Source organism: Helianthus annuus, chromosome 14, assembly GCF_002127325.2.
Source record: "Helianthus annuus cultivar XRQ/B chromosome 14, HanXRQr2.0-SUNRISE, whole genome shotgun sequence".
Classification (NCBI taxonomy): domain Eukaryota; kingdom Viridiplantae; phylum Streptophyta; class Magnoliopsida; order Asterales; family Asteraceae; genus Helianthus; species Helianthus annuus.
This window is the reverse complement of record NC_035446.2, coordinates 25,162,757-25,234,845: the sequence shown is the minus strand read 5'-3', so window position 1 is coordinate 25,234,845 and position 72,089 is coordinate 25,162,757. Positions and strand designations below refer to the sequence as shown.

At 35.4% G+C, this 72,089-nt stretch overlaps 3 protein-coding genes across 4 annotated transcripts; 2 read left to right on the top strand and 1 right to left on the bottom strand.

The window, feature by feature from the left end:
* Window positions 1-6,594: 6,594 nt before the first annotated feature.
* Window positions 6,595-8,440, bottom strand: LOC110905386 (heat shock cognate 70 kDa protein). Its single transcript, XM_022151176.2, has 2 exons — window positions 8,151-8,440; window positions 6,595-8,062 (listed from the first exon to the last, which is right to left on the bottom strand). The coding sequence occupies exons 1-2, from the start codon at window positions 8,368-8,370 to the stop codon at window positions 6,699-6,701; spliced, it is 1,584 nt and encodes a 527-aa protein (XP_022006868.1). The 5' UTR covers window positions 8,371-8,440; the 3' UTR covers window positions 6,595-6,698.
* An 11,403-nt stretch (window positions 8,441-19,843) lies between these two features.
* Window positions 19,844-20,821, top strand: LOC118486456. The gene has a single exon (XM_035982923.1). The coding sequence runs from the start codon at window positions 19,844-19,846 to the stop codon at window positions 20,819-20,821; it is 978 nt and encodes a 325-aa protein (XP_035838816.1).
* Window positions 20,822-45,549: 24,728 nt separating this feature from the next.
* Window positions 45,550-51,377, top strand: LOC110908246. Of its 2 annotated transcripts, XM_022153163.2 has the most exons (3): window positions 45,550-45,722; window positions 46,222-46,268; window positions 48,585-51,377. In XM_022153163.2, exon 3 carries the CDS (start codon window positions 48,683-48,685, stop codon window positions 51,110-51,112), a length of 2,430 nt encoding a protein of 809 aa, XP_022008855.1. In that variant the 5' UTR covers window positions 45,550-45,722; window positions 46,222-46,268; window positions 48,585-48,682; the 3' UTR covers window positions 51,113-51,377. The 2 variants fall into 2 exon arrangements, with proteins under 2 accessions (XP_022008855.1, XP_022008856.1); XM_022153164.2 differs by lacking the exon at window positions 46,222-46,268 and having other exon boundaries at window positions 45,563-45,722.
* The last annotated feature ends 20,712 nt before the right edge of the window (window positions 51,378-72,089 follow it).

Below are 72,089 nucleotides of genomic sequence, written 5' to 3'. Positions count from 1 at the left end.
GTATGCCCATTGTGTGCGTACTTAGTACATTGCTTTACATTACATTTCATGCTATGTATTCCCATTGTGTGCGTACTTAGTACATTGCTTTACATTACATTTCATGCTATGTATGCCCATTGTGTGCGTACTTAGTACATTGCTTTACATTACATTTCATGCTATGTATGCCCATTGTGTGCGTACTTAGTACAATTGTTTACATCACATGCCTTCATTTTGTTATGACATTTGGTTTGTTTAACATGGAACAATACATTCATTAACATTAGCTACGCCGTTCGTTAGTAGGTAGTGGTACCATAGGAATTGACAACTCCCGTTCCTGAAATCCTTGGTTTGATTGGATTGGAAGGAATGACCGAATTCGATATACATAACTTAGATAACCTTTAATTTGTTTAAGGGTTTATCGCCACAGTCTCAAGGCTTGGATGTATGCATATTTTCACAATACCGCATAAATGTTTATATCAGTAGAGCATGCATTGTTCCACAAAACATAACGTTGATTTAAACCATGTTTTACTTCAACACCCTGTTTTGTGCATTTTACATATGGTTTAGTTGATACATCTCACTTACCATACAAGATATATTTTGGGTACACATTACATGATCTACATTAAACATAAACATTTTGACATTGATGTACATACTTGGTGGTTTACATTGAACATAGACATTTCGATATGGTTTACACAATAACACTTGACAATTGATTTATACATGAACAATTTACATGGTGGTTGGTTTGGGTAAATGGTTGGAGTAACGTGGCGTATGTAATATGATACAAACATGGTGGATACGCCGCTGGTACTTCCTATATATAAATGCTTGTATAATATTACATATCGTAGCGTTATCTAAGTCATTTCAGTTTAGACACATTACATTTTACACAAATAGCATACTCTTCACAAGACATTATTTTTACAAACAACTTATCTTATTCAACTCATTTTACTTGGTTACTCGTTTAACCTTACACTTATCTATACATATCATCTGATATTATCGTTTTTCAAAAGGTTTACAAAGCAAGACAAATTACAAGGTTCATGACTGACTGTTATTAAACATTTCTTTAAACTCAAGTCATGAATCCCATTTTCACAAAACCTATGTATCTCACAGGCATTTTTATGCTGACGTACCTACTTTCACATGTGTTTTCAGGAGCTATCGTGTAGGATGACAATGGTGACACTAGGGCGGACCTGTGCCTTAGAGACTAAAAATGAAGATAGACTAGTTTAATTATGTTTTGAACACTCTATTTCCTGTTTTAAAACAATGTAACACTCGTGTTTAATAAATAAAATGAAACTTTAATTTCCATGGTTATGAAACAACTAATTCTGTCCACAACACTCCCCGGCGCTTCCGCCGCGGTTGCACATTATACGCGGCCGGGGTGTGACAGAAACCAAGTGATGATGACTTGGTTACACCCAAGGCTGGTCAGGCTTGGGTAGATATTTTCTTTGACTGAAAAACCTGACTTGCCGGAGATCCCAAGTTTGTAATCGTGGATCAGGAATCGGCATCATTCTTGTTAAAATTGTTTTTGTGAAAGTTTTAAAGTGGTTGAAATGTTTACAGGTGATGGACTATGCCGGAACTCCCAGGTTGGTAAGTGAGGAGTAGGTATCGGCATCTTCTTAAGAAATTCGCTTTGGTGATTCCATTTTTACAAGTGGTACAGAGGTTTAATTGTGTGTAGATGTTTCATTCCTATAAGAGTTTGGTTTTTACATAGTGATTAGTCAAGGTCATTAATTTGAACTTGATGTAATCCTCATACAAGTGGTTGAAAGACAATATGATGAACCATGCCCCTGCAAGTGGTAAATTCAACTAAACTTATTTTCCGGAAAAAACCATTTTGATTAAAACAAACTTAAGTGTTTTGAAATCTAAATGGGAAAATAGTTTGTTGAGAGTGGGAGTTCTGATTGTTTATGTCTAATGGATGGTGATTTGATGTGATTTGATATCGGTTGTTATTTACTTGTATAGTTTGTTTTCAAATTTCTTTAAATGTGTTTGCATTTTAGGGGGAGTAAAAATTTTCAGAAAATCCATAAACATTAGAAATTTTAAAAATTACAAAAATATGATAAAACAAAAATGAGTTTTGTTGTGAAAAGAGGAAATGATAGTACATCAGTGGACTGTCACAACATGCTAAAGAATTGGAAAGATAAAATGTGATAAACAATCTCATTGCGGATATGCCAGTAGGTTTTTGCACATTTAGTAAATTGTGACGAGATATAAACTTAAATTTCAAACTTGCTTATTTTGTGGGTAACAACTTCTTGGATATATGGGCAACCCCCGAAATCTTGTTTGAAAGGTCCCTCTTTCTGAGATACTAGGTCTTTATGCTCAGTGATATCTGGGGTATTATCCCGGGACTTCTGCTGAATGGAAATTCTGACCTAGTCCCCGTATAATACTTTCTGCAAATGCTTGAAATAAGCAACGCCCTCAGCATAAAAAATGATGAAACATTGCAAAATGCTAATCATGTGCTGTTGTAAAAAAAGATCCTCTAAAGGGGACACACTAAAGTCGAGTCGTCATCTCTCTGCTGGACGAAAGTTCTGACCTGAGCTCTCACGGTTTCGCATCTAACCCCTTACAGATATCATCTGTGGTATACTCACCTGTAAGACTGAATATTGGGATCTGGATACGGGAGTATATTCAAGTGGTGGGACACGCGAATAAGTTTAAGTGCTTAAGACATTAATATCGTATCTCGAAACAGCTGAACTTTGTGTGAAAATTTAAATGGACCAGTATACTGACAATCTAAGTGAATTGTTTAGAACTTAAAATGAAATGAAGCTTAACGGTGTTGGTGATATGTCTCAGAAACTGATATGATCCTCTTACACAAACTCACAAAAAGATTGTTTGTAAATATTTCTTTACTGCATTCCTTTATATTCAAAAATCCCAAAAAGATTTTGTGTGTGTTTAAGCATAAAATTTTGAAAAATCCAAAAAGATTTTCGACAACTGGTGTTGAAGAGCTGATTTTCAAAATTCAAGTGCTAAACATGACGACAGTTGGTTTGGGAGAGTATGTTTTGAAACATATCTTACAAGTGGTCATCAAAAGTTTTGTAGAAAAAATGATTTCTGCAAGTGGTTCATCAGATACTAAATGTTAGATCATTTTGTGATTGTTTCAAGTGATGTCTGAGAGTGTGTTAATGTTTAAATGTGTGAAATTTACTTTGAAGTGGAGATTGTACAGGTGTGAATCTGAGCCAGGTGACGATCCTGAGCCAGATAAGAGCCAGATCATGATCTTGGAATGAATTTAAAGATTCAACACTCGAGGGAAGGAGTTTGTTGATGATTAAAGAGAAGAGAAGATAGAGTTTGAAGATATTTACAGCGTCAGATACTTCAAAGAGAAGCCCAAAGGCTGATATTGAAGATGCGAAGACTCGACACTGAAGACTCCGTCAACATCCGAGGGGGAGTTTGTTGGTGCATCCGTCTGTCGTCTTCGTCTTGTATCGAGTCTTGTATAGATGTAATTAGATCAGGGCACGAAAAACGAGAAAGTGGATTTTAGAGGTGTTTTCGCTTGAAATGACATTAGGTCATTTTCAAGCGAAATCTGTTATGTTCTAATTCCGCTCGAATGATAGGTGTTGATTTTGCTTGAATGTCATTGTTGTTATTCCGCTTGAAATGCTCATGGCATGTTCAAGCGGAATCAAAGCCCTATATATAGGGGGTTCCAAGCGAAATCTCATAGTTGTTCTTCCGGTTTGCAAGAAGTGCTGCCGAAGTGTCACCGGGCTGTAAATGTCTTTCAATCAATACAATTTGACAGTTTAAAGTGATATACTAGCTGAATTGAGCTTAGTTTGTTTGTTTCCGCCGCTCAAACTGAGTTTAACTCTTCTGATTGACTCGTTCGGGTCCAAAAACGATCCTACACGTACATAAAAAACCCCTTTTCGATTTCAAACAATACCTAACCCTCAATCACTGTAGCCTCCAACAACCACCGTTACCACCGGACCACCAATCCACCATCGTAACTCTCATCACCACAATCACGCTACCATCCACCAGCATCAACCACCCACCCTCCACCGCCTTCTGCAACCACCCAATATCCACCACCGTAGCCCTCAGAAACCACCAATAACCCGTAGCGAACCAGCCACACCCTCCACCGACAACCACAACCATCCACCACCAACAACCTCAACCATCCACCACCACCAACCACCAGATATTCAACATCGATTGCATGTTATAGGGGGTGTTTGGGTTAGCTTATTTTGGAGCAACTTATGACTTATTGACTTATAAAAGTTAATAAGTTGTTTTTTTTTTTTTTGAGTGTTTGGTTAGCTTATTTTGGAGGGTTTTGTGTGTTGAGAAGTCATTTTTGAGAAGTTAGAATTTCTAACTTCTCACTTATGACTTATATAAGTTAATAAGTCATTTTTGAGAAGGAATCCCAAACACCCACATAGATAGAGAGAAGATAAAAGGGAAAAAGAGAGTACAGGGTTTTTCTATATGTATATTTTTCATTTATATACACAAAAGTCCCTTTATGATAATTATTTGCACAATAGTCCTTTGAATAGTGAAATGTCAAAAATACCCTCATGTGCAAAGCACATGATCTGATTTAACTAAAAAAATTAACCAGGTTAGGGTCAAAGGACAAAACATGTAGCATTTAAAAACGTTAAGGACAAAACTCATCAATTTTAAAGATAAAGGACATCGCCTGAAATTTGATATAAGCATAAAGGACAAAATTTGAAATTCACTCTACCTTGTATATATAAAACTATAAGAATTGTGACGGAATCTGTTTATTTCGCACTCAATGTGAAGATAAAGTTACAAAATAGGAACAATAGCTATAAACTAGGTCTTATCTAACGAAACAATTACAGTAATGTAAATACAAGAAGTCCAACTAATGGTCCAAAGATTAAAAGAAATTAGCTGTTCAGAAAAAAAAAAAAAAATACAAGAAGTCCAATCTTGGAAAGGAGAGAATGGTAGCGGTGTTTGAGTAGTGGCTTAGTTAGTGCATCGGCTAGTTTGACATCCCTCGGCAACATGAGTAATACGTATGGACCCGTCATGAACCTAAGGAAAGTCTAGTGCAAGATGTCTCATGTGAGAATGAAACAAGGGGTTGGCTGAGTAACACACCTAATTATAGGAAAGTCTAGTGCAAGATGTCTCATGTGAGAATGAAACAAGGGGTTGGCTGAGTAACACACCTAATTATGACAATAAATGGTTGGGATTATGATAGACTTATATCTAAATTCCGACATTAATGATATAACCCATTGTACCTCGGTAGTAGTAGATGCTATAGCCTGAAATTCTGCTTTTGTGGATGAGTGAGCCAATGTGGGTTGACGTGTTGAGCTCCAAGAAATGGGGATGTTACCAAGATAAACACTATAGCCTGTTGTGCCGCGACGTTTGTTTATCACCCACCAATCAACATTGGTAAAGGCGACGGAGAATGGCGTCTAATAAGCAAATCGTGATGTATCGTACCATGTAACTATCTCAATAAATAAATGTTTAAGGGAAACCCAATGTTGATTGGTTGGTGAGGGCATGAATTGTGATAGTTTGTTAACATCTGAACATGTTAAAGAAAGACGTTGAAGTGCACCCACAAAACCGCGGTAGTCAGTGGGGATAAGGGTTGCCATCAAGCTGATGAGCAAGAGGGTGTCATTGAGGTGGAAGCATGTTTCCAATCACTCATGTTGGCACATTTAAGAATCTCGAGAATATGTTTAGTTTGAGAAAGGAATAAACTGTTAGATATGAAAGTTTGCCAATGTCTAAAAAAGAATAACGATTAGCAAGAAAGGTGATAAACGCATTTACTAGAGAAATATTTAGTCCAGTGATGATGATATCATCAACATATACAAGAATGTATATGGTTGAAGCAGTAGAATGATTGACAAATAGTAAAGAATTGGAGATAGTCAGCTTAAAATGAACCGAAAGAAGATTGTTTTTAAGTTCATTATACCAAGGCGTGATGCTTGTTGAAGATTGTTTGCAAACGTGATTAGGAAGGGAGGAGCCCGGTGGCTAAGACATACATATAGACAACTTCGGGAAGGGTTCCTTGAAGAAAGGTGTTATTGATGTCTAGTTGGCGAAGACGCCAATTGTAAGAACTAAGAAGTAGCTATAACAAGGATGAGATGGAGGGAAGCCGGTTTGACAACGAGACTAAACCACGTAAATCCTCGTGTCTACTTCTTCTATTTTACCATCAACCTGCAACTTGATCAGCAGGTTGCTTATCTGAATTGGACCCCCAACAAAAGTCACCACTGCTGCTCATGTCAGTCACACACCAGCTGCTAGTTCCTCAGCCGCTGCTGGCACGGTTCTTTTAGATCAAGAAAGGTCGTCGAAAACTGACCAAAAAGTTTTCTGGTCAGTGGAAAATCATTGTTCTTAAAGATTCTGCATATAACATGCTGTTGAAAAAAAAAATAGTGCAATTACAATTAAAACTAAAACTATTACAATAGACCACTTGACTTTCTCCGGGAGACCTTTTTTTTAGAAAATTTCTAAACAGAAACTTAAACGGCTATATTCCCAACGAAACATAATCTGAATTAACTTGTTACAGTTTATCAATGCCTAATCTTCTTAACACCATCCTTGGACAAACCTCCACTCGTAGCAATTGTGACGCTTCTTTTATTACCAGTGGAAAACACCTCAGCCGAAACATTGAGAATACCATTAGCATCTATGTTAAAGCAAACCCTGTACCTTTGTTCGCCTGCTGGAATGTCATGAATTGTGAAGGTGTCAAGAAAGATATTTTCTTTAGTACTTGTACCCTCACCTTGATAGACATGAAACGACACAGATGATTCGTTCTCGGAGAATGTACCATAAACACGCTCCATGACAGTGGGTATGGGTGTGTTCCTAGGTATCACAACGCTCATAACATCTATATGAACCCTCATACCAAGAGAAAGAGGGGTCACATCTAATAGCATCAAATCCCGCACTTTCTTGTTCCCATAACCACTTAAGTTTGCAGCAAACACCGCAGCACCATAAGCCACAGCTTCATCAGCATTAATGCTCTTGCAGAGAGGCTTCCCGTCAAAAAATTCAATCAGCATTTGTTGTACTTTAGGAATTCGTGTCGACCCACCGACAATAACCACGTCATCAACATCGCTCTTGTGCATATTTCCGTCTCTCAAACAGTTCTCCACATGCTTAATGCACATGTTAAAGAAACCAGCATTAATCTCCTCGAATTTTGCCCTGCTAAATTTAGTTGAGAAGTCAATTCCCTCGTATAAGCAATCGATTTCGATTGGTATTTGTGTTGTTGAAGCCAAATCCCTCTTTGCTTTCTCACATGCGATTTTCAACCTCGTCTTTGCTCTTGCATTCTCGCTCACGTCCTTTTTTTCTTTCTTTTTAAAAACTTCAACACAATGATTCACTATCAACTGGTCAAAATTTTCGCCACCCAAGTGAGTATCGCCACCCACTGCTTTAACAGTAATTGTACCATCCTTGCCAATCTTGAGAAGAGACACATCAAAGGTTCCTCCACCCATATCAAATATCAATATGTTTTTCTCTTCAGGGCAGTTTACATCAGCACTCTTGTCTAGACCATATGCGATAGCTGCTGATGTGGGCTCGTTAATCAAGCGCATAACATTAAGGCCAGCTAACACACCAGCATCCATGGTTGCCTGTCGTTGCTTGTCACTAAAATACGCAGGAACGGTTATGACTGCATCGGTAACAGTTGTTCCAAGAAATGATTCAGCAGCCTCCTTCAAACTTGTTAGAATCATTGATGATAATTCTTCTGGTGAAAACTTCTTTTCATTCGACTCGTGTTCAAATACGATGATTGGCTTCTCCCCAGAGCCTTCAATTATCTTAAAAGGTCTAGTTTCTATGTCTTTCTGCACTACACCATCATTGAATCTGGCTCCCATTAAACGTTTAACATCTGCACATATTTATCAAAAAAAAATGCAAGGCCATCAAAAATAAAGCTCCTAAAATATATATGAAAGTTGTTGATCAAATGAAGTTACCAATAACAGTGTTTTTGGGGTTCCTGGTGATCTGATTTTTTGCGGCCTCGCCTACTAACATTTGTATTCCATCCCAAGCAACGCATGAAGGAGTGATTTTGTTACCTTGTTGATTAGGAATGATCTCCACACGGTTGTGCTTATCAAACCAGGCTGCCACACAAGAATATGTTGTTCCAAGATCAATGCCGATCGCAGTTCTTTCGACTCGCCTGGTCATCTTAAAACAAGTAGGAGTGAACAAATTATGGATTATTGCAGAAAAACTAGATAGGAATATGAAGGTCTCTTGAAACTGTAAAGTCAGGGAAACCTCAAGCGACCTATAAACGAACTAAAAAGCATTGGGAAATCTAAATAGTCAACTTGTTTCAAAACTGATTTTTTAAAACGTTTTCAATTTCTGCTTTATTATTTTATTTTTGTCATAAAAAAATTAGAAGATAATAAGTACACCACGTAACTATAATAGTAAAAAATGGAGTTTTTTTCAAAAGTGGTGTTGGTGAAAAACTTATTTATCAAAATGGGTGATTTAAAAAATATTACTAAAATAGGTGTTTTTTTAGAGTTTTTTTTTTCTCAAAATAGTGTTGGTGAAAAACTTATTTACCAAAAAGAGTGATTTTTAAAAATATTTACCAAAATTAATGATTTTTGAAAGTTACATTTCTCACTCTTAATTTATTAGATAAAATCATTTTCCTAGCAAAAGTATGTTCTTTAACAAGAGTTATAAAAAGTTTATAACAAAATTAAAAAACAATTTGTTGAATCATGAAACTTTACATTTTCAATTAAAATTTTTTTAACCTTTATAAAAGAACGTCTTTAACTCTTTATATACGTTATTTTAACATATATGTTTTTAATCCTTTGGTAAATATTTTCTTAATTACTTATAATATAATATATCATTTGTTATCTGGAAAGTTGTATTATATAACATACTAGGTTAGAACCCCGTGTATTACACGGGTTGAATAAATGTAATTTTATATACTAAATAAAAAAACATTATATTTTTAAAAACCCATTTATTACACGTGTTGAGTAAATATAATTTTATATATTAAAAAAATAAAAAATTATATCTTTAAAAACCTCGTTTATTGTGCGGGTTGAATAAATGTAATTTTATATACCACACAATAAAAAGTTATATTTTTAAAAAACCATGTGTATTCACGGGTGGAAGAATATAATTTTATATACTAAATAATAAAAAAATATTTTAAAAAACTCCGTGTATTATACAGGTTGAATAAATCTAATTTTATATAGCAAATAATAAAAAAATGATATATCTTTAAAAACCCTGTATATTACATGGGTTTATCTATTGTTAAAAAAATCTTTAAAATTATACCTTTAAGAGCCTCGTTTGTTGTGCGGGTTGAAGAAATGTAAATTTATGTACCAAACACTAAAAAGTTATATTAAAAAAAAAAACCTTGTGTATTCACATGTTGAAGAAATGCAATTATATACTAAATAATAAGTTATATTTAAAAAAAAAACTCCATGTATTATACGGGCTTTAATAAATCTAATTTTATATAGCAAATAATAAAAAAATGTTCTATCTTTAAAAACCCTGTGTATTACACGGGTTTATCTATTGTTAAAAAAATCTTTCTAAATCAAAATGGATTTTTTTTATTATTTTTTAAATTAGGTTAATACTATTTTAAATTTTTGATTTGATTATATTTTATTAAAGGAAATAAAAAAGTAAAATAGAATTAATTAAAGACCACTCCAAAAAATCTTTATTATCTTTCTTGCGAGAGGTGATATGCATATATCGAAAAACTTAGTTATACTGTCAAAACTTAAAAAAAAAATTTGTTGTTTGTAGCATAATTAGTTTTTTTCTAACGGAGGTTAAAAATTAATATAAATTAAGACTTTACAATTTGAAATTAAGTTTATGCCAATAATTTAGGGTTGATAAGATTTATATTAATTTAATTGATATTTAATAATTTAAATTAAATAATAATTATCTAAAATTAAGGATGGACTAGAATAATGACAAGTGTCCTAAAGTTGGTTTCTTTTATTATATAGTATAGATATAGACTAGGTTAGTAACCCGTGTACTACACGGTTAAAAATAAAAATATATAAGTCATAAGTATATAAATAAATGGTATATATAACTCTAAATGAAACTATATATTACTTTAAGTAATGAATAACAAAAATTACAATTCCCAAACCTATAAATGATTCACAAATCCCTTAGATATTTCATTGTATACAACATAAGTTATTGACTCCTATGTTGGTTATCACCAAGGTTCTATAAAGAACACCTCACTGGACTGGACTGGGTAAATTATGAGTTAGTTTCAGTTGCACATAAGATTAAATTAACAATATCAGGCCGGACTTCCATTTTCTTCCAACAATATCAACACCTAACCATTCTTGAGGATATCTCATGACGTTGCATCCGAAAACTGATTTATTTCTCCCTTGAAACATACAAATAAAAAATATAAAGCAACAAACATGCATAAAGATAGATAAATATCACACGATCTTTTTCCATTGGTCCCCAAGTTGCATTGTGCGTACAGTTAGATTAGCAAACCTAAACATAATTCAAACAAATTCTTAAATGATTAAAGCAAATAGTAAATAAAAATTAACATTCAAAATCAAATTCTTACATTTGTCATCTCCTTCATTGCATGTGTGGTGTCCGTCATAAATAAAGTCATCCTAAATCCTACACCAACACCCAAATTGGGTTATGAATCAAGTACCCATATAAAAACATATATAGAGAATGATTAAAAGCAAAACAAATAAAAGATACTTTTCATTTTACAACTTTTAATGTGATAAAAACCTATTTTAGATACCTGCATAATAGTGAAAAAAAAACATTTTCATACAAAAATCTTTTTATATTTTAATAATGTTTATCAAGTCTTGTGGATGCTTGACTCGTAAGCCAATCGTTCTTCACCAAAGCCTAGAAAATATTAGAATAAAGCAAACAATAGATGGAAAAAATGTGATATAATTGAAACTTAGGGTGAGAGGGGCACTCCCCTAAGAGGGGAGTCCCCTCTCTTACGCATAACCAATCCTCGTGTGCCACGTCAACTCCCATCTTAAACTCCCCTCACACCCTCAATTTGATAGCGCCACTCCCCTCTTAACTCCCCTTGTTTTTTTATTCAAAAAAAAAAAAAGGTTTTGATTGGTTGAAAGTGAGGCTGGCCCACCATCTCCCCCTCACCTTCATCAGTGACTTCTCCCCGCTGCCACTCACAGAATCGGGTCACCGCAGGGATGGCGGCAGTGTTCCCGATCGGTGGATAGGGTCACCGAAATGCCTCCCTGCTGGTGCCCCGGATACCCTTACAGCAAAATCTTTTGGAATTAATTCCATATATTACGAGGAAGAACTATTTGATATATATCTTGTGCAGAATGCCCAACTGCATCAATTTCCAATTTCTCACTACTAAATTGTTAGCTTCATTTGACACCAACAACATGTACATTTTGTACAACAATAGTTCCAAATCTAATGTTAACCTTCAAAAGCCAGAGAAAAAAATTAGTAAACTCGTTGATTAAAAGTTACAAAATTACAAGTTAATTTACACGGGTTGAATAAGCAAAAGTTGTTTTTATTTTGTAAAGAGAGAAATAGATCAAGTTCGTATTGCTGACAATGAGAAAATAGAAACACTAATGACAATCAGAAGCTCAAGGTCAAGTTTTAAAGTCAAACATCTCTTCTTTTCACATATTATGAAGTTTCTAGTTTTTTATATAACAACATTTCATAATATTATCCATTGTATTTTATGGGTCTTGAACACTCGCAGAATGTTGTTAATTAATTGGGACCGGATATTAATCAAAACTAAGAATAGAAAACAAAAGAATTATGAGGGGAGCAGTAAATCAAGTGAAGATATATTAAAAGAGGTTGTGGATGCAGAAGCAAAAGATTAACATGCAAAGATTTATTTTTTTTGTAAAAACTATATAGAGTTGTTTAACTACCACTCCCCATTCTTGAAAATCAATTTAATAATAAATATTTCAACATCTAATTGTGATTCAGAAACATTAATACCAATATTTTCTTTTTTCACACAAGAGTAATATGTGGAAGTGATTGTAAAGTCATCATACCATATAAACATATAAATATAAAGATGAATAAAGAAATTGAGATGCGATTTTGAAGTTGGGTTAGAAATTAACCCAAAAACGAATCTGATTATCCAAATCAACACATTTATCTAAAATGATTTGCAAAAAACGAACCTTATTGACCAATTATTCAAAGGCGCAACAAGAAATACACAAATTCGTGACAACAATTATTTTTACAAACACATCCAGTGTCAGGATTGTGTACAAATCTTGATAAAAATCAATTTAAATTTGAAGTCTCAATCTATAACAAAGAGATTGCAGCTTAATCGGAGTTATAGTTCTATTTTATTTGACTTTTAGGAATGTGAAGATTATTAGGAGTAAAAATAGGAAATTATTTTAGTTTTTTTATTAAAAAATGAAGATATTCTATAATTGATTCCCTCCAAAATGTTGGATTGTCAAGGGTGCCATGTGGCAACCCAAGTTTTTCATTTATTAGATAGGATATGTTTTATATACACCATCGATCCAAATACGCTATTAACTAATCAATACAGTAATTAACATACTAAACTAGATATATGTGAGTTGATTGAACATATTAGCTTTTCATAAGTGGATTTTATATTTATGTTATATTTTTACTTTAAGATGATGTATTTTTATTTTTATATGTATAAAGTATTAAATAATAGCTTTGCACATTGGCGGATCTACAAGGGGGTCAGGAGGGTCCATTGACCTTCCGGCCGGCCAACTTTACCTTATACCGGAGTGCTTTATCGGGAAAAAAATTATATCTTGACCCTCTCGATTGTGTCAGATCGAGTAGTTAAAGCTAAATGAGAAAGATCTGGTAACTAAATTCAAAGAATTTCTGGCTGGTGGCGATGATGCAGTGGTCCGATGAAGTTGTTCGGCATTGAACGATTAAGTTAGATGCAGAGATAACAGGGAGACACAAGATGATAAAATCGATTTTTTTAATTTTTTATTAACTAAAAGGTAAAAGGTCCAGTACAACAATGCATTATTTTATTAATTTTAGAGTAAATTACGTTTTTGGCCCCTGTGGTTATATCACTTTTACTATATTAGCCCAAAATAAGAATTTTTAACATATCTGCCCCCATGGTCTCTATAACTAACCATTTTGGCCCCTAAGTCTAACCATTTTAGCCCCCATGGTCTCTATAATTAACCATTTTGGCCCCCATGATCTCTAGACTTAGGGGCCAAAATGGTTAGTTATAGAAACCATGGGGGCAGATATGTTAAAAATTCTTATTTTAGGCTAATATAGTAAAAGTGATATAACCATAGGGGCCAAAAACGTAATTTACTCTTAATTTTATTTTAGCCTACAATTTAGTTATGTCAGACCAAGTTTTAATGATATATATATTTTATTTAATAAATTAGTGGTGTGTGAATTTTGTTTTTCATTCAGTTTTACATCATCATATTAGTTTTGTTTTTATTTTTAAATATACATACTGTGTAACTTATGATTTTTTTATTTTTAAATTGTATGTTTCTAGTATGCTAAATTGGAGTAGGTTTTTTTTTTTTTAAATTGTATGTTTCTAGTATGTTAAATTGAAGTAGTATGTTTTAAATTTAATGAAATTTTTTATTTTAGTGTTTTATTGTTAATTTCTAGTTTAAAATAAAAAACTAAAAAAATTAGTGAAATTTATAATTTTAAAATGAAAATTAAAAAAAATTGAGAGTGATAGAATTCCATCACTAGTGATTCCACCCCTCCTACATTTCTATCACAAGTGATGGAAATTTGATTGATGACATGGCATGATTTTATTGGACATTGAGATTGATAGATTCTATCACTAGTGAACCACCCCTCCTCCCCTTAAACCATCTTAGTACAAACTACAAAGTATCGTACGTGAATATCACGCACATTTGTATCTCTCAGTTATTTGTACTTTTTAGTATCATAAAACAAACAGATACTATTGTTTGGGTTGGGAACTATTATCAGGCAATGCATGTAAACGTTACAAGTAAAATTGTTCTGACATTACGATACAAATATGACAAATCTAGAAATGTATCTAATATCCTAATTCATCCTTTAATTTATTTATTTATTTTTCATGTGAAATCAATCTAATTAATTAATAGATCTGTTATAAATTTTTCTTTAAAATGTTTATTTTTGCGTTCTATTAAATATAATTTTGAGATATCGAGTAATTGTAATATGTATATTTTTTCTGATTTTCTCCATAACGCTAATTTAAAGAAATAATGACAAAAATAAAGTTTACATCATTAGTTCTAAAGAAAAATGACATTTTTTACGAGTTTTTCCTAAAGTGGTATTGGTGGAAAACTTATTTACCAAAATGAGTGATTTGAAAAATATTTACCAAAATAGGTATTTTTTAAAAAAAATATTTTTTTTCTCACTCTTAATTTTATTGGACAAAAACAATTTCTTCTTATAAATATTTTATTTGACAAGATCCAGAGAATTTTTTTATAGCATTTAGACCCAAAATTTTTAAACAAATAATGATATCTCACTTTTCGTGTAGTGTTGTTTGTAATATAGTTTTTCTTGTTTCGGAATTTATCATTATTTGAGTAATATTAATTACGACAACGAATGTTAATGTAGGAAGAGGAACGTCTTTCATCCACAAATATGTTTTTAACTTCTTTAAAATTGTTTTTGTTTTTGTTTTTTTTCCTGAAGTTACATGTTTAATTAATTTAACACCTATGCAAAGCCAGTGGCGAAACCAGAACTTTTTTACTGGAGGGTCATAATACAATTCTTTTACATCCGAAATCTGCTAGTGTACATGATTTTTTTTTACATGCATTTGCTAACTATAAGCATAGAAATCCATGTCTTAAAAACTGTATTAAAATTGTTTTATTTTTCCTTACTTGCAAAAACGTCCAAAAACCGTTTCCACATAATAATAATAATAATAATAATAATAATAATAATAATAATAATAATAGTAATAATAATAATAATAATAAGAGTAAATTACGTTTTTGGCCCCTATGGTTATATCACTTTTATTATATTAGCCTAAAATAAGAATTTTTAACATATCTGCCCCCATGGTTTCTATAACTAACCATTTTGGCCCCTAAGTCTAGAGATCATGAGGGCCAAAATGGTTAATTATAGAGACCATGGGGGCTAAAATGGTTAGACTTAGGGGCCAAAATGGTTAATTATAGAGACCATGGGGGCAGATATGTTAAAAATTCTTATTTTGGGCTAATATAGTAAAAGTGATATAACCACAGGGGCCAAAAACGTAATTTATTATTATTATTATTATTATTATTATTATTATTATTATTATTATTATTATTATTATTATTATTATTATTATTATTATTATTATTATTATTATTATTATTTGGAAACGGTTTTTGGACGTTTTTGCAAGTAAGGAAAAATAAAACAATTTTAATACAGTTTTTAAGACATGGATTTCTATGCTTATAGTTAGCAAATGCATGTAAAAAAATAATCATGTACACTAGCAGATTTCGGATGTAAAAGAATTGTATTACGACCCTCCAGTAAAAAAGTTCTGGTTCCGCTACTGGCTTTGCATAGGTGTTAAATTAATTAAACATGTAACTTCAGGAAAAAAAAACAAAAACAAAAACAATTTTAAAGAAGTTAAAAACATATTTGTGAATGAAAGACGTTCCTCTTCCTACATTAACATTCGTTGTCGTAATTAATATTACTCAAATAATGATAAATTCCGAAACAAGAAAAACTATATTACAAACAACACTACACGAAAAGTGAGATATCATTATTTGTTTAAAAATTTTGGGTCTAAATGCTATAAAAAAATTCTCTGGATCTTGTCAAATAAAATATTTATAAGAAGAAATTGTTTTTGTCCAATAAAATTAGGAGTGAGAAAAAAATATTTTTTTAAAAAATACCTATTTTGGTAAATATTTTTCAAATCACCCATTTTGGTAAATAAGTTTTCCACCAATACCACTTTAGGAAAAACTCGTAAAAAAATGTCATTTTTCTTTAGAACTAATGATGTAAACTTTATTTTTGTCATTATTTCTTTAAATTAGCGTTATGGAGAAAATCAGAAAAAATATACATATTACAATTACTCGATATCTCAAAATTATATTTAATAGAACGCAAAAATAAACATTTTAAAGAAAAATTTATAACAGATCTATTAATTAATTAGATTGATTTCACATGAAAAATAAATAAATAAATTAAAGGATGAATTAGGATATTAGATACATTTCTAGATTTGTCATATTTGTATCGTAATGTCAGAACAATTTTACTTGTAACGTTTACATGCATTGCCTGATAATAGTTCCTAACCCAAACAATAGTATCTGTTTGTTTTATGATACTAAAAAGTACAAATAACTGAGAGATACAAATGTGCGTGATATTCACGTACGATACTTTGTAGTTTGTACTAAGATGGTTTAAGGGGAGGAGGGGTGGTTCACTAGTGATAGAATCTATCACTCTCAATGTCCAATAAAATCATGCCATGTCATCAATCAAATTTCCATCACTAGTGATAGAAATGTAGGAGGGGTGGAATCACTAGTGATGGAATTCTATCACTCCCAATTTTTTTTAATTTTCATTTTAAAATTATAAATTTCACTAATTTTTTTAATTTTTTTTTAACTAGAAATTAACAATAAAACACTAAAATTAAAAATTTCATTAAATTTAAAACATACTACTTCAATTTAACATACTAGAAACATACAATTTAAAAAAAAAAAAACCTACTCCAATTTAGCATACTAGAAACATACAATTTAAAAAAAAAAAAAAAAAAAAAACTACTCCTCGTTCGAATCCGGAAACTCCAAACCTAGAGAACCTACTAGTTCGATTAAATCGAATCTCAACCGAAAGTGAGTTTCTTCTTTACGCAATTGTAAATGGATATCTTGTGGAACTTGAACTTGTGTAGGAGGATCCAGCACCCAATCCGGGGATATTGCACGTCCGTCATGTTTGATCAGCATATTGTGCAATATGATACATGCATACACTATGCTATGTATTGATTTCTTGGTCATCGAACGAACCGGTCGGTGTAGTATACCCCATCTACCCTTTAAAACACCAAATGCCCTCTCAACATCTTTTCTTGCCGATTCTTGCAATTTTTTGAACGCCTTTTCTTTAGCCTCGACAGGAAATGAGGGAGCTTTCACAAAAACAGACCAAGACGGGTAGATACCATCCACAAGATAAAAGCCTCGTCTGTAATGTCGACCATTAACATAGAAAGGAGAGGAAGGTGCGGTACCATCCGTTACGCTTTGGAACAACGGCGACGTGTGCAACGCATTGATGTCGTTGTTTGAACCTGGAACACCAAAATACGAATGCCAAATCCATAAATCATTCGACGCCACCGCTTCTAGTATGATGGTTGGTCTTTTGATGTCTCCCCTCACATACGCCCCTCGCAACTCTCTTGGACAATTTTTCCACTCGATATGTGTACAATCGATGCTACCGAGCATCCCGGGAAAATGCCATCTAGCCTCGTGTGCGGCGTAAATACGTGAGATGTCGTGGCTCGTCGGTTTACGTAAAAACTCGTTAGCATACAACTTAATGACCGCATTGCAAAAAAATTGCAAACATTCACGTGAAGTTCTTTCAGACATAGCTAGGTATTCATCATATTGATCGGGTGGGTTACCTGTCGTTAGTTGGCGAATGGCGGACGTGCATTTTTGTATCGGCGTGAAACTTGGTTTGCCCCTCGCATCGTAACGTTCTTGAAACCATTCCTCGCTTGCTTCGATGTCTCCAACAATCTTTAAAAATAATTCTTTGGGTAAACGAAACCGATCTCTAAACGTTTCGGCATTGTATAGCGGGTTTTCTACAAAATAATCATTCATCAAAACTTCGTTGGCACGTATACGATCACGGTCGACCATCTTCTTCTTTGGGCGGGACGACTCGGCATCAAGCTTGTTATACACCGACACAAAATAGTTTAGCGTGTCGTTGTCGGAAGACGACTCGGAATCGGTATCGCTAGACATCGGAAACGTCGAATCCGTAGGGAATTCCATTTGAGAAAGATATAAAAATTGTGTGAAATGGGTTTAAATTGGTATAAAATATGTAGATTGGTGTGTGTAAAATAGTTAAAATGTAGATATATATATATAGATAAAATGGATAATTTTTTTTATTGATTGTTTACCGTTTTAAAACGGTCAAAATGTTCAAACGGTCGAATTTTTCAAATGTTCAACGCGTGCTCGGATCAACAGCGTGATAGTTCCATGCGTTATGAAGCCTGCGGCGGCGGTGTTCCGTGGCCATTCAACGCGTGATGAACAACTATAACGGGACCACCCCGAGTCCTTTTATTAGTAGAGAATTATGACACTTACATAAATGGAGAATTTGGTCATGTCTCTTTCATCTTAGACCATCCGTAGTGGGGTGGTTTAGGCGTTTTTTTCATCTAAAACGCTCCACCAACCAGTGGCGGAGCTTGACCAAAAGTTTCGAGGGGGCGTAAAGTGATGAGACCCAAATTTTTTTTCCTATCCTTATGTTTCGGGTGGGGTTGGGTTGGCTATTCGATTCAAATCGGGTCAAATAATAATAGTTCCAAATAAAACAAAGTGTATATCTACCAAACTACCCATCATTTATATACAGAGTTTATAAATATTTAGGATATACAATTTAGGAAAAATAACCAGGGGGGCGATCCTATATAACTTTAAAATTTTCGGACGAAAAATCGGAACTTATACACTTCTAACCGAAATATTAGGGTGGGCGGGTGCACCCCCGGGCATCCACAATACTTCGCCCCTGGCACCAACTGCCCCTGGGCGTTGTTTTTGTTAGCCGGTAATATCTTTTGATATTATTGGCATGTATATTTTGTATATTTTGTATTAATAAGTTTGTTAGGATTACATTCATTATGATTAGTTTGTTGTCGTAATTGTCTCATTTCATTGTACTATGTATAGGGGTGATTCCCATTTGTTATGCAAGGAATATTGACCATCTTACATGGTATCAGAGCCAGCCTAAGCTCTATACCGTTTCCGCCGCGCTACACACAAATAACCAAACCCTAGCCGTCACCACTTGAGAAATACCCTAGACAGGCTGTTGCCGCCGCCCTGTCCAGCCGCTGTTCGTTTTCCGTTTCCGGTTCTTTTTTTCCCAAGCTTCATTTTCGGTTCTAGATTCACCAGTGTTCTTACAGTCTCTTACCACATAGATGATGCTACGGTTCATCTTATTGATTTCGCGTCTGCATCAAGCCGCCCCTTGCCGTCGTGCCGCCGCCGCTCATCAGACTACAGTTTAGTTAGGTTTCTAGGATTACTCGTAATCCCTATATATTGTAACTTACTCATTCAATAATGATGATTCAGTCTTTTATAATTCTTACATGGTATCAACCTTCTGGCTTTGATTTCGATCCAGCCACCACCATCCTTTCTTCACAGTCTTCTTCCTCTCTACCACCATGACCGATAAAACCGATCCCAAAACCCAAACCTCCACCCTTCACCCGGTTTATACCGTAACAAACATTCAACATAAGGTGCGTGTACTTGACGGTGTTGAAGTCTCATACCCCACGTGGGTTAAGCTTTTCACCCTCCACGCCGCCGGCTACGAGGTTCTCAACCACATCGACGGCACGCCGTCACCCGATAAAGATTCACCAGAATATCCCTCTTGGAAGAAAATTGACGTCGTCGTCTTACAGTGGATATACGACACACTCACGAATGAGTACCTGGTTCGCGTTTTGGAAGATGAATCTACGGCTTATGAGGCGTGGGTTCGGGTCAAAAACTTGTTTCTCAACAACAAGGCATCCCGAGCCGCCGCCTTACAACTGGAACTCTCCAATCTCACCTTGGCATCTATGCCTACCCTTGACGCCTACTGCCAGCGGGTTCGGGATCTTACGGATCAACTCGCCGCGGCTGATTGTCCCCTTAATAACACACAAAAGATTCTGCATCTGATTAAGGGGCTGCCTCATGAGTACGACACCACGACCTCCATTCTCAACCAGGGTCTTCCTACTTGGGAAAATGCGTGCAACCAACTTCACTCCGAGGCCCAACGTTCTGCGGCTCGTGATTCTCTGTCTCCAACTCCCATAGTTAATGCCGCCGTCAGTTCTCCACAAGAAAAATCCCGTGAACAACAGCCTTCCTCAAATCGGGACCGTCACTCCTACAATCGGGACTCTCATCCTCGTCGTGATTCCAATCGGACGGGTCAAAACAATCAGCGAGGACCCAGGCAGACATCGAACCGGCCGTACCCATTTCATCAGCCACAGTATGCTCCATATTGGCCTCCTCCACCTGACTATCCACCCTACTGGGCACCGCCCCTTTCCCCCTATCCGACGCAACCTTGGGCTTCCCCAGGTGACAACAGGCCCAACTCTCGGCCCTCCAATAGCCAGGGTCCTTCCAGGTAGCAATCGGCCCAGGCCCACATCATCGAAACTAACCTACTTGAGCCCACTCAATTAGCAGCAGCAGTCAATGCACTTTCCATGGACTCTAGTAATGATCAGTGGCATTTCGATACAGGTGTGTCTTCTCACGTGACGTTTGATCATGGGAAACTCAATACTTTTTCCTTGTATTCACCAATATCGTCAATATTTGTTGGTAATGGCAATAGGATTCCAGTTTTGGGTTCCGGTTCCAACTCCATTCCCACACCATCCAGACCTTTACATTTAAAATCGGTCCTTTGTAACCCCAACTTTATTAAGAATCTTATATCTGTATGTAAGTTCAATGCTGATAATTGGACTTCAATTGAATTTGAACCATTTGGTTTCACTGTGAAGGATCTCAAGGATGGCACGATCCTGAGTCGTCACAACAGTACCAGTGACGTTTATCCGCTCACTCCACCTGCTTCCGCAACCGCTTTCTTTGCTTTAATTAAAGACTCTCCTTTTTGGCATGATCGGCTTGGAGACTCGGGTCAACCCGTCATGGAATTTCTTAATTCTAAGCATTTTATTTTTGGTTCTAAAATAAAGACTCCACCTGTTTGCGAGTCGTGTCAATTGTCCAAACATAAACGTTTGCCATTTTCGGATTATACTACTCGTACTTTGTTACCTTTTACTATATTGCATTATGATTTGTGGACTTCTCCAATCTTGAGTCATGCAGGTTTTAAGTACTATATGGTCTTAACGGACGATTACACACAATATACATGGGTATACCCGTTAAAATTTAAATCCGAAACTTTAACAAAATTCACCAATTTTCACAACTTTGTCAAAACCCAATTTAATCTCCCTATTAAATCTTTCCAATGCGACTGGGAGGCGAATTTGATAACACCAATTTTAAAAATTTCACAACTCAAAACGGTATTCAAATTCGGTTTTCTTGCCCTCATACGTCTCAACAAAACAGTAAATCCGAGCGCATGATTCGTCGTATTAACGAAATTATGTTTGCTCTTCTCACCCATGCTCGCCTCCCATCCACTTTTTGGGTCGAGGCTTTACACACGGCCTCGTACCTCCATAACATTCTACCCACCAAACTTCATCAAAATCATACTCCTACCGCCCTTTTATACCTCCGTCAACCTTCCTACGACCATCTTCGGGTATTTGGTTGTTTGTGTTATCCCAACCTTTCATCCACTCGCCCTCACAAACTTGCATTTCGATCTACTCCATGTGTCTTTCTCGGTTATCCGGCCAACTACCGCGGGTATCAATGCCTTGGCATCGCCACCGGTTAAACCATTTCTAGCGACATGTAATATTCGATGAAACAAAGTTCCCTTTTACCAACCCCTCTAAATCGCCATCATCACATTCGTTTCTCGACCCCTCCCCTCTTATTTTTGTCATTATTTCTTTAAATTTGCGTTATGGAGAAAATCAGAAAAAAATATACATATTACAATCACTCGATATCTCAAAATTATATTTAATAGAACACAAAAATAAACATTTTAAAGAAAAATTTATAACATATCTATTAATTAATTAGATTGATGTTACATGAAAAATAAATAATTAAAGGATGAATTAGGATATTAGATACATTTCTAGATTTGTCATATTTTAATCGTAATATCAGAACAATTTATATATTCTTAAAGAAGGTTGGTGGCTGTCACATCACAGCCACCACCTTCATTGAAATCTAAACTTTAATTTGCTTTGATGCATGGTTGGTTGTGACAAATATGTACAAAGGTTAGGGGTTCGACTCTGCTTCAACCCATTTTTCTTTAATTGATGTTCTTTCTTTCTTTTAATATTTTTTTTAATCATTGTTTTTTTCTTTTTTATTTTACTATTCTTTTTTTTATTATTGTTACGACTAACCTCTTAACTTACCCAAAATATATTTTTTTCATTTTAATCCAAAACATTAACATAAGCTTATTTACGTATAGATCATGACTTTCATAAGATATATGATTTTTTCATCCTCTGTCGCAATGCGCGGGTTAAATAACTGGTATAAACTTAAAAACCATTGTTGTGGACAATGGTCTTAAGTTTTCTTTTGTGACCCTCAAGTTTATAGACGTTATATTCAACCTAATCTTTTGGTAAGTGACACATTGACCCATCATTTATTTCTACTTAAAAATTTCACACCTCATCTTCTCCAACACCTTAATTCTTTTGTTTAAATTACTCTTACGACTTTATACCCGAAGAAGGTCGGTGGCTGTCATATCACAGCCACCACCTTCTTTTATATATAAAAATGTTCTACTTCATTGAAATCAAAACTTTAATTTGCTTTGATGCATGGTTGGTTGTGACAAATATGTACCAAAGGTTAGGGGTTCGACTTTGCTTCAACCCATTTTTCTATAATTGATGTTCTTTCTTTCTTTCTTTTAATATTTTTTTTAATCATTGTTTTTTCCTTCTTTATTTTACTATTCTTTTTTTATATTATTGTTACGACTAACCTCTTAATTTACCCAAAAACATTAACATAAGCTTATTTACGTATGGATCATGACTTACATAAGATATATGATTTTTTCATCCTCCGTCGCAATGCACGGGTTAAATAACTGGTATAAACTTAAAAACCATTGTTGTGAACAATGGTCTTAAGTTTTCTTTTGTGACCCTCAAGTTTATAGACGTTACATATTCAACCTAATCTTTTGGTAAGTGACACATTGACCCATCATTTATTTCTACTTAAAAATTTCACACCTCATCTTCTCCAACACCTCAATTCTTTTGTTTAAATTACTCTTACGACTTTATACCACAATGTGCGAGACATTATACTCTTTTTATCTATGCATAACCACGTTAATGTCACTAACGTAATGTGTGTAACAAAGTTAAAAACATGTCAAGTCACGCGTGAGCACCGCACGTTAATGTCATCATAGTATCGCATATAACGAAGTCACAAACTGATGTTACCGCCGCAACGCGCGGCACGGGTAAAAATCTAGTTTTACTTGTAACGTTTACGTGCATGCCTTCATAATAGTTCACAAACAATAGTATCTGTTTTACGATACTAAAAAGTACAAATAACTGAGGTAGATGCAAATGTGTGTGATATGTTGGAAATTTGGTGAATTGATATTAAATATATTATAATTTAATGAAATTATAAATATTAATTAGAATATTCATATGGTAAGTTAAAGAGTAACTCTTGAGTATTTAATTAGTTTTATTAGAGTTTTTAAGTCTCTAATTAAGTGACTAATTATGTGGATAATTAAGTGAATCCTTTCACTAGTCTTGTACAAATAGTAGGCTATGTGCTTTCTTTTGTGATAAGAGAATAGGGTATTGTTTTGTACATGAAGAATATTAGAAGTAGGATAAACACTTGAAGACCAACTAGAGAGATGAGTATTCTCTACTTGTTTTCCACCACATGAGTTTAAACACTACAATTACCGGATGTAACTTTGGGCCGGTGAGCCATCTCCGGCAGTACAGACTGCTTCAGCTGTTGTACCCTGGGAGACAGACGCGTCGTCTTTAGTAGAGGCGCGAAATCTGTTTTAAGGGAAGCGTGTTGAACACGTGCCTCAACCAAAATCGTCAACGTTTTAGTGTGCTCTTTGTTGCAGTCAAGGAGTATTTTTCAAGACTCAAGATGATGAATACTCGAGTTTAGGATGCTATCAAGTGCGCGAGAAGGACCCACTAGAGATGCGGCTTAAATCAAGATTGGTATATATAATTATATCTATATTCTTTTTATTAGTTATTGCAACTGGTATTGTACTATGATATTTCCTACGAATAACGAGAGTCTTGTTATGATATATTTGGTAATTATATTTTACAAAAGGTGAACCTATTTCTTACAAACTTAAAACAGATTTAGTGAGATTGTTGGTACAATCTTAAAAACCTTATTTATAAGGATTTTGGGTTTACGAAAGGATTTATAATAGAATAAAAAATATTTTTAGAGGTTATGATCTTATAAATATTTTTTTGGGAAATATGTATGTAGTACAACTTGTTGTGTTTGGATTTTTTGAGATTGAGATAAAATCTTAAATCCTATACCGTGGTACAAAACGAATTGTTTTGGTTCCAACGTTTGGTTTTTGAAACGATTTTGGGAATCGTTAATTTTTCTAACTTTTGTGTTAGATCGGGTTTATTAGTGTAAACCATACGTTTTTTTTAGTAAACGTTAAATTCTCTAACATGTGTGTTAGACCAGAATTATTGGTGTAAACCATACGTTTTTTGTAAACGTTAAATTCTCTTCAGTAGAGTTTTTTATGTCTTTAAATAAGAGTTTTATGTTACTTGATTAGAGTTTTATGTCTCTATTTAAAGTAGACTTTTCATCCACCAATGGATTGATATGAACAAATAAGTCTTATAATGATTTTTGTAATCATTTGTCTTCTAACATGTGTGTTAGAAACGTTCATGAAACGCGTTAGTTTGGAAGCAATTTTAATTGTTTAGTTTCTAACGTGGGTATTAGAAATGACTTATTTATTTGAACCATATATGTGCTTTTAGCAAGTCAATTAACATTTTGTGAAAATGTTAATATTTCTAACGTGCGCGTTAGAATTTCTTAAATTTTAACATGATTGTTAAAAATGGTTAAAATACAAATGCTTTGAAATGTTTTATGTAGACATTTTATATAAGCAATTTGTTGTAGCATTGTTTTAATGCTTTGTATGATTTAGAAATAAAATGTCATACACTGAAGTTAATGTTTGATTGGCTTCAAGGAATTAAATCACCATAAAGTGATGGTGTGGTATTTATATGAATTTAATGAAATTAAAATCACTTAGTAGACTCTTCATATGGAAGATAAACTCTCAAGGAGAGTTTCAAGTCAATTTATTAGTTTTTATTAGAGTTTTTTTTTCTCTAATAAAGTGAGACTTTTAGTAGTGTATTTATGTCAATTTATTAGTTTTTATTAGAGTTTATGTCTCTAATAAAATCTCTAATATGGTGAAACTCTTGAGTAGAGTTTTAATGATGACATCTGATGAGTTTTATTAGAGTTTAAATTTATAATTATTGAGACTCTTAACTCTTCATATGGTGAAACTCTTGAGTAGAGTTTTAATGATGACATTTGATGAGTTTTATTAGACTTTAAGTCTATAATTATTGAGACTCTTAACTATTCATATGGTGAAACTCTTTAGTAGAGTTTTAATGATGACATTTGATGAGTTTTATTAGAGTTTAAGTATATAATTATTGAGACTCTTAATTCTTCATTTGGTGAAACTCTTGAGTAGAGTTTTAATGATGGCATTTGATGAGTTTTAATGATAACATTTAATGCTCTAATTTGGTCATGTTTGGTACATATAAAATAACCTAAATTTTCTAACACGTGTGTTAGAAAATGTGTATCAATAATACGAGGTTAAAGATTGTTCATAATGAACAGAAATGTTTTATGTAAACATTTAATTGCCTATGTGAGCATTAAAGATGATGAGAAATGGTTTATTTTATAAACTATATCTTTGGAAAACGTTTTATGTAAACGTTCGATTCTATAATGTGCTTGTTATAACGTTTTTTTTAACATGCGTGTTAGAAAATGTTATTTGGTGAAAAACAACTTCGTGTTGTTGTGAACAAATTTAATTGTCCAAGTTTACTATGTAAATGTAGTATTTGTAACAACTTGGTGTTGTTTTGAGCATAATTGTCCAAGTTTAAAGTTTAAACATGAAATAGGAAACTTGTACTTACAAGTGCATGGAGTCTTATTGAGAGAGTACCTCAAGACATGCCATGAGACGATATTGTTGAGAAGATTTCGGTCAGATTTTAAAGTGTTGAAAATAAAAGCACTTTACTATTTGATGTCTACAAATTGTCTATGTTCCGTTTAAATTTCAAAAGTGATTGGCACTTATGATTTAGTTTCCAATGTATTTTATTGTTTTGTGTTCAATATCTTCGGATAACACATGCATTTTTTTACAAAGAAATAAATCACTAATGGTTGTGACGTATAAATTATTTTTGTGGAAAATAATTATAACGTCGGTTATACATTGTTTAAAAGAATATGGTTTTAAACGGATAGTACATGAAAATACTTGGACATAAATAACTTGAGAGTTGTTACATTGACTAAAAGTCCAAAACAAAACATCAAATGTATAACCACATCATGAGTGAGTAATGAAAGAACGTAGTGAGTGTATTGAGATGAAATACACTAACGACATTCATGTCGACATACTTCATTAGAAGTCGTTGGAAAATTCACAAGTGTGAATTCTAACATATTAAAGTAAAAGTACTATATGTTATTGTATACCTTTAATAAATCTTGCGAGATTTATAAGTAGATGCGTCTACCACTTGATTATTGTTAGATCCATATGGAGATTTTACCTTTATTTAGGAGAGCATCCTAAATATATATATCTCCTAATGAATAACAATAGATGTGTGCAAATCACTTATGGCAAATTATGAATGCCATGTTGTTGAGTGTCGATCTAGTTAACTCTATCTCATACATAATAGTGATTGTAGACAGAAACATTCATCTTGTTGGTGATGAATGTGTTTACCAAGTGACTTGGATTAAGACTTATGTTTAAGTACTTATGAGTCAATGGTAGAATGTTGGAGATCAAAGGTACAAGTTATGTTCCTTAAATGAATGATAAAATTTAGCTATGTGCTATATACAATAATTTGTGAGGCTTTCCTAAATATTGATGTTTTAGGATTATGAATAAGTCTCATTATTTTGTCTTAACAAGGGATGAATGTTGCAAAGTGATATTATGATATCCTTAGGGCTGTGAAGAATCAGAATGATGCATCTTCTGTTCACATGCTAAAGTATTATAGTCTAAAGCATGCTAGACTAGTACTTGGTTAATTATGGGTCTTGACGGAGACTAATTAACTCTAAATATTCAAATGTGTATGAACACAAAAAGAATTTGTGTATAGACAAAGTTGAGGGGGATTTTTCATTCATTATAAGGAAAAGACATGTAACTTTTAAGAGTTTGTTCGAAAAGCTAATGAGGAGAACTCATTGTCTAAGCTTATTCTAGATGTTAAATTAGAATTATTCTAAGTTGGTGACAAACTTATGACAATGGCAAGTGTTGCTTTGGTTAGCTCAGAAGCTTATGTAAGCTAATGCAGTGAGTTGAATTCACTGATACAATGAGGTTGATCTTGTTCAATCATATGTGTATAAATATCGTCATAAGTGAAGTTACGGAAATGTTGATCAAATGGCAAGAAATGTGGGGGAGGATCCATTTAGAAACAACCGTATAAGGGTATGTAGAAATGGTTTACATTACCCATCTAGATGATATCCTATAACACTTAAATGTGGGGGTGTCTTACATTTGTATCATAAAAGTTTGGCAATAAGGATTTTGTAATCTAACATTGCAAACAGACGACTATGTGGAGGACACAAAGGTCGCAGTGCATAATGGAGATGTGTTTGCCTTAAATGATAAGTGTATCTTACAAAGACATATATTATAACCAGATTCAGATGGCCACTGAGGTTATAGTCTTAGAAGTTGACAATAGGCAAAATTAACTTATCAGTTAATAACACATCATGACAACTGATCTCAAATACGCAAAGTTATTTGCTAATGTTATGGATCCAACAACCTGAGGGTTTATTAGAGATCAAGTTGTGGAATGGGACTGAAGCCCTTGAAAAATGAAGTTCATATGATGGAAACCTAACTCAGTAGACTGGAGATCCCAAGAATTGAATTCAATAGGAAAACCTAATTGTATGAATAAGCGAGGTCACTGTGGGGGAATAACCCTACGCATTTAATAAGGTACTTTATTATAAAAATTAATAAACTTCCTAGTCCATTCCTAAAAGTGACAAGTGTGAGGCTAAGCATAATATGTGGTAAATGATTTGGATAAATCACGATAACCACAATGCTTTTAATGATCTAAGGAGAATCACCTATGTTAGAGAGAAGTGGGGTCGCTTCGAATGGAATTGAGGGCACAATTCCTAGAGCTCTCGCAGAACCAGGAAAGTGTTCCACGACCATTATTGGACACGACTATGAGGAGATGACCCAGCTAGGGAGAGTCTTGTGTGAAGTGTATTGTCGTCTACACAAACGGCATACGAGTTCAAAGACATCGAGATCTACTCAAAGCTAGTGGGCTAAGTGCATTTCATGAGCGAAGGTTCAAAGGGTAACACCTACCTATCGTATGCAAAACTCAACTGTCGAGGTTACATTGGAAATTTTAAGTGTTTTGAATGATCTCCATTCATGTGGGGGATTGTTGGAAATTTGGTGAATGGATAATAAATATATTTATAGTTTAATGAAATTATAAATATTACTTAGAATATTCATGTGGTAAGTTAAAGAGTAACTCTTGAGTATTTAATTAGTTTTATTAGAGTTTTTAAGTCCTAATTAAGTGACTAATTATGTGAATAATTAAGTGAATCCTTTCACTAGTCTTGTACAAATAGTAGGCTATGTGCTTTCTTTTGTGATAAGAGAATAGGGTATTGCTTTATACATAAAGAATACTAGAAGTAGGATAAACACTTGAAGACCAACTAGAGAGATGAGTATTCTCTACTTGTTTTCCACCACATGAGTTCAAACACTACAATTACCGGATGTAACCTTGGGCCGGTGAGCCATCTCCGGCAGTACAGACTGCTTCGGCTGTTGTACCCTGGGAGACAGACGCGTCGTCTTTAGTAGAGGCGCGAAATCTGTTTTAAGGGAAGCGTGTTGAACACGTGCCTCAACCAAAATCGTCAACGTTTTAGTGTGCTCTTTGTTGCAGTCAAGGAGTATTTTTCAAGACTCAAGATGATGAATACTCGAGTTTAGGATGCTATCAAGTGCGCGTGAAGGACCCACCAGAGATGCGGCTTGAATCAAGATTGGTATATATAATTATATCTATATTCTTTTTATTTAGTTATTGCAACCGGTATTGTACTATGATATTTCCTACGAATAACGAGAGTCTCGTTATGATATATTTTGTAATTATATTTTACAAAAGGTGAACCTATTTCCTACATGATATTCACGTATAATACTTCGTAGTTTGTACTATGATGGTTTAAGTATCATCAAAATTGTTTTCATGTATTTTTGTTGTACGTAGTCGCACTGTCAGTATTCCTTTTTATACTCTTCAAAGTTTTGTATTCTTGATATTGTCATAAAAATTGGAATCAAGTGTGAATATATAATCCTTGTTAGGAGAGAATTATGACAGTTACATAAATTGGAAAATTTGATCACGTCTCTTTCATCTTAGATCACCCGTAGTGGGGTGGTTTGGGCGTTTTTTTCATCTAAAACGCCGCACCAACCGCCCCGGGGTGTTTTTTTTGAACTTTTTGGGTTGCGCGTGGCCATGAAAATACCAGGATGAAGAACTCTTGACCAATCAATCCATTGGGCGACGGCTAAATAACGGCTACATTGTTTATTTATTTATTTTTTTTAGATCCAATAACTATATACACACATTCACAACTAATAATACCACAAAAAATAAACAAAACTCCACACCATCTTCTACAAAAATGGATTCCACTACAAGAAAACGGGGCAATAGGGGCGACAAATGTCGTCGCTAAAGACTCCTTATATCGCCACTATTACCAATAGCGGCGACATGTCGCCGCTAAAGGGTCGCTGCTAAATGTTGGCTGGTATTGCCTCATATGTCGCCACTGTTGGTACCTGTCGCCGCTAAAGGGTTGACTCAATAGCGGCGAGAGATGTCGCTGCTAATGCTTTAGTCGGATTTTTGCCTAAAACTTCACCGGAGACAAGTTTGACACGTCGCTGATGCTCGATTATCTACCTTCCATGGAAAGATATGGAAGTAATAAACTGGTTATGCAAAACCTCAAACAAAGATGGAAGACAAAGGAGCATTATATCATCATTCAAATCTCATATATTTAATCCATAAACTCAAACAAAACTTAAACAAAGCTTTTTACATAAAATTACATTACACAGTTTCTGCATAACATTAAAAAAAACAAGCCGGAGCTTGAGGAAGAAGGTGCTCAGTTACGGTGCTGGTTGACGAAGAAGATGCTCCGATAACGGAGAAGGTGCCCCGCTGACGGAGAAGATGCTCCGATGACGAAGAAGATGCTCAGTTACGGTGGTGGTTGACGGAGAAGGTGGCCAGTTACGGTAATGGTTGACGGAGAAGGTGCTCTGGTGACGAACAAGGTGCTCCGGTGTAGAACAAGGTGCTCTAGTGACGAATGTTGGTCGTTAACTTGGCGGTCGGAGAAGATACTCCAGTGATAAAGAAGTGGCCATGACACTTGTGTTTGTTTTGGGGAGAAAGAAGATGAATGTACATTTGAATTGTGTTTGTTTGAGGGGGAAGACAACACCCGTTGGATCAAGTTATTACCGGCGACGCCAATAGCCACGACGCCGTGCAATAGCGACGACTGGTAAAGCAATCGTATTGCACGGTGTTGTGGCTATTGGCGTCACTGGTATTGCTCGGTTTTCTTATAGTGTTCCTCCACGTCTACGTCATCTGTTCCCAATTATTATTACAAAGAGTTTTTAGCCAACGTCGGTGAGTTAACCGACGAGGAGGTCGAGCAAGAGGCGGTTACGAGTTCATGTGAATTAGCGACGTGGTATATGAAACACATTAGTTGCCCTCCACGCCAAATTTTCTGAAGAAAATATATGTAACCAGAACGACTATCGGCAAACGCTCGTTTGATAAACGATTATTTTGATGAAACGCCGACTTATCCAAACCCAAATGTTTTTAGGCGTCGTTTCCGAATGAGTAAACATTTATTTCTACGCATTGCCGGAGACTTGGAAAACAAGTTCAATTACTTTAAGCAAAACCAGGATGCGAGAGGGACGCTTGGATTTATCACTATTCAGAAGTGTACTTCAGCGCTACGCGTGCTTGCATACGGAAACACGACGAACATCAACGAAGATTATTTAAAGATGGCTAAAGAAAACAACACACTATACCTTGGAGTATTTTTGTCACAGTACACTATAATCTTTAAAAATTAACATGGTTTTTTTCTTGATAAGGCATCAATGACCTATGTTATGATCTACGGATCATATTTAAGTAATTCTGTTCCTTTAGGTTCGCTTACGACATCCTCGTTCGTGTTTAACTATTAATGCATTGTTAGCCGAAATTCTTTTCGTTTAACTGTTTTTCTGCATTATAAGGCCCTAATATCACTTTGTTAATTAATAATGTTCATATTTTAACTACAACGTGCCCTCAGATTTGTCTGAGGCGCCATTAGTAGTGTTCTGTTAGTCGTGTAAGTCATACTTATCGATTAGGGTTTACCTGGTTTTGTCACAGGTGTCACATGTGTACTCTGCACCACCATCGCAAAAACTGTCTCATATTGGTGTTCTCCGATAACAATGAGAGAGAGCCTATAATCGATGTCGACTACTTCAAGGCTAAAGCAGAGAACAATTGCCTAGCGGCGGCGACATTGTTGTTATTACTGTTATGTGACCAAATCTGCCAAACTGGTCTGTGACTGAGGGTTCTCTACATAGATTATTGATATGAACATGGTTCTTTGATGGTCAAATATGGTCTCCTATGACTCACATGTTCGGATCATTGATACAGCTTTAAAGAGATAGTGGTTCTCATGCCCATGCCTGACGATGGTGCAAGATCGAGAGGTGGGATTTTGAGAATCCAAATCGGCTACATCGACGACTGTAGCCACTATCTTGAGGGTCAGGCGGCGTATTCCAACCAAGTCAATGGAAGGTGAGGTACTATTCAATACTTTTGGTTTGATTTTGGCAACTTTTTTTGATCAAGTAACTGTTCTTTTTCATTTCTGAATTTGTTATCAGAGGTGTTATGTAAGACCGTGGGGTATGGTGGGGCTTGGGTTGGGCATTGGTTGACACGTGGAATGGGAAAAAAAACCCACGCCCATGGGGTATGGTGGGGCTTGGGTTGGGGGGCATGAGTTGACACATGGCCATTGAGAGCCCGCCATGTCACCTTGCTAGCCCGCCTCACGCTCGGCTTCAAGCCCACGCCAAAGGGGCCACGCCCAAACCCAAGCCCCAACCTAAGCCCCCGGGGTGGTGTCTTGGGCGTTTTCCCCCAACCCACGCCCCAACCCAAGCCCCATACCCCATGGCCTAACAATTCACATTTTCAAACTTTCCATATTTAGAAAGTTGTATTCGCATTTCTATTTTTTGAAACTTATAATTGTGTCATATTCGTGCTTCATTTCCAATCTTTTAATCCGAGGCTTTGATCATAATGGAAATTCATTTTATACATATACGTGTTACCTTTCATATTTGTGTTATATACGCAATCAATCTTTAAATACGTGTTTATACGCAAAATGAGACTTAAAATACACCTTGGATACTAAAAACAAGTTAAAATACAAGAAAACGACATAAAATAACCTAGTTACAAAGTGCAAGGACTAAAAGTGAGCAAAACCAAAAGCTTTTCCACCTCCTTTCACCTCCAATCACCTTCATCCCCTTCTTTAGCCAATTAGATTTCACCATTCTTCACCTCCTTTCTCCTCCAGTCACCTTCCATCTTCATTAACTCCCAAACCCTAATCCACACTTATAAATACAATCCTCCACCACCTCCTAAACACTTTCCACACACTAATCTACTCCCAAACTCTCTAATCCTCTCAAGAATTCCAAGCAAGGAAGAATACTTCCAAGTGTTCTAAGTGAGTTTTCACTCACTTTTCTTCACCTTTCTTCTTCTAGTCTTCTTTCAAACTACTTGGGCAACCTCTAGGAATGTTTCTACAAGTTTGCCATGTCAAACTAAGGTGGAACCTCACCATATTTGAGGTCTAAAGTAGAATAAAATTCTGCTCTAATTTATCTTTTTGTTTCTTATATATAATGCTTAAAACTTAGTGGAATCTTGTACCCACCTTGCTCCCAACTAAGCTCATAGTTATGGGTTTGTGTTGTTGTTGATTTCCACCAAGAAACAAGCTTAAGACCTTCTTTAAATTGTGCCCATATATGTTCTAAGTGATTGAAAACCATCCAAGCTTCAACCTTCCATGTTGAAAGGCTTGTGCATGAGTTATGTGTGAACCATGGAAGCTTTGGCTATCCGAATTAGTTCCATAAAATCTCACTTGTTCATACTTTTTTTTACTAATGACATCAAGTAGCTTCCAAGAATCAAAGCAACACTCCAACATTTGCCATGTTGGGTATGACACGCCCGGGTTATCCTTACTTGGCTACTTGACGAACTAGTTATATATATATATATATATATATATATATATATGTATATAGGGTCAGGATTTAGAGAAAACGGTGGAAAGTGTGAGAACGGTGAGAACGCTCATGGATCGTCCGATCAAAACAATCTATGGACTAGATTGGCACGGTGGCGTTTTCGTAAATAACACGAATTCTATTAAGCGGACGCGGTTCATTAAGGGTAAAAGGGCTTTTACACTTCTATACCAAAATGCCAAACTAATGAATAAAACGCCATTACGGGCCAAAACACATACCTATATAAACAAAACATCTCAGACATAAAAACACACCCCCCGAACCTGAAACGCCATACTTTCTACTATGTACCATTCATCTTACAAACGCCAAAATCCCCAAAACATCAAACACACCTACTCAAAAAACGCCATATTTTACTATATACCAATCATCTTAGAAAACGCCAAAACACTCAAACATCAAAGAATCCAAAAAATCGACGTTTCTTTCAGATACAATATTTCCTTAGTAAAACGCCAAAAATGGCAAATATCGTTTCTTGTATATTCAATATTGTTCTACGCGAAGTTTCGGAGAATGCATTCTTCCCTGAGGTGTTGTGACTCAAATAACATTTTGTTGCATGAGATGGACAAATCATAAACAAAAAGATGCTGGTGTCAGACTTATGTCATTTTTTGTGTTTTGTTATTGATGAATATTATAATGGCATGAAGAGACAAATGACACTGATGAGTGGTTTGAAGATACATATTCAAACAAAAAACTCATGTCATTTTGTCTTTCCAAACGGCCACAAAAACACAAGCATGACAAAGGCAAACCGCCAGTGAACATGTTTCAAAGAAGAAAGAGACTGATGACAGTGAAGATTTGGAAGATGAATTGTTTCTATTTTTATTTTTTTAATTTTCTTTTTCTGTTGCTTGTTATGTATTTTTCAACTTAGAATAAAAAAAATACATTATATTAATAAAACGCCAAAAAGTCATAATGATTGTGAAACGCGATAATGCAGTAAAACGCCAAAAGCTCCCAAACTATAATAAAAGTAATTTGGAGAAGTATTATAAAAAGCTAAAAATGGAAAAAAATGCCAAAAACTACTTAAAGCCATTAAAAACGCCAACCTTGGAAGATGGAACGTCTATGACCCTAAAAACTCATAAAAAGCTGAACAAAAACAGTAAAAATACACACAGTAACTGAAAAGACAACTACTTTATTAATATCATTTATTATAAATAAAATCCCGCCTAAACTAAGCGCCAAAAACATCCTATAAGAGAGAAGTCTCTGCACAATCAACTGATCACAAACCAAAAACAACGCCATGTTTCTTACAAACTATTCACTTTAAAACGCCAAAAAATAGTTATTAAAGCCACAGATGCGGAACCTCGTTTCTTCTATATTGAGTATTGTTCTGAATGAAGTTTCACTGAATGGATTTTTCTCTGAGGTGGGTATCTCGTTTCTTCTATATTCATGAAAAAGAGACTGATGACACTGATATGTCATCATGTCACTTTGTTCTTGATGGATATATTGATGGCATGAAGGGATCAATACATTCGAGCAGGCGTTGATCTTCAACATGTCACCAAACAAGTATATATCAAATCACAATAAAGGATGTCACAAAAATAAGCATCTTCTAAAGACGAGCGTTATGTAAGAAAATAACGATCTACATAAGATATTCAAAAACAGGTTCAAAACGCCAAAAAGGTTAAATAAAGTAGAAGAGGCTGATGACAATGAAGATTTGGATGAGAAATTAGATTATAATTTTTATTTTTTTTTCATTTTCTATTGTTTGTTATTTAATTCTCTGTTGTTTATAATCTAATTCTCTACTAATAAAAAATTGAGTATCAAACGCCAAAAACTACAAACACCAAAACGCCTGATAGTGTGAAAACTGTGACAAAGGATGCTAGCAAAGCATGATGTTGCTATATAAAACGCCAAAAAACGTCAAACAAAGTATTACTGGAAAAAGCAACACTAATTGACAGATAAAATTGAACGAAACAGTAATTGCAAAACAGTAAAATGAAGAGACGATAACATTATTGCCAAACATTTATTATATTAAAAGTCACTACATGGAAAATTGAATTTATTTATCTTTTCAAAACGTCATAATTGCCTGTCACATTATAGGCCTGTATCCTACATGGCACAACAGTTGATAGAAAAAAAATAAACATCAAGAAAATTACTGTTGTTTTTACATTATAGGCCTGCATCCTGATCTAAAAACAATAAAAACGCCAAACTTACTTAAAATGCCAAAATATTTACTATGATCCTGATCTAAAAACAATAAAAACGCCGTGTATTTATTAAACGCCAAAAAATGGAAAGGTGATGTGACACGCGTTTAAAAAAAGAAATATGAAAGGACAAAAAAGCCCATCCGCGCTTCTCTATGTCGCGTGACACGTGTTGGGCCAGGATGCGTTTTCACCGTTCTCACACTTTTGGGCGTTTTCTCCTGATCTCGTTCCTATATATATATATATCATTCATTACCAACCGGTTTATCAACTACGTTCATAAACTTGTGCTTTGGTGAATCATACAAAAGAGGTTAATCTTACCTCCATACTTGACTTACATGATTTATATGATTATACATGATGGACTATACTATACTATGTAAAAATATATTTTATCGGATTCTTGATACTAACCGGGTTATGGTTAGATGACATGAAGTTAGGTTATATTATCTTCATTCTAAACTCCTCGTTTGTGATTCTAATGGGCAAATTAGGACCCATGAAAACACGTACAAACTTAGTGTCCAAACGAGTATTTAGACAAGATATATTTTCATTACATACATACTTTTATTATTAAATTCCGAATCCGAACTCTCCACAAATTTTATAAACTCACACACCTTCGTTTCCCTAACGTAGGGTAACTTCGGTGTTCTCCACTCCCTTACGCTTCAACTCGCGTTCGCGGGATTTCTACGTAAAACCGTGAGTATACTCGATCCCAATTAAACTTTGGGTGCAACATGTACCCTTTATACAAATCACGAAATCACAATTAAACTTGTTTACAAACATACTTTATCCGCTAATAACATGATACTTGTATTATTCTTGTTATCACATGTTATGTATACTTTGTGTTCTGTATGCTCATTAACTTCGCAAGTCTACCTTAACAATTATAGCGCTATAGGATTAACGCACCACCCGTATTCTTGTGGTATTGTTAAGTAAACTATTTTACGTCCTTGTTGTTTCGGCGACAATGGTATGCACGATTGCGGTACATTTGATTTGACTTATAGTTAACACATGCTAGTATGATAACGAACAATGTATGCAATTTACCATGTTGGATATGAGACAAATTTACTTCACAATTATGCTATATATATTCAAACTTGTATACTCGCCAACTTTCGTTGATCTTTATTTCAAAACATGTTGCAGAAAACTAGTTGATGAGGAATGAAGAAACGTACTTAGGGTGGATTAGAAACACACCTAGATTTTAAACTTATGTATTGTTTCATGTTGTTACGATCATTTGCAACTTGTTCTACTTTTCTTTCAAAAAAAAAAATGTATTTTCCATTTTAGTATGAATGAAATTGAATTTCTTAAATATTTTCACAATTAGTCGTTATGATGTCTCTTGTCTGCTTCTGTTTGTCTTTTTCTTTCTGGAATCTTGAGTGGGGTACGACCCCATGCCTTGATGGCACGACCCCGTGCTTGTCTTCTGATTCGTTGTTTTTGGTCTTGGGGTGAAGCTCGGAGGGTCGGTATGATGTATCAACTTCCTTTCTTTTGTATTTATGCTGATTTTTGCCGTTAATTTGTTCCTTTTGTGAATTTAAGCTCTTTTAATCCTGAAAATCAAAAGTATACAAAGAAACATACTTGTTCCAACATTAGTACTAAAAAGGGTTGATTTTATACATTATTTGATATAATTTATATGCCGCATTTGGTGTATATCACCAATCTTGTTATGGCATATCGTTTACTAGTTGAAAGGCTAGGGACGGTTCATTATGGACATATTTCCAGACCGGTCTATTATATGTTGTGGCAAGATTGAGGGAAGCTTGCAACCTGACCAAGGAAGCCATTTCTGATTTATATAAAAGATAAAACTGAAGACTTAACCATTTTCCTCATTTTATAAAATAAACTACATTAATTACGAAAGACTTATTCACAAGTTCTATATTACTATATTAGTTTACTAAACTAAATACAAATAATAATGGTCATAATAATAATATACGGTTGAGTAGGGGAAGCGTATCCTTGGACCATACTTGGTATTTATTTAAACCTATACTATACACGATGGGTTCTTTCCCCGTTGTGTGTATTTAGTTTAAATAAAAATCATTTTTATAAATCTAAAATTGGATAATCATGCCCTAGGAGATTGCTTTAACCCGTAAATTGCTTTCATCAACTTGCGCACATGGTCCAGATGTTCTTTACTTTCAAAACCTCTTGGTTGATCCATATGAAGCGTACGGTCTGAATCGCCGCACAAAAACGCGTTTCTTACATCCATTTGTTTTAAGGACCACCCTATGCTTAAGGCCACTAGACTAAACGCATCCTCATAATCAATGCCAAACTGTTGAGAAAAACTGTGTGCCACTAAACGAGCTTTAAATGTATCCACCACTCCATCAGATTTTCGCTTCACCTTGTACACCCATTTGCATGTTGTTGGCTTTACGTTTTCTGGTTTTGGCACTAACACCAATGTCTCATTTTTGTGCATGGCTTCAATATCGGCTTGCATTGCTTTCAGCCACACTTTCCTCATACACGCCACGTCAAAGCTTTATGGTTCAGTCCATTCAACTCCGTTAAGGCCACATTAACTGTATACTTGGGATTAGGCTTGCGAACTCATTTCGATCATCTCAGGTCTAGATTTTTAGTTGTGTTATCAGTACCTGGGCTGGTCCTTCGTTAACCCGTGAGCCCAACTGCTGTTTGACCCATACATTTATTTATTTTTAGAAAATTTTATAGTATCTTTTGCACTATAATAAACAACAAATATACCCACTAAATCCCACAAATAACACAACTATTTGTAGGGTCTAGGAGGTAGGTTGTAGGTAAGCCTTACCTCTATCCCTAAGGATAAAGATGATAGTTCCCCAAAAATATATGGATAGAAAGCTAATGATACAAAAAAAGTGGTGACAAAGTAACATGATAACACAAAATAGATATAACATCACCCGACAACATAGAGACATAATTACAGGAAGTTAATCACATGCAAAGTCCACGTGATGACAAAGCTCAAACACATCCACTAAAAGTCCTTAACCTTAATGCTACGTCTTCACGAATTCCTACCCTATACCATGTCCTTATAAATGTATAATTTTGAAAAATCTAGCCTAATTTGGTCATCCCAAGTTAGTTTAGGTTTGCCCATACTCCTAATTCCTTCGACAATGAGGGTTTCCACTACTTTAACTGGTGCCATCCTTAGCCTCCTCTTCACATGCCCAAACCATCTCAATCTCCCTTCCTTTATCTCATATGATATACTAATAACGCGTAACTTTTTTTCCAAAAACCTCATTTCTTATCATGTGTAACCTTGTGTGCTCAAACATCCACCTTAACATCTTCATCTTTGCTACCTCAAGTCTGTGCGCTTATGTCTTCTTGATAGCATAACCGTATGTCCCATATAACATAGTATGTCTAACTGTAATGCTATAAAATTTCCTTTTTAATTTAGCTAGGAACATCTTTGCGCACAATGCCCTTGTGGCTGCTCTCCACCTACACCAACCTGAATGCTGTGAGCTACATCACTATACATCTCCTATCATTTTGCACAAATGATCCTAAATATTTGAATCTGGTAACCTACGGGACCTCTTGGCCCTCAATGGTGGTAAGAGTTTTCTCGTTGTTGCATGTACCACTGAAATCATAGTACTCGTACTCAATTTTTGATCAACTAATCCTTAGACCTTTGCCCTCTAGCTGCTCATCATTCCTCTAATCTCACATTTAAGCTCTGTCTAGTCTCTGCAACTAACACAATATCATCTGCAAAAATCATGCACCATGGAGATAATTCTTGTATGGACTTTGACAATTTATTCGAGACAATTGCAAAAAAAAAAAAAAAAAAAAAAAAAAAAAAAAAAACCGAACTCAATGTGTACCCGCGGTGGAGTCCAATCTCCACATGATAGAAATCAATATCCTCTATATTCTAATTAGAGTTAAATGCCAATTTAGTCCCTGTGGTTTGGGCCATTTTGCCAGTTTAGTCCAAAGGTTTCATTTTTAACCTGTAGGTCTAAAAAGGTTTCACAGTTGCCATTTTAGTCCACTGGGTTAACTTTATCCATTTTTCTGTTAACGAGAAGGCCAATTCGATCATTTTATATGGCTAAATTGCCCTTTTAGTTAACAGAATTACATACAAAATGACCAAATTGGCCTTCTCGTTAACAGAAAAAATATATAAAGTTAACCCAGTGAACTAAAATGGCAACTGTGAAACCTTTTTGGAATCACAGGTTAAAAATCAAACCTTTAGACTAAACTGTCAAAATGACCCAAACCACAGGGACTAAAATGGCATTTAACTCTTCTAATTAAGTTCATATATTTTTTCGCAACCTCTCTATTTTTTCGCACTATAATATTGGATAAAAACAACACTTAGATTGTTTTCCATACAAAACACATACTTATGTAAGTTTGGTTACTCATGTTCTTTTTTAAATTTGATAAGTTACATGTATGATGGTCCACCCTCGATGTTGTTATTACAATTTAGATAAGAATTTACGAAGCATATTAAAATAGTGGTATTGATAATTTATTAAACACCTACCACTTGTACAAACCAATTATGAATGAGATGTTCATTTATATGGCTTTGGCCACCATATTTATATATTATTAATTTAAAATTCAAAATAATGTTATGCATAATCGTTTGTAATTTATGCTTATAGGTTGTTTTTTTGCAATGGTTGGTTGCACCTATGGTTTTAGGGTTGCATATATGTATTGTACCTTATGTTTTATGAGTTTAAAAAATGTTTGGTTGTAGGTACGTGCATGATTATGGTGTAACAACTTTTATTAATACGTCATTTTCTACAGGTTCTTACAAACGTGCGTGGTCTAACGTTTTTTACATCTTATCCCCAAATCAAAGAACGTTATCAACACCATAATTACCTTCTTCACATACCGGGCATCTTATCCCCAAATCAAAGAACTTTATCAACACAGATAGGGCTTAACGTTGACATGATTTTTCAAGAACACATTCAAAGAGATCGCATCGTGTCTACCTACACAACTTCGACAATAATGGTTAGTATTTACAAATCGACCATAATAGCACCAGGGCTGTCTCAAAAAATTTTAATTTTTTCTAGGCCTAAAGCGGATAGCAAAATTGGGGCCCTTTTTGTAAACGAAAAAAATTGCTATGAATCTATTATTCATATATCATCTTTGTATACGCATAATTATAGATCATAAACCTCAATGTTAACAATTTCAAAGCCAAAATTACCAAAATATAATATATTTTCTTAGAACTTGAGGTCCTAGGAAAATGGAGGCCTAAAGCTCTTGCTTTATTTCACTCCCCATTGAGCCGGCCCTGAATAGCACTACGTTTTAAGATGCTCAGCTTTAAAATAACCATCAAAACGCTATGTACGTGAATCGCAATGTGAAAATCTGAAGATATACAACTATAGGCTTCCTACTTACAGAGTGCGTGTTAATAAATGTTAAGATTTTGTGTCTTGATATTATTAGATGTTCATAACAACTGTTTTGTTTAAGTAACATAATGGTAATCTATTATTAGGATAGGAGTTGGCCAGAAAGTCCAAATTTCCTAAAAAGTGTAAAAAGTCATAAAACACCGTAATGTCAACCATAAAACACACCAAAAACCCACAAATAATATGATAAATAATATGATGAAGATTACTAAAACATCATGTATGTGGGTTTTGTGTTGTGTTTTAGATGTTAAGGCTCTGATTGTGGAATGACAAATATTATTGTGTTTTATGTTGTTTAGCATTGTGTGTTTTATATTCATAGTTCTACCATGGTGTGTTTGAAGTTTTTATGGACTATTAGAGTTTGAATATGGTGCTTTAGTAATATTCATTCTATTATTTATGAGTTTTAGGTGTGTTTTATGCCTGAAATTATTGTGTTTTATGACTTTTTACACTTTTTAGGAAAAACACACTTTCCGTAGGATCCCCACTCTCTATTATTATATCTGCTCTCTGTGTAGTCATGTATCAATTCTTGCATATTTCATACTTTGGAAATCTTAAACTTGTTATCATATATTTATTACTATATAATGAGGTTATTATTCTTATCATAAGATTAAATTATAACTTTTTTTTGTCATTATTTGTCATAACGTGTATGGTCCTTGTAATAAAGAAATGGACCTAAGGTGATGTGAAATTTCCATTTATCATGATTTATATAACAATTATCAAACTTTATATAGTAATTTAGAACCTTTAGATGCGTCAAAGTACAACCTAATTCAAGCATACTTCATTAATCCACACAGAATATTCTTAAAGTGTATCAACTCTGCGTTAATTTGATACACCGTATCGATCGCTATATCGAGTGTCGGTACCGTAACGATACAATACCAAACTGATCGAATTCGATCGAACAACATCGATACCAGCCGTCACCAATATTTGTTTTTATATTTTTCTATTGATGTAAAACACATGTAAATATCCTTTGGACATATTATGTCTTTAATTTTTAAGTTCTTTCTTTCACTTGTACCAATTGCCAATATGATACCGAAACATAATAAGCCGAACCAGTATCTATCAGATTTACGCCACAATGCACGAGGGACTCGTACCATTTTTTATTAAAGTTTAAACAAAAAAAATATGAAACCATTCCCAAACCCTCGACGATTCACGCAGGGCCGGCCCTGAGCAAGTGCTGGGTGGGCGCCGGCTCAGGGCCAAAAACGTATTAGGGCCCGCAATTTTTTTAAAAATTCGTATACATATATATATTTATATATATTATTTAAATCTGTAAAACCATTACGCATACACAGGTCTTGGTTCAGTGGTTGAAAAGACTCATTCCAACTTCTATATCGCAAGTTCGACTCTTGTGTTTGAGTTTTTTTTTAACTTTGTTATAGCACATCAATTTTTGGGCTCACATACTTTTAGTTAATGGCAGGCTATTTCTTATCATTTAATGGGCTCACATACTTTTAATTAATGGCAGATTATTTGTTAACATCTAATAAATATATGTTTTCCGCCTTTACTATTGAAAAATAAGTTAATTTTTTATTTCAGTAATTATTTTTGAGTTCCTTTAAGAGATTTCTTCTTTCTTTTGGATCAAAATTTTGTTTATATGAAAAGTAAATACGCAATGCATAAATAAGAGATTTTTTTTGGTGTTAGTTGATGTTATTTAAGTAGAGTAACTATGATTATGTAATAACTTTGAGCTCTACTAATTATATTACAATAGAGAATTTTTCTTGTTACAACATATTATAGCGAGTACGAGTATGGTAATGGTACTCTGATAAAGCGAAGTAATACCGGCCGAATAGCATCGATACCAACACGATCGATATGTAAAGCTACAAGATCAATCACATAAAAAAACGTAAGAAAATACATACGCAGGCAACATAGTAAAATATTTATAAGTTAAATGGATTCATTAGATCTTCTACCGTCTTATCAATAGACGATCCTTATTAAAAAGGAAGGTGTAAACTTTTTTGAAAACATAGTTGTATTCAGAATAGAGTATGGTTTTGATCGAAAAAAATCGGTCTCGATATCAATATTTAAAACCGCTACTGGCATTTTACTAGGGCGGGTAGGGCCCGTTTTTTTATCTCGCACAGGGCCCAAATTTTTTTCGACATTTTCGAAGACGGCCCTGGATTCACGCCACAACCAACATCACAACAACTCATGTAAGTCCAACTTTTGAAGCTATTTTTCTAACCTTCCTTCAAAGAATTTTACTTTTAGCTAGGCTACTCATCGCACTCACAACCCCCATGCTTTAAAACAGTCTCCATGTAATCCGTACACAGACTTTGCTCATCTCACAAACAAAAAACGACTTCAAAAACTTCCCAAGAACACTCCTCTCCCCTCTCACATAACTCATTTTTGGATGATTTTTCCAAGGTTATCCGTCCTTCCCTCGTTCACTTCATCCCTATCTTCTATGTCAATCACCCTTTCCTCCCTCGAAAACTCACAAAACTTGGGTCGTAATCCTCTTATTAACAACACTAATTAGTTAACCATTAAACTTTAAACAAGCAAAATACATTTAAACACTCTTTTATAATCTAATCATCAGTAACATGTAAACAAATCCAAATAGGGATCGTCTTGTGATTCAACAATAACTTCTTTCCTTTATCATTTTTGCCACTATTTAGGTCTAACTTACGGTCAGTAAAAACATTGAAGGGGCAAAACATAGATACTTTGCAATCCGATATAAACATAAACGCCGTCTTCTATAATTTAATTTTAACTTAAAACTAAGGGCTTTTTTGGCAACATCTGAATGGTTAAGTGCTGAACCAGTAAGAGGTCTGAACTATTAAGTGCTGAACCAGTAAGAGATCTGAACTAATAAAAGCCTGTATAAGCTTAACCGTTCAGAGACAAATGTCAGATCAATTAAGATTAGATGTCTTAACCATTCAGACTCTGTATAATGCCTAACCATTCAAAGACAAATGTCTGAGCCATTCAGACATTTGCTCGTGAAACAAACAATCTGAATCATTAAGTGTTGAACCAGTAAGAGGTCTAAACCATTAAGGGTGTAGGGAGTGGTTAAACACTTTGGAGTGGTAAACCAAAAAACCGACCAATCAGGGCGCGCCATGTCAATCAGTCAAAAATGTTTAAACTTTGGTGAAAAGTGTTGGCAATGGTTTAAACACTTGGTGAAGTGGTAAACTATTTTTTTTTTTAAAAAGGAAAAAGGTGTGATTGGTTGAGATAGGAATGGACCCCACCCACAATACCCTCTCTCTCTCTCCTTCCTCCCCTCACCGAATCGTCAAACCATCACCGATTTGGTAAACTTTGAGTGGCAAACTAGTGTTGGCGGCGGTGTTTACCGAGTGGTAAACTAGTTTGCCACTCTTTGCCGATCACCACACCGTACACCCTAAGAGACTCATTAAAAGGTAAACAAACAACCCCTGAGTTTTTTTTTTTTTATCTTCAGTTTGCCACTATTTAGGGGCAAAAACATATACAAACGAAAACAGTAGGGCCTTTCTGCAACTCAAGACACATAACAAAAAACGGAAGAAAACAGGTGCTTCTGAAGACGCAAAGCGAGAAAGCAACGTTCGATCGATCGATCTCTATTTCTTCACCAAAACGATACCGTTTTCCGGTCACCGTTAATTTCACCAACACACGACGTTATCAGGTACACACTTTTTCATCATTACACAAAAAAATCACTCACTATACGCACCATAAACTCGAAATTCACTCACTGTTTATGTTTTAATTTGTATGATGAATTCAATTCAATTTGTGTAGAGAATTGTTGTGCTGTTATGTTACGAATTCATGATTTTTTTTTTTTTTTTATAATTTTTATGATTTTTTAATATTTTTTTATGTTTCTATTTTTGAAAGATTTATGGAGTTAAATTTTGTTACGTGTTTTGTGGTTTAATTATTTGAGTTAAATGAAATCTAATGGAACTAACATTTTTCAACGGTTTTTGTAATTACACATGATTGTTTTGTGTTACGGTGAATTTGAATTTTGGGAATTAGGGTTTCGTATGTTTTTGAAAGTAATTGTTTTTTTTGGGGTTTTCTGTGACAATGAGTTTATTTTGAGCTCTCACTGTTTACACTTTTTTTTTTTCTCAATTTAGGGGTTTTTTATGATTTTTTTGGTGATTTGGTTGCAGGATTGATTAAAGTGTGATATAGTGTGATCATAATATCAGATTAACAGGTAAGCAAAATAATTGTGTGTGTGTGTGGGGTGGTGGGGGGGGGGGGGGTTCTTTATAATTTTAAAATTTTTCGACGAAAAATCGGAAATTTTACACTTGTAACCGAAATATTGGGGTGTCAACTAAGCTACGCCCCTCCTTACATATGATTTATTTTCAATTGTAAAAGAATCAAAAATTTATATTTGTAGTTGATTATATGACAATCTGTACTGTATCTTCTCTATATTCTGTAACCTTGGGACGGTTTTGTTTTATTATCTTTTTGATTGACAGTAATATGTTATGTGGTCGGTTATTCTTGTATGGAGCTAATTACAATGTGTGAGTAGTTTGCTTTTGGAAACATTTTACACCCTCATGGTTTTGTTAGACAAATAAAAGAAACGTAATTTTACCGTGTGTGTGACGTTTGACAATTTCTGTGCCATGAGGCAAGCAGAAAGTCTGGTATGATTCCTTAAAGAGTCATGTAACTAAGTTTATTTGCACTGTTTAAGAAATAAAAAAGAAAACAGATGATGTGCTTGTTCAAGTTCGGATGGATTTTTATATACCTTTTACGTTTACAAGTCATTTATGTGACTTTTGCTTACTTAGAGGGTGTTTGGGGTTGAGTTTTGAAAGAGAATTTTAGATTATTGAGTTTTGAAATCGTAAATAATCAGTTTTGAGTGTTTGAGTAAAAAAATTAAAAAAATGATTATTTGCGTTTAGAAAGTTACAAAACGCAGTTTTCCAAAAGCACCCCCCCCCCCCCCCCTTACTGCAACAAAACGCAGTTCTCCAAAAATTGATTATTTGCGTTTAGAAAAGGATTTTCACTTGTTTATTTTTTTAAATATATATTTGCCAAACACTCAAATAGTTGATTATCTGATTATTGTGATATCAAGCAACATAATCAAATCCAAACACTATCTTTCAACATCACGTTTTGTTACAGTTAATTATCTGATTCTGATTATTCAAAACGTATAATCTATTTTCAAAACTCAACCCCAAACACCCTCTTAGTCATGGTAAATATTTGCTCATAGTTGTAGCTTTAGATATTAAGGGATTGTGAAAATCCGTTTTACTCTTGGTGTTTGATAGTTTGATTCTAAGATAAGGTTACATGACTCATCAGGGATTAAGGGAAAAAGGAGGTCTCTGAGAATTTGGAATTTATTTTGAATTTTTTTTTTAGCTTCTACGTCGAGGTGGTTCCGCCATGCACTATTTATTATTGTTTGAAGACATGTGCATATTTTGCAAGTTTCTAAGTTCGCATAAATGCAATTGCTTTACGGCTTTACTTTGATAGATTTGAAATATAGATCTGAAAAGTATGGTTAGGAGCCAAAAGGAAAGAAATGCATTTTAACTGATTTTAACTGCATAAAGGATTTCTGGATTTTCATTGGATTTTCACTTGTAAATAGTTGAATGCGTGTGTGTAATTATCACTTATCGTTATCAGTATTCTCACATTTTTATCTATTAATTTTTTTTACACTTGATTGCTTACAAGCTTGTGCTTTTTGTTCTGGATATTGGGACAGTGTATGTGTTGTGGTTTGTGGGGGGGGGGGGGGGGGGTTAATGTATCTATATTCTATAATGGTATAGACTATAATGCCCGTACCCTAAAAGAACACAAATATAGTCAGTTTATTAAAAGTTGCAACTCGTTATTTTCATTTGTACTTGATGTTCTCTTTTTGTTTTCTTTTTAACTTGATGTTATTTTTTTGTATAGATTTATCTAATGAATGGATAACCAAGGTAGGGATAGTGTACATTAATTCAGAAGTGTAAGAAGTGTGAGAAGTGTATTATAACACTATATATAACACTATATAACACCATATAAACACCGTATAACACTATGTAACATCATATAACACCATATAACACTATGTAACACTATATGACACTATATAACAATATATAACACTATACATCTATCATAGACATGCTATCAGACAAACTATAGTGTTATATTTGTTATATAGTGTTACATAGTGTTATATGGTGTTACATATTGTTATACGGTGTTTATATGGTGTTATATAGTGTTATAATACACTTCTCACACTTCTGGATTAATGTACAGGATCCTCTACCTGGATAACCATAGTTTAAGTTATTCTTTTGTCCACTTATTCATAGACTGTGTTTATATGTGTGTAATGTGAATGGCCACATGCTCATGTTAAAGACCGCAAAACAGGATATAGTAACAAAACCTCTCTTGGGCTCCAAGATTGTATAATTTTTTTTTTTAATGTTTTTGGGATGACATTGATTTTATTGTTTTATGTTCACAGGGTACTTCGGAAAATTGATCCATCGATGAGAAGCAATGTAATAGCATGGTCCATATCTGGCTTAATCTTGGAAATATTAACTCGTTAGTTAAATCAATATGACACTCGAGGATTTCTTTACATCAGTCGAGTTAAAACATGGGCTCACAACTCCAACACGAGTTCACGAACTCCTAACCGTTATGCAAAATGAGAAAGAAAACATTGGAAAAAATGTTAGTGACGGAAGTCATGGAACGCGCCAGTGGTCTGCTATTGCAACCGCTATTGCAGCCACTGAAAATAAAGAGTGTCTTGATCTATTTGTCCAGTTAGATGGACTCTCGTTCATTGCTAAATGGCTCAAAGATGCTCAAAATGTTGTGGATGATAGTGGAAATGGTGGTTTTGATGAGTTAATCGTTGCGTTGTTACGGGGGCTAGAGAGGCTGCAGGTGGACCATGATCTGTCTGTTGGTTCGGGAATTGGGCTAACCGTGCAGGGTCTTGTTGGTCATAGTAGTTTAGTGGTTCGGGAGAAAGCTAAAGAACTTTGTGAGAGGTGGGCTCCAGTTCAGGACGTTGATGGAGCTCCGGCAGATGTCATTTCGGCTTCTATTTCTCCAGGTGGGAATAATAATAATAATAACGTAGAAAATGTGGAACAGTCGGTGTGTTCTGATACTGTTCAACAAGAAACTGATAAAGACGAGATGCCAACACAGGAAATAATTATGGTTGAAAACGATAAATCTAAATCGGAATCGGAAAGTACGCTTTTAACGGGAATTTCTAGTACTTTGGAAGATGTGAAAGAGAAACCGGAGAATAACTGTACTTCATCCAGTCCTGCGGAACACAAAACGTTGACTTCAGATATTGACGTTGACCACGGTTTGGAGTCCGCTACTAAGACCGAAACAATGGAAGACGTTATTGACAAAGATGAAGAGATGGTGGATCTAGACCATGGGGACACCGTAACGGAACTCGAAACCACTAGTAGAATTGGTGATTCCGCTGGTGGTGGCGGTTTGCAGGATTCACCTGATGCCGATAATCATCCTAAAATGACATCGGATACAGAGAGTGATGAGGCGGATGAAGATGATAAAAAAGATGTTGGAACCGAAAGTGGGGATGATTCGGCAAGCCATTCACGATTAAAAAAACGCGGTGATGATTTCATTAACAAAAGACCGTCTGATATGGAACTCGACTATGGAATGGTGGACCCGTTAGAGCTTGCTCGACAAGTCGCTAATGAAGTGGAATTAGAAGTTGATTCACCAGAACAAAGTTGCAGTAGTACTACAAGTGAACCTGAACCCGGGCCATCTTCAAAGGGTTCACCTAGCCCAGCCGAACCTGAACACCCAGCTACTCAAATTAACGAGACGGGTCAAGAATCAGGACTTAATCCCGAAAAGGGTTTTTCTGGGTTTGATCTTAATCAAGAAGTTTCTTCTCATGAAATCGAAACCGAAAACGAACGTCTGGTTGACCAGATTGTGACGCCGGTCTCGGTTGTTTCAGCTTCAAGGGCGGCAGCAGCGGATGGGCTACCGGTTGCCCCTTTGCAATTCGAGGGTACTCTCGGTTGGAAAGGGTCAGCTGCCACGAGTGCGTTTAGACGGATCCCTGAAAGTGAAAAGACGTATTCGTCCTCCTCAAGCCACAACAACTCGAACCAACGTTTGAACCACCTTGACTTTGATCTGAACGTGGCGGAAGACAGTGACGATAAAATTGATAAAACTCAAGACTTCTTATCTCGAGACAAAGTCGAAGAGTCTTCGAAACTCCAGTTAGATCTTAATAGTTTCGGTGACGGTGACGCTGGAGTTATTTCTTTAGATTGGAAACATGACGGTCGGGTGAGACAAAATGGGGCCCACAAAATGGATTTGAATTTAAATGATCACTTGACTATTCAAAATAATGCGTCGTTTAACAATACGCTTTTTGGCAAGCCGTTTAACAACAAACGAGACGAATCGGTTTTTTCCATTTTTGGTACCCAAGTTGAAGTAAACCACAACGAATATATTCCGCATCCTACTTTCCCGCCTAGTAATGGAAGGATTCCGGAACCTTCAGTGGATTTCAGTTTGGGTCGGCCCGGGTCCGGGTCGGGTTTTGGGGTTGGATCTTCTATGCCTTACGCTAATCTACCTGCTTACGGTTATGGCCATAATGGTTATACGATGGGACCCATGTATGCACCGCCCGGTGGACCAATCCCATACATGGTCCAACCCACTTTTCCTCAACCGACACAACCGTTCTTCTTCAACATGGCTGCAACCGGTGCACCATCTGGTTCAAACGGTGCTGGCCCGTCACGTAACAGCCTTGATTTGAACCCCGGCTTCATAACCGAAATGGGAAATCGGGAGATGAACAACAACAACATGGGGTTGAGACAGTTTTTCAATCACAATCAAGCTTCTTCGAGTTCGGTTACTGGAGGGAAACGTGAAGAACCCGACAGCGGTTGGGAATTATTCCCGATGAATTACAAGCATCAACAACCACCATGGCAATAGAGGTTTATTTTTCATTCATGTTGATCGGGTTTCCTATTATTATTAGACACAGTTTTATAGATTAGGCGAGCGGTTAACTTTTAGTCGGTAGAATTCGAATAAAAACTTGGCAGTGTGGGGGGTGGCAAAGGGTGGATCTTATTCATGGGAAAAGAAAGTAGGTTTTTACAGTGATTTATTTCTTAATTTTCCTTTTTCAGAACTTTGTTCTCATAGAGTTGTAATTTCTTCATCATATATATAATATCAAAGAAATTTAGAGAAAGATTGCATAAAATGCGGTTGGGTTGGGTGTTATAAATGTATTTTTATAACATGACTTAACCGTGTTTATCCACAAGTCTGGGTCTGTATTCGACTCTAGATAGGTTTGCGTAATGAAGCTGTAAGGGTGTTTATGAACTCTAGAAACCGACCAAACAGACTAAATCAAAGCAAATCGGCTTGTTCAACAGGTCTGGTTTGGTCCAGGTCATCTGTCTGAAAAACCGAGTTTAATGGTTCGGTCCAGGTCATCCAAAGTGTGAGAAGTGTATTATAACACTATATATAATACTATATAACACCATATAAACACCGTATAACAATATGTAACACCATATAATACCATATAACACTACGTAACACTATATATCATTATATAAAAAATATAACACTATAGGTTGTCTGATAGCATGTCTATGATAGATGTATAGTGTTATATTTGTTATATAATGATATATAGTGTTACATAGTGTTATATGGTATTATATGGTGTTACGTATTGTTATACGGTGTTTATATGGTGTTATATAGTATTATATATATTGTTATAATACACTTCTCACACTTTAGGCCCTTTTTACACTATCCTTACCCCCTCTCCCCCTCTCTCTCTCTCTCTCTCTCTCTCTATATATATATATATATATATATATAGGGAGCCGCTAGAATGAAAACCACCCCGAGTTGTAAGAACTGCGAGAACTACACCCCACGGGTGGGCGTTCACCATGATTTTTTTTTACAACTAGATGTGTGTATTTTAAACACAGCCGTAAAAAAAAAAAAAAATTTAAACGCCGCGGTCGAGGGGGTAGTTTTTTACACCACAAGTTTGGTGAAAAAAAAAGAAAAAAGAAAAAAAATTAAAAACACCAAACTTGTGGTGTAAAAAACTACCTCCTCGGCCGCGGCGTTTAAAATTTTTTTTACGGCTGTGTTTATAATACACACATTTAGTTGTAAAAAAAAATCATGGTGAACGCCCACCCGTGGGGTGTAGTTCTCGCGGTTCTTACAACTCGAGGTGGTTCTCATTCTAGCAGCCCCCTCTATATATATATATATATATATATATATATATATAGTAGGAGTTGGATTGAAATTGGGTTTTTCCTAAAAAGTCTAGGAAGCAATCAGAATTTACATGTGGCATTGAAGATTTTTAACTAGAAGGGCAATTGTGTACTTTCACATTCTATTATTATTTTTGGAATTTATCTTCATTAACTAACTATCCATGTCCATATTTTGTAACCGTTTTTCTCCATAATTTTCTGAATAATTTGTTTTCGAAATCTAAACCAATCGCATATTCCATTGTTCAGAAGATTTCTGGAAATTATCAGCATGTTCTTGGTGTTGTGTTTTAACAGTTTACAGGGCTAAAGTCAATTTTTTTATAGATCCCACAATATAAGGATGGTAAAACACAGGGTATGAATCTGCTTGCTGTTAAAACACAACTGTATGAATCTGAATGCTAAAACACAACTGTATGAATCTGCTTGTTGTTAAAACACAATTGTATGAATCTGAATGCTAAAACACAACTGTATGAATCTGCTTACTGTTAAAACACAACTGTATTAATCTGCTTGCTGTTAAAACACAACTGTATGAATCTGAATGCTAAAACACAACTGTAATGAATCTGCTTGCTGTTAAAACACAACTGTATGAATCTGAATGCTAAATCACAACTGTATGGATCTGCTTGCTGTTAAAACACAACTGTATGAATCTGCTTGCTGTTAAAACACAACTGTATGAATCTGCTTGCTGTTAAAACACAACTGTATGAATCTGAATGCTAAAACACAACTGTATGAATCTGCTAGCTGTTAAAACACAACTGTATGAATCTGCTTGCTGTTAAAACACAACTGTATTAATCTGAATGCTAAAACACAACTGTATGAATTTGCTTGCTGTTAAAACACAACTGTATGAATCTGAATGCTAAAACACAATTGTAATGAATCGGCTTGCTGTTAAAACACAACTGTATGAATCTGAATGCTAAAACACAACTGTATGAATCTGAATGCTAAAACACAACTGTATGAATCTGCTAGCTGTTAAAACACAACTGTATGAATCTGCTTGCTGTTAAAACACAACTGTATTTATCTGAATGCTAAAACACAACTGTATGAATTTGCTTGCTGTTAAAACACAACTGTATGAATCTGAATGCTAAAACACAATTGTAATGAATCGGCTTGCTGTTAAAACACAACTGTATGAATCTGAATGCTAAAACACAACTGTATGAATCTGAATGCTAAAACACAACTGTATGAATCTGCTAGCTGTTAAAACACAACTGTATGAATCTGCTTGCTGTTAAAACACAACTGTATTAATCTGAATGCTAAAACACAACTGTATGAATTTGCTTGCTGTTAAAACACAACTGTATGAATCTGAATGCTAAAACACAATTGTAATGAATCGGCTTGCTGTTAAAACACAACTGTATGAATCTGAATGCTAAAACACAACTGTATGAATCTGAATGCTAAAACGCAACTGTATGAATCTGCTTGCTGTTAAAACACAACTGTATGAATCTGCTTGCTGTTAAAACACAACTGTATGAATCTGAATGCTAAAACACAACTGTATTAATCTGCTTGCTGCTAAAACACAACTGTATTAATTTGCTTGCTGTTAAAACACATCGTCAAGAAAACGGAGATGATAAGAACAATATTTGAATGGTGATGATGAACTGGAGATGGTGGAGATGGAGAAGTGCTTTAATTTGATCCGATGCTCTCCATCCTTTCTAAAGTTATCTTCTTCCATGATTGTAGTTATTTTTGGTAGGGATTGGGGTTTCGAAGATGGGTTTGGAGAGAGAAAGGGAAAATCGCGTGAAATTAGGGACTGGGTTTGACTGACGGTTATCTAATTGATTTAAAACACGATATATTGACAAAATTGCCCCTAGTCTTTTAAAACAATGAATTAAATAAACTAAAAAATTACAAGATTGCCATTGACTTCATCTTAACCATTAAACACACCCATTGGATGGCCCAGATCGTTTCCTAGATTTTCTAGGAAAAACACACTTTCCGCAGGATCCCTACTGTATATATATATAGGACAAAGATCCGTTAGGAACCACCCTTTATTGCGAGAACCGCGAGAACCAGTGTGAACACAAACAGTAATACCTAAAAAAATCTAAAAAACACCCAAAAATTTTTTTTTTTATTTTTTTACTATTTTTTATATAAAAATCGCTACTTTTAGTATCCAAAAAAAAAATTTTTTTTTTTAAATTTTTTTTTAAAAAAAAAAAATTTTTTTTTTTGGCTACTAAAAGTAGCGATTTGAACATAAAAAATAGTAAAAAAATAAAAAAAAAATTTTAGATTTTTTTTTTGATTTTTTTAGATTTTTTAGGTTTTTTGGGGGTTTAGTTTCACATTGGTTCTCGCGGTTCTCGCAATAAAGGTGTTTCTCGCATGAACCTTACCCTATATATATATATATATATATATATATATATATATATATATATATATATATATATATATATATATATATATATATATATATATATATATATATATATATATATATATATATATATATGTAGTTCATTGAGGAACACTAAAAAAGTGGGGAACAGTGGGGAACCGACTCAAACGAACTCCGATTGGACTCATTCCAGCAGCGTTGGAACCGGCTTGTCGAACCCTAACTAGGATCTCTTAAACCTAAACCCTAAATCATAACCTCTGAACCCTAAATATATTAGGGTTTGGTGATCGGTGCATTTTAGGTATACTCTAGTTCATATTAATTATAATTAAAATGCATTGATATTGGTTAAAATTATGGTTCTTTGATGTGGTTTTATTATCATACGGGTAAAGATGAAAACGAGCTAAAATGATTAAGTTAGACATATAAATTAATATCAATAACCATCAATTCAGATTTAAACTACATAATAAAGTTTCAAGTATATCTATTATAGTATTAAATGTAGTAAAGTAATTTATATGAGGATTAACGTTGGACTTAAAAGAATTAATTAATAAACATATTTTGACACGTTGCAGGTTGTATGGAGAATCAAGAGTTGATTTAATGGACATAATTTAAGTGGGGCTCTAGTTGATAAAATGGGCCAGTTTGTGATTCGGCAGCCCACACACAAAGAGGATATGTGAGTCGGTTAGGTTGTCAAGGGAATAAAAGGAGGCTGAATAGGACGCAAGAGGAGGAGGGGAGGATTGACGGCAACTTTTTGAAGAGTGGGCACGCACGGAAGGCAGCCGCCTTCGGGCAGCTGTGCACGGTTTAAGGCATGATTTTAGGTGGCTTTCTTCAAGCGTACGGTTCATAGGGTTTGATACTTTTCTTAATTTTATTCATGATTGGTGTTTTTGACATTGACAACGTTGTTAAACAATTTGATGTGTTGGTTTCTTTGAACTATTTTTATGTGTTTTGAGTTCTTACTTTACAACTTGCTCGGTTGATGACAAAACTTTGTAGCTCGTTGGGTGACATAGAGTAGGTTGGCTCACACTAGTAAATAGGGTAATTGAACTGTAAAAGATCTGATGACAAAGACCTATTTTTGACTACCACTTAAATTAACCAACTTTTCAGCACCATGTCTATGTGGTGTCCAATTAATGATTAAATTGAGTTTTGTGTAAACCTAGAATCTGAAACTTGGAGGACATTACCTTTATCTTTTTGCTTGTGGCTTCTGCCCGGATGAACGATTGCTTTGTTTTTCATTAAACTTTGTTTGCGGATTCTTTTTAACTGGTAAAACTTGACCACTTGTGTTGAATTCTTGGTAAACGTTTTTTATATTTGAATTATTTGTCATTTATCAAGCGTATTGGCGATATACTTGCATCGTTAGCGGGTTGGTAAATTGGTGGGTAGTTGATATAAATAAATGGATTATTAGGTTGTATGGTGAATCTTAAAAACTATCCCTAATAATTAATCAAATTCATTAATTCCGAGGCCATGTCTATGTGGTGTTATGAATCTGTAAACGGGTTTTTGTGTTAAACTTGCAATCGGGATTCTGGGTGGGAGTTGTGTTTCTTTAATATATAATAATTCTCTAGTTAAACACTAACCACAAATTCCCCGTGGATACGATACCCTACTTACGCTATCTACGTAGCTTATTTAGGTTTTTGATTGACTCTGACGACAGTCATCATTTGGCTTTTAGGTTTTAGCTTTAGTGTTTAGCTTTAGGATTTAGCTTTAGGGCTTAGCTTTAGGGTTTAGGGTTTAGCTTTAGGGTTTATGGTTTAGCTTTAGGTTTAGCCTTTAGGGTTTAGCTTTTAGGGTTTATAGTTTAGATTTTACAGTTTAGCTTAGGTTTTAGCCTTATTTTTTAGCTTTAGGGTTTAGACTTTAGGAGTTAGGATTTAGGGTTAAGAGATCTTAGTTAGGGTTCGACGAGCCGGTTCCAACGCCACTGGAATGAGTCCAATCGGAGTTCGTTTAAGTCGGTTCCCCACTGTTCCCCACTTTTTTAGTGGTTCCCTAATGAACCTTCCCATATATATATATATATATATATGCCCCCTTAAGATTAGAACCCTTACACACACACACACACATATATATATCTATATTCCCCCTTAAGTTACGTGTTGGTTTCCATTTGTCGCCGATATGTGGGGTCCATTTGTTCAGATTTAACCACAAAAAATTAACTGAGTTAGGGCTAAAAGACATAACTTGTAAGGGTTTGCAAACATCGAGTATGTTTTCTGTAATTATTGAAGATAAATGACACAGTTTGCAATAAGTGACATATATAAAGGACGATTTTTGTAATTTACTCTTGTTGATATGCTTGTAAGAATTTCTTTCTCTACTTCATTCTTGTGATTCTAAATCTTCATCTTTATCTAACTTACTACGACTTTGAAAATTCATGTCCGAAGTCAAGTTTATAATGTGTTCCGGTTTTAAAAACCCGGATTCATTCAGGATTTTAATTTGTTAAGGTGTTTAAAGTTCATGATCCGTGCCAGGTTAGAATGTGTTCTTGTTTTTAAATGCAGTATCGATGCCTATTTTTTTGTTCTTCTAGTTTTTATAATCCATGGTCAGTTCCTGATTTGTAAGAAAAAAAGATGATATTGATCGATGTTTTTATATTTTTCATGACTCATAGATATCTCTTTATATATATAGTAACAAATAAGAAACTGTTATAAACTAGATATTTTAGGACCAACCCAATACTTATGGGTTTTAGGGTTTACACTTGTGTTTATCTATATATTGTAATGTTAAATAGAATGAACGGGTGGAATTCAGTTTATCTCTTTTTCTCTTTGGTTTTTATCATGTTATCTGCACGATCGCTATATTCATCAGAGAATTTACCAGCTTGGATTCAGATAATTGCCGTTCATCAAATCCGGATACACTATCAATTTTTTTTAATTTTATTTTGAACTTTAGAACAAACTAGGACTGCCCTATTGTTGTAAGTTAGGATAGAAACAAAATCATTAATCACGAAATTGAAAATATCACAAACCTTTGAGAAAATCACAACCATCACTACCGTTTACCCCATCTGTGGGCACCGTTTCACAAACAAAAACACACCGTTACAATTGTCTCGTTTTCAGGCATGTATTAAATTAGATTTTTTTTTTTTTTTTTTTGTTCTCTAGCCGGCTTCTTTTGAATTAAGCAGCCTTTTGTTCATTGAATATTTAATTCTAAAGCAAGAAAAAAATATTAGATCAAGATGTGACCGTATATTTTATTTCACGTTTGTATTATTAATAATAATGTATTTATATCATGTGACCGTAATTATGGTAATAGAAAAAAGGTATGGGGTCTGAATTGTTGCGCACAATTCGTATGGAAAATTCTTATTATACGTGAACTGATCCCTATATATAAGAAGGGTTAGATAGAAAACGACGGTTCCTACCGTCACACATAATAATCTTACCCGAAAACTTTTCTTCGGCGATTGTCCTCAACCGCCAACCGGGGCCTTTGCCATCGCCGATGGCCCGAAAGTCATCGTTCAGTCGCGAGGTTTTAAAATCGTCAATTTCGTTTTTAGATATGTTAATGATAGTCTGGTTCAATATTCAATAAAAACTTTATGCATTAAGGCTCGTTGTCGCAACGCGCGGATTAGCGTCAACTCGTATGATGTTTATTTTCCTTCACAATCACATCAAAACAGCCTTATCATATGATGTTTAGAACATGTAGTTATAATTAAAGAGAACCTGAAGTTCTCATACCGTATACATTTCTTTCCTTGGGGATAAAAATGACGAACTTATCAAAGCTTGAATTCACCGCACTTGACATCTCGGGTAACAACTACCTTCCGTGTGGACTCTTGATGCTAAAATCCATTTGACGGCAAATAATTTGGGGGAGACAATTATTGATGGTAATCAAACTTCACCTCAAGATAAAAAACATCAAAGAACGTTTTGACCACCAGAAGTTGGTCTTACTCCCCAAAGCCCGCTAGGAATGGCTTCATTTACAACTACAGGATTTTAATACTGTCAGTGAATATAATTCTGCCTTGTTCCGCATTACCTCTGAATTAAAATTATGTGGTGAAAAAAAATAATAATCGATGAAGACATGCTTGAAAAAAAAACTTTCTCAACGTTCCATGCCTCAAACATGCTCCTATCGCAGCAATACCGGGAACGTAAATTTACTAAATATTCTGAATTGATATCGTGTCTTCTGGTCGCGGAGCAAAACAACAAGCTCCTACTACAAAACCATCAATCGCGACCCGCCGGTGCAAGCCCATTCCCTGAAGCGAATGTGGCCAATTATCAAAGCGGATGAGGTAGAGGTAGAGGTCGCGGCCCCAATAGAGGTCGTGGTCGAGGACGAGGATATACGTGGCATCGAGAGTCCCATAACAATAAAAATAGCGGTGGTGAATCGAGTCGACATAATACGGGGCGACCTTCAAAAGGGAAAAGTAGCGGGAACCAAAGCAACATTTGTTATAAAGGTGGGATGTCAAATCATTGGTCCCGCACATGTCGCACCCCTAAACACCTCGTTGAGGCATATCAACGCATGATGAAAGAAAAAGGAAAGAATGCTGAAACTAATCTGATTGAGGATGCACCTCCAGCCACGATACGATACCAGACGTTCATTTGGATGCATGTGATTTCATTGAAAATAAATATGTATACTAGCTCCAGTAGAGCTATTATTGGTGATGAATGTCTGGTAGATAGCGGTAGTACTAACACTATTCTCAAAGATATGAAATTTTTCTCTGAGTTGTCTCCGGCAGAGACACCGATTAGTACTATATCTGGTGTCAGTAACCTTATCGAAGGCTCCGCAGAGCACACATAACATTATCTTCGGGTACCAAATTAACTATTGATAATGCATTATATTCTAGTAAATCAAGAAGAAATTTACTTAGCTTTAAAGATATTCGAAAAAACGGTTACCACCTAAAAACAATATCTGAAAATAATATTGAATATCTTCAAATTACTTCAAACAAAAATGGCAAAGAAATAATTGTTGAACAATTAGAAGCCTTATACTCTGGATTATTGATGGAGGTTGTGAAATCCGAGTGTTAATGTGTTTAATTTGTGTGATTTGTTGCCGTTTACGTGATTGTACGTTTGGAATATGTTTACTGCGAAAGTTTGTGGTTTTACAGGTTAAACGCCTAATATGGTGAAATTAAAGTGCTTAGTAATGAACCGGGACAAGCACGGATGATTATTAGAGAGACATAAAGTCTAATGGGAGTTGGTCGGGTCGAGGAGATAACTCAAAGGTGCGAAACATGTGATAAAATGAAGTCTAGGGGCCTTTGGGTACTTTATTCAAAGTTGAAAGAGATGCAAAACAAAGAAACAGAATCTTTGTACCGTAACCTACGGTATCAAACCGTAGGCTATGGTTGGTGATACATGTTGGCAGCGCAATTGATTTTGGAAAAAGGTTGCACTCACGTGACTCATTGGTTCTCACCATATATTATACACGTACATCAAGAGACTAGAGGCAACAAGTATATTTTGTGACATCAACATATTATCATCAATTCATCAGACTTTGAAGGAAATCATGATCATTCACGTGACAAGACAAGGAAGTGGCAGCCAATATACATCACGTGGACTTCTCATGTAAGGCCCAATAGCTAAGAGGAGCATCTCATCACACATGGGCCGATAATTCACGTGAGGGGTCAGATCAACATCACGCATTGACTAGACTGTTTGGAGGCCATGTTCACATGAGTTTTAAGTGGAGTTGAATTAATTGTCAATCATCATCATTCTCATTGAAATTGGCAGCCATCTTTGGGGATTATTATTTTAATCTCAAAAATTCTACAAATAAATCATCATCAACATCACATATATTGGACTTTGGTGCACATGTGGGCTATGTTTTGGGCGGCACATGCAAGATGTGAGGTGGTTTGGATAATAGTTTTAATGGGTTTAAAACTCAAATTCACGACACTTTTGGATTATGTTGATTGGGCCACACATGGTTACACAAAGCACATCACAATTAACATCATCATTATTGGGGAGCAGTAACAAACACGTGACAAAGGGCCATCACGAGTGGACTTCTTTGAGATGGAGTGGGCCGCATATTGGATTGGGCCAACACATACACACACGAATTTGGGGAGCATATTAGAGTGCTTAATTGATTTCACATCATCATCATCATCTCGACGGCAGTAGCCGGCAAGAGAGGGGGGACAGCCATCGCATAGAAGATCACTCAACCGACATGAGCGGCTAGTTTTTTATGGTTTCCTCCGGATGGAGGGTTTTTGTAAGTTAATGAATATTATGTGTTTGATACAATCGTATAACTTGGTGATCTAAGCATTCGATGTTTTTCACCATTGATTTGATTTCTTGATTGTAAACAGTTACGTTTATTTAAACCTTAATTTCTAAGCATTCAGTTCCCGAGAGTTCTAGTAATTGGGATATATTTGACATGGGGTTAGGGTTTGTAATTGTAATTGATAATCATTCGATAACCTCCCTTATGTATTGACCGGAGTACTTAGTCGTTGGTTGTCACAATTAATTAATCGAGTTTAACACCTATGTCTATGTAGGTACGATTAAACACATCATTGAAGTTAACTGCAAAACCTGAAATCTGGAGGAACCATCTTTCTTCTCATTGATTTAAAACACAATTTTATTCGTTAATTTAGCTATTTCTCAAAAGCAAACAAACCGATTTTCTTATTCAGTAATAGTTAATCAATCCTTTCCATTACGACACTTTCCACAGTCCTCCCTTGGTTCGATATCCGACTTATCCTATCTACATAGTTTAGTTGGTTTTTGCATGTCCATAATGACAGACATCAAAATGGCGCCGTTGCCGGGGAGGTGTGTGTAAACTGTTTAGTGTTAAGTTTTAGTTTAAAAAGAAAATAAAAATAAAAAAATAAAAAATAAAAATCCAAAAATAGTGTCAGTTTTGTTTTGTTTTGTTCAGATTTATGCGTGGTGCTTGTGTTTTTGTGTTTGTGCAGGATGAAAGATCTTACAATATTATGCGACTCTTCTAGATGCATTTTGTGTAGGGAACCTCTTCACCCGTGTATCGGTTGCCACGAGGCCCGATTTAGACGGGAAAGAGCGAAATTGGCAAAACCACCGATGCCTTGCTATGATAATCCTTCCCCTCCACCATATTTCTATGACTCTGATACAACGGTGGAGGATGATTATTACTCGGATGGATATGATCGGGACGAGGATGCTTATTATGAGCCAAGGACGGATGGACGATGTTTCTGTTGCGGTCGTTGTCATACTTCTTATGATTAGGATGTGTGCGCGGTGTATTTGGAAAATCCAGAGTATTGGAATAAAAAAATGATGGATGCATACATCTCAAAACCGTATCAGGGATACCGACAGTATCATCCCGACGATTATTCTAAGCCCGAGGGTGTGTATGCTTATCAGACCGAGGAGGAGAAAAAGCTTGTTATGTTGGAAGCGAGTTTGTCCAAACTCGAGCAGCATTTATCAGCACCCAACCTTTCCGATGAAGATCGAATCAGCTGTCTAGCTTCCAAGTGTCAGAAGTTAAAAATGAAGATAGCAATAGAAGAGCATCTCTCACCATTACCTGATGATATTAGAGATTATTCTCACATGGAGGAGGAGGTTGTGGAGGATAATACCAAACCAATGAATCCTTTATCTGATTAAGAGTCACTGGTGGATCAGATGGTGTGTGAGGATGATGAGGCAGAGCAGTCTGATGAGATGAATGTGTGTACCGAACCTCTTCCCATATCAATTATTCCAATTAACAAGTGTGGGGAAGAGGGTTCGAGGAAGAAGATGAAAAGGGTGAAGCTAAGAGACATCGGTGTATATCTCGTGAAGTGGATCTGCGAAACCCACATGTGCTTTCTAAACATGCCAATTATACTGACGAGCTTATGGAGATGGCATGTAAATTTCCGGGCATTCATTGGAAATATATTAGGTAAGTGTGCATTGAGACCACCGTAACACATATCAGGTACGGTTTGGCTGAAGACCTTTAAACTTAGCGCTCTCGGGAGGCAGCCCGAGGATGTAGAGTATTGTACTTTGTTTGGTTTCGTTTTGGTGTGTTTGTGTTTTGACAGGTTCTTACGATGCCATCTTCACGGATGCAATGAATCAAGTGTGGGGATGTTTGGCAACATCCCCGGTGAGATCTCAAAGAATCTATGAGGGGCGTATGTTCCGGTTAGATCGCAGCAGCTACACCACTATAAACACTCATTTGTTTTCTGATCAGGTGCATGTGTTTATCTATCCTTTGTTTTATTTGTTTTCGTGTACTTGGTGGTGTGAAATTTTTGTGTTGGGAGTGGTTTCTTTGTGTTGAGTCGTCTAGTTGTTAGCCGTTCATGGTTTGTAGGTGGTATTTCTCGAGTTTAGATTATAAATTGCACCATACATTGGGGACAATGTATCCCAAGTGTGGGGATGCGATAATTCGAGAGAGGGTTGGTAGGATTGATGATCTCAAATGCTTGAAGTGGTTGAAATTGGGCAAAAATTGAAAAATTTTGAAAAATTTTTGTCTCAAGTATGCTTGAACTACATGAAAACCAACATTTTCAATCGCTAAGGGGTTTCTTGCTGATATTAAACTAATATAGATCCCTAGTCATGGTTGTCCCTTTAAGTTTCATGAGAGTATTTCTGACATGTTTTTAGAAAATAATTTAGAAAAGATGCCTAACTAGGGGTAACATGCTTTAGGAATTACACATGCTACATGTCGGTAACCCTTATTCCTTTTGTTCGGTGAGATATTTGAGCCCACTTAGTGATAGTTGAATTACAATGAATGTTCATTTGTTGAGTGTAGGCCATATGTTGCTTTGTGTTAGAACTTGTGTGGTTTGATACGTGCCGAGACTGTGCTTTAGCGTTTTCACATAGATGATAAAGGCATTAGGATCCGTTCATTGTTCTATTTGTTGATTGTTTATCCACCCACCTTAGTAAACCATGTTGAGCCTTTTACCCTTCGTTTGATACACCGTGTTTGACCCGTTTGCTTATCAACCATGAATGACAAGTTTATGTTAGATGTTTGTTGAAAAAAAAATGAAAAAATGAAATGAAAAAAAAAGGAAAAGAAAATAAAAAAAGAAAGAAAAAGAAAGAAAAAAAATCATTATTATGTTCGTGTTAGTGAAAATCACCAGGTGTTAGTGTTATTGTTAATAAGTTGTCATGGTTTGGTATGTTCATTTGTGCTCGCCAAATAAATATAAAAAGCCAAAAAAATTTCCTTACCTTTACCCTTAACCCAAAACCCGTAAGTCCTTTTGATATGTGCTACGTTATTTGATACAGTGGAGGTGTGATTGCTGTACAAGCTTATGATTGCAAAGTAGCGTATTTGGTTTTGAGCGAGATATATGCTAGCACATTACACGCTAGTCTTGATAAAACCGAGAGGAGTGATTATTGTGAGGGGCGTGTGGCATGTGTGTAGTATCATAAGCATGTTAGTTTTAGTTAGGTAAGTCTTACATTGTTTTAAAGGCGTATCATTTATTTGTCAAATTGTCAATCTCGATTGTGTCAGTCTATGGGACGGGTATGACTTGGGATCTTAAATTGCTAATTCGGTAAGGGATTCAATGGTGATTTGTTAATAAGGTAAGTAATGTTTGTAATGGTTGCTTGAGGACAATCAATGATAAGTGTGGGGATGTGATGGAGGTTGTGAAATCCGAGTGTTAATATGTTTAATTTGTGTGATTTGTTGCCGTTTACGTGATTGTACGTTTGGAATATGTTTACTGCGAAAGTTTGTGGTTTTACAGGTTAAACGCCTAATATGGTGAAATTAAAGTGCTTAGTAATGAACCGGGACAAGCACGGATGATTATTAGAGAGACATAAAGTCTAATGGGAGTTGTTCGGGTCGAGGAGATAACTCAAAGGTGCGAAACATGTGATAAAATGAAGTCTAGGGGCCTTTGGGTACTTTATTCAAAGTTGAAAGAGATGCAAAACAAAGAAACAGAATCTTTGTACCGTAACCTACGGTATCAAACCATAGGCTATGGTTGGTGATACATGTTGGCAGCGCAATTGATTTTGGAAAAAGGTTGCATTCACGTGACTCATTGGTTCTCACCATATATTATACACGTACATCAAGAGACTAGAGGCAACAAGTATATTTTGTGACATCAACATATTATCATCAATTCATCAGACTTTGAAGGAAATCATGATCATTCACGTGACAAGACAAGGAAGTGGCAGCCAATATACATCACGTGGACTTCTCATGTAAGGCCCAATAGCTAAGAGGAGCATCTCATCACACATGGGCCGATAATTCACGTGAGGGGTCAGATCAACATCACGCATTGACTAGACTGTTTGGAGGCCATGTTCACATGAGTTTTAAGTGGAGTTGAATTAATTGTCAATCATCATCATTCTCATTGAAATTGGCAGCCATCTTTGGGGATTATTATTTTAATCTAAAAAATCCTACAAATAAATCATCATCAACATCACATATATTGGACTTTGGTGCACATGTGGGCTATGTTTTGGGCGGCACATGTAAGATGTGAGGTGGTTTGGATAATAGTTTTAATGGTTTTAAAACCCAAATTCACGACACTTTTGGATTATGTTGATTGGGCCGCACATGGTTACACAAAGCACATCACAATTAACATCATCATTATTGGGGAGCAGTAACAAACACGTGACAAAGGGCCATCACGAGTGGACTTCTTTGAGATGGAGTGGGCCGCATATTGGATTGGGCCAACACATACACACACGAATTTGGGGAGCATATTAGAGAGCTTAATTGATTTCACATCATCATCATCATCTCGACGGCAGTAGCCGGCAAGAGAGGGGGGACAGCCATCGCATAGAAGATCACTCAACCGACATGAGCAGCTAGTTTTTTATGGTTTCTTCCGGATGGAGGGTTTTTGTAAGTTAATGAATATTATGTGTTTGATACAATCGTATAACTTGGTGATCTAAGGATTCGATGCTTTTCACCATTGATTTGATTTCTTGATTGTAAACAGTTACGTTTATTTAAACCTTAATTTCTAAGCATTCAGTTCCCGAGAGTTCTAGTAATTGGGATATATTTGACATGGGGTTAGGGTTTGTAATTGTAATTGATAATCATTCGATAACCTCCCGTTATGTATTGACCGGAGTACTTAGTCGTTGGTTGTCACAATTAATTAATCAAGTTTAACACCTATGTCTATGTAGGTACGATTAAACACATAATTGAAGTTAACTGCAAAACCTGAAATCTGGAGGAACCATCTTTCTTCTCATTGATTTAAAACACAATTTTATTCGTTAATTTAGCTATTTCTCAAAATCAAACAAACCGATTTTCTTATTCAGTAATAGTTAATCAATCCTTTCCATTACGACACTTTCCACAGTCCTCCCTTGGTTCGATATCCGACTTATCCTATCTACATAGTTTAGTTGGTTTTTGCATGTCCATAACGACAGACATCAATTATATTGTACTAATATCAATCCCATAGAATCAGACATGGTGAGTAACCAAAAGCTGTTAGATAAAAACACATTCAATATATGGCATGGCCGTCTAGGTCACCCTGGTAGCATAATAATGAGACGAATAATCAAAAGTGCAACCGGGCACCCTCTCAAAAACTTAAAAGTTTTGCTACCACAAGACTTATCATGTGCAGCATGCTCTCTGGGCAATCTAATAACTCGGCCTTCACAAACTAAATTGATACATGAAACCCCATCATTTTTAGAAAGAATCCAAGGGGATATTTGTGGGCCTATTCATCCTCCGTGTGGACCATTCCGCTATTTCTTGGTCTTAATAGACTCATCCTCAAGGTGGTCACATGTGAGCCTTTTTAGCTACTCGAAATGTAGCATTTGCCCGACTTTTAGCTCAAATCATACAATTGAGAGCCAATTTCCCCAATAATCAAATTAAAAACATCCGGATGGATAATGCGGGAGAGTTCACATCTCAAGCTTTTAATGACTATTGTATGTCAACTGGGATCAATGTTGAACATTCAGTACCTCATGTTCACGCACAAAACGGTTTACCTGAATCTCTGATTAAAAGATTACAAATAATCACTAGACCACTCTTAATGAGATGTAAATTACCATCTTCTACATGGGGTCATGCTATTTTGCATGCCGATGCACTGATTAGATTGAGACCAACTGCTGATCACGAATACTCCCCATTGCAACTGGTCTCCGGACGAGAACCAAGTTTGTCCCACCTTAAAATTTTTGGTTGTGTGGTATATGTACCAATACCGCCACCACAACGTACTACAATGGGACCCCAAAGAAGACTGGGCATCTATATTGGTTTTAACTCCCCTTCCATAATTAAATATTTAGAACCAATGACGGGAGACATGTTTACAGCACGGTATGCTGATTGTCATTTTGATGAAACAATGTTCCCAGTCTTAGGGGGAGTTAAGGACAAAGAAAGACTGGTAACACAAGAAATAACGTGGAATGCATCATCGCTATCAAATCTGGACCCCCGAAGTGGTCAATGTGAATATGAAGTCCAAAAGATCATACATTTGCAAAGAATAGCGAATGAATTACCAGTTGCATTCACAGACACGAATAGAGTGACAAAGTCACATGTACCAGCATCAAATGCACCTTCTCGAATTGAAGTAATCCCAGAAGCGATTACTATACAACGAAAGCGTGGGAGACCAATCGGTTCCAAAGACAAAAACCCACAGAAACGAAAAGAGCAAAGTAACGCAGTTGGTGAAAACTCACAAAAGATTATAAATGAAACCCTAGTAGAGGTAAATGTCCCAGAAGAGACAACTATAATTCCAGAGGAAAATGAAGTTTCAGAAGAAACACCGGTACCGAACGAAAATGAGATCTCTATTAATTATGTACAAGATAGTACAATGTGGAACCGGAATAAAACACATGTTGCTGATATATTTGCATATGCTATAGCAACGAATGTAATCAATGAAAATGATTACATGCCTAAAACTTTATAAGAGTGCATGCACAGAAATGATTGGCCAAGATGGCAAGAAGCCATAAATGCTTAATTAAATTCGCTCGAAAAGCGACATGTTTTCGGACCTGTAGTCCGAACGCCCATAGACGTCAAACTAGTAGGTTATAAGTGGGTGTTTGCAATAAAGAGAAATGAAAAGAATGAGATTGTACGATATAAGGCTCGACTTGTAGCACAAGGGTTTTCCCAAATCCCAAGAGTTGATTATGAGGAAACGTATTCCCCTGTAGTGGATGCGATAACCTTTAGGTTCCTAATCGGCCTCACAATCTCTGAAGGACTTCATATAAGACTAATGGATGTCATGTAACACCTCGAAATTTTTGCGTCCTATAACGTATTGACACGTGTCATAAGTTTACACGTGATAATAAATGCTAAATGAGGACTAAAGTTGACAAACATAGAAGGTATGTGAATCCGAGGGTTCAAAATGTCAACAAGGGATAAATATACTGTACAATAACCCTAAATGATGCTCGTACCTTCAAACGAATAAATCATGGATCGTACGGAACAAAATGTGGAAGAAAGTGAGAGATTACAAACTACAGGGGTTAAATGTGTCAACATGTTTAAGTTATATCTCTGAGTGACCCTTTAACAAACCCGAGGCTTTGTAATGGTAAATTACGCTCACTAGAATATACAATATAAATTTCGCAAAGTTCCGTTTTAAAACGAGAAAGTTATGATCAAATTCGTATGCGAGGGATTAAAAGCGTCAACATTGAAAGTTAGGACTTTTCGGGTAGTAATGAACTAACCGAGGACTTAACAGCGCGGGTAAAGTCACGAGGCCCTTATACGTAAATAAAAGAGGTCCAAAACGCAAAGTTACCCCTTCGAAACACCAAAGGCCAACTGCAATAATGAAAAAGATTTGAAAATCTTGCAAATAGGTCTCAGGCGGGCCGCGTAAAAGTAGCAAAGGGCTTTACGCGGGCCGCGCTGACAGCAAAGATATGGGCTCTGACATTAGGATTCAGGCGGGCCGCGTAAAGGTTGCATGACCATGGACGCGGGCCGCGTCAGCCTCCCAGATGCAGAAAACGTGGACAGAAGCACTGTTTGCTGTTTTAACCGACTTAGGAGCAATTATGAAGAGCATGGGTGCCCCCTAAACGTCCCCTAGCACTCAGGGACAGTTGTTGATCATCTAAGAACACTTGTAGGCATTGTTGTAATGATCTTATGCTTCCAATTTCACTATAAAAGGCGATGAAGTGCATACTTAGTAAACACACCTCAATTTGCTTTCTTGATCACTTCTGGAGCTCAAGAATACTCTCTTAGCATCTCTGGTCGTGTACTTAACTTCTGTAAGTGTGCTTAACCCTTTATGGTTTAGTTTTTGCTTAGATATAGCTTAAAAGTCAATCCGTCGTGATTAACGATTGACTTAACGGTTAATCATAAATGGTCCAGTGATTAATCGAAACAAAGGTAGTTATATGGTGGTAATCATGTGAGCATTAAACCCTTAAAAGGGCACCCTCTGATTCCCACTCTAACTAGTCCAAATGTCGGGTCAAAGTTGCTTAGAAAAAGTCAACAAAATGCTAACTTTCGATTTTATGCATAATCAGTAATGTAGATGGCGTGTAACCTGTTTTGACACTCATATAACATGATAATAAGTATTATAACTGGTCTAAGCTTGTTTGATCCGACCATTTACTATTTTGACCGGGTTCGGAACCGAAAGTCGCAAAACTTTGACTTTTGCTTTGACTTCAGTTCTGACCCGTTATGGTATGATTTAGATATGCCTTGGGACTCTCTTAGGACCAGGTTACATGATGGTATAACCCTCTGTGACCGGTTCGTTGTTTGTCCGAGTCGCTTGCACATTTCCGTTATATGCTTAATGTTGACCATAACGCCCTTTTAACTTTAAAACGAGAATTTTGGACATGTGAAAGGACAATAACCTTAGTTACTGATTTCTAAGCATGTCCCTAAAATTTCATGTCAATCCGAGGTCTAGAATAGGAGTTATGCTAAATAGCGCAATTACGGAAAGTTTAGTAATTAAACGGCGCAATAATCATAAAACCTATCTAAACCCAAATTTCGACACCAAACCTTTTACACACTGATGTAAAATAATATTTTGGGATTTTTAAAGATTTTCAATTATTTTTAACCTGCTCATAACCTGCGGTTATGGCATTGATTCGGTAAATACCGAATATACCCTTTTTCGGACGTAAAATGAGTTCTACATGGTATTTTGACCCGAATACAGTTGCTACTGATTTTAAATAATAAATAAAGTATTTTGAACTTTATAACCTGTTCGGAAAACTCAGATTTCCTGTAGAACTCGGAAATCTCTTTTATAATCTTTAAAAAGACCGAAATACCCCTACGGGGCGTATATTAGGATTAAACTCGTTATGGGCATAATGGAAGGTATCCTACTGATACCACAACCTCTTTAGAGCATATTAACTTATGAAACCTGTGTAGGACTCTTACGGTTACCCGTTACGTCTTTTACGCGTACGGTTCGGTTTTAAGTAACTAGTTTACATAAACTGGCCGAAACGGGTCAAACCTTATCGTTTTTACTTCAAAATCCAGAATGTGTTTATGTTACCCACATAAAACAAGTCTTCAAACTTGTTGGGTCCAAACCACATTCCATTCCCGGTTTTCGCCTTTCACGCGATTAAACCGTATTTATCCTTTGAAACTGACCGGTCTAAGCTAAGGCTAAATTAAAGACCCGTTAGGATTCTAATAGGTTGTTATAAACCTTCGTTCCAGAATAGGAGACCAGTAAAAGATAATTGCATTTGTTTGTTGAGGTTATTACTTGCTCAGGTAAATACTTTTAACTTATTTTCCGTTATACGGGCTTGGGTTACGGTATATAAAATACCGCTTGGTCGGGCAATTGACCCTAACTCATTAGTAGTTGGGTATTATCAATGTGACCCGTTTAAAAATTGCTTTTGTTGGCTTTACGCCTTTGGGAGCTTAATGACCATCTCCCGGATATCCTTGGCAGCATTTTACGAAATGGCCACGACCTTGACACGCGGGTGTAGGCGTACACCCGACAATGTGTCTATATTTATAAAGGTATAACCGTTGGTTTTCCCGCCACGGCTTTATGCTATGTGGCATGTCTATTAACCTTAAACCCGGCACGACCCGGGCGACTGAACGCATAGTGAACATGTAATTCTTTTACAAGATTAAATTTGATTAATTATCCCAAGTTATAAAAGTTTGTGCCTCATGCATTCAAATCAATTTTATTAAACTTTTCAAAAGTGTCGGTTAAATGTATTTACCAGTGTAAACTGACGTATTTTCCCCAAAAAGATTAAATGCAGGTTCTACACGAAATAGGCTGGCCACTCCTTAGCATCGTTAAAGTCTCGCAAGCTTGGGATGCCACTATCTGTTGAACAATATTTCTGTTTTATTTTGATCCCCTGTGGATTATTTCGACTACTCGTGATACTTGGATATTACATTTGATGGTTGAAATATATCTATCTTTATGCTTCCGCTGTGCATTTAAATATTGTGTGGTTTGACTATATTGTTGCCAACTACGTCACGGTAATCCCCTACCGGGCCCACCGGTGAAACGTGTGGAAATCGGGGTGTGACATGTCGTCACCGCATACTTATACGGGACACTTGAAAATGACATCTACATGAAAATCCCTAAAGGATTAAAATTGCCTGAAGCATTAAAATCAACACCTCGAGATATGTGTTCTATAAAGCTCCAGAGATCTTTATATGGTCTCAAACAATCTTGTCGTATGTGGTACAATCCACTTAGTGAATATCTCGAAAAGGAAGGATACAAGTCTGATGTAATCAGTCCATGTGTCTTTATAAAATGATCACTTTCAAATTTCACTATAATAGCAGTCTATGTTGACGATAGCAACATCATCGGATCTCCTGAAGAGATAGAGAAAGCTGCTCAGTTGTTAAAGAAGGAATTTGAAATGAAAGATCTTGGTATGACGAAATTATGCATCGGACTATAATTTGAGTGTGTGTGCAATGG

Coding starts and splice junctions, on each gene's coding strand:
- LOC118486456 (XM_035982923.1), top strand. CDS start 19,844: ATGACCGATAAAACCGATCCCAAAACCCAAACCTCCACCCTTCACCCG.
- LOC110908246 (XM_022153163.2), top strand. CDS start 48,683: ATGACACTCGAGGATTTCTTTACATCAGTCGAGTTAAAACATGGGCTC.
- LOC110905386 (XM_022151176.2), bottom strand. CDS start 8,370: ATGACCAGGCGAGTCGAAAGAACTGCGATCGGCATTGATCTTGGAACA. Junction 8,063..8,150: donor CCCCAAAAACACTGTTATTG/GTAACTTCATTT, acceptor AAATATGTGCAG/ATGTTAAACGTTTAATGGGA.